At 40.9% G+C, this 72089-nt stretch overlaps 1 protein-coding gene across 2 annotated transcripts; it reads right to left on the minus strand.

Annotated features, from left to right (window-relative positions):
• Positions 1-8147: 8147 nt before the first annotated feature.
• TMEM192 (transmembrane protein 192) lies at positions 8148-36206 on the minus strand. Of its 2 annotated transcripts, XM_086346169.1 has the most exons (6): positions 36125-36206; positions 29156-29302; positions 24305-24569; positions 17725-17859; positions 10321-10423; positions 8148-10004 (listed from the first exon to the last, which is right to left on the minus strand). In XM_086346169.1, exons 1-6 carry the CDS (start codon positions 36131-36133, stop codon positions 9866-9868), a joined length of 798 nt encoding a protein of 265 aa, XP_086202295.1. In that variant the 5' UTR covers positions 36134-36206; the 3' UTR covers positions 8148-9865. The 2 variants fall into 2 exon arrangements, with proteins under 2 accessions (XP_086202295.1, XP_086202296.1); XM_086346170.1 differs by lacking the exon at positions 17725-17859.
• Positions 36207-72089: the final 35883 nt, after the last annotated feature.

The raw sequence follows: 72089 nt of genomic DNA on the forward strand, positions 1-72089 counted from the left end.
AGCACCTGACTTTGATAAAAGTCAGGACTGCTGACCCCACGTGACTTTTGTATAACATCTCAGTGTATAAAAGTAGATCATGGAAAATAAAGAATTGGGATCAGTTTCTCAAAAGACTGGTCTCCCCATGTTGCTCTCTCTCTGTCACTCTGGCTGAGTCTCCATCTGGAGCGTGGAACCCACCATGCTTACTATTTATGCCTGGGCTTCTAAGATCCGACCGGGGAGGCCTCAGTGTCTCCTCTCCTTTGGAAGAACGGAAGGACGCCTGCGGCCTATGTAAGTGGTGCAAGCTTCTTGTCTTGAAGTTTTATTGGTCTCCCGCATAAACCAAGCTACTCAGCCTCTTTTCTCCACTGAATTTTCCTACTGAGCTATCCTCATTCTATTACTTTTTACATCTCTAATTAATATCTAATTGAAGCTATTGTATCCCGATCCTCACCAACGCTGTCCCTGCTTCAAATTCCCTGGATCAGCCAGGGCTGGACCCCGGCAATCTTGCTTATTTAACTTACATTCAGAGTACATCATGCAAAATGCCAGACTGGATGAAGTGCAAGCTAGATTCAAGACTGCAGGGAGAAATATCAACAACCTTAGATATGCAGATGACACCACCCTTATGGTAGAAAGTGAAGAGGAACTAAAGAGCCTCTTGATGAAGATGAAAGAGGAGAGTGAAAAAATTAAAACTCAACATTCAAAAAACTAAGATCATGGTGTCCAGTCCCATCATTTCATGGCAAATAGATGGGGAAACAGTGGAAACAGTGAGAGACTTTATTTGGGGGGGCTCCAAAATCACTGCAGATGGTGACTGCAGCCATACAAGCAAAAGATGCTTGCTCCTCGGAAGAAAAGCTATGACCAACCTAGACAGCATATTAAGAAGCAGAGACATTACTTTGCTAATGAAGATCCATCTAGTCAAAGCTATGGTTTTTCCAGTAGTCATGCATGGATGTGAGAATTGAACCATAAATAAAACTGAGCACCAAAGAATTGATGCTTTTGAACTGTGGTGTTTGAGAAGGCTCTTGAGAGTCCCTTGGACTACAAGGAGATAAAACCAGTCCATCCTAAAGGAAATCAGTCCTGAATATTCATTGGAAGAACTGATGCTGAAGCTGAAACTCCAATACTTTGGCCATCTGATGTGAGGAACTGACTTATTGGAAAAGACTGTGACACTTCGAAAGATTGAAGGCAGAAGAAAAGGGGACAACGGAGGATGAGGTGGTTGGATGGCATCACCGACTCAATGGACATGAATTTGAGCAAGATCCAGGAGTTTGTGATGGACAGGAAAGACTGGCATGCTGCAGTTGATGCGGTCGCAAAGAGTCAGACACGACTGAGCAATTGAACTGAACTGAATCATATAATCTGGAAGTAATGGTAATTTTCATTATTTTTTCCATCTATAAAGACCCATATACTTTTTTTCATCTGAATATTTTGCTGGAACCTCCAGAATGATAATGTGTGGACATTTTTGTCTTAATTCTAATGTTAATGGGAACATCTGATGTTTTCTACTACCCTTGTCTGTTTTCTGTTGCATTCTTTTCAAAATGAAAATGTTAAATGAGCATATTTGACTCTTACATTGTAAATATTTTCCCCACATATTCTAAATTTTATATATGGCACCAGACATCTTCTATATCAGTGTATATGTGTACATATATATATGTATATGTGTGTATATATATATATACATATATAACATTATGTGTATATATATACTTAATCCCCTGAAACTATTTCAGTGTATTGTGAAATTTTTCACTCTTATAACCATTACTGCCATGATTTTACATGTCTTTGTGCATTTGTGAATAATGTAGCAAAATGGTTGTTTTTTTTTTTTTTTTTTACTTTTAAATCTTTGTTACATGTTAAATTAATATGTTACATTCCAGTCAGGGGAGAGAAAAATAAGCAAGTAAATTACATAATATGGAAGGTGGGAAGTGCAATGGGAGAAAAACAAACAAGATGTAGGGGAAGAAAAATCTTCTCTCCTTCCCTCTTTGTTTCTTTGACTGGTTTAATAATATAATGGCTATAAAGCCATTAGATGAACAGGAGAAAAAAATTTAATTTTGTACACATGGGAGCCCCATAAAAACATGACTTGTAAAGAAGTGACCAAGCAGTTAGCTACTCTTTTTAAAGAAACATTTACATTTATAAATAAAATCTCTATTTGTAAGGGTATCTCCGTCTCTGTGCCAGGATGAGGCAGATAGTTCTACATCTTATAATCTGACCAATGGAGAACGCAAAGACCTAAATCTACATAACAATCATACTCTCATTAACTGTGCCTTTCCTGTAGCCTCCAATAACTGGCTTCCTCACCCTTCAACATGTTCTTTGGTCCTTTGCTAGAGGTATTTAAGGTGGTGGCTTGGGGCTTCCCTTGTGGCTCAGCTGGTAAAGCATCTGTCTGCATGCGGAGACCTGGGTTCGATCTCTGGATTGGGAAGATCCCCTGGAGAAGGGAGAGGCTACCCACGCCAGTATTCTGGCCTGGAGAATTTCATGGAGTCCATGGGGTTGCAAAGAGTCGGACATGACTGAGTGACTTTCACTCTGTGTCACTCTTGGGCTGTTTTGGGATATTATTCAGTATTCCTGAGTATCTCCCATGTACACAGAAGGTATACATGCTGATAAAGTTTGGGTTATTTTGGTCTCCTGTTTACTATCTTTTATTACAGTGGGTTCCCAGGAAAGAACCTAATAGGGCAGAGGGAAAATTATTTTTTCTTCCCCTAAACAAGGTTTGTTTATTTAGAGCCTTCTTGGGTCTAAATTCCATCTGGTGATAAATATGACTTCTGCTCTCCTGGTGTTACCAGATCAATCCTGGGTTTGCTTGCCCACCATGCTGCAAAGCCAATCTAATGACACCAGGTTGTAGTGAAGAAAGTATAGCATTTATTTCAGGTCCAAGTAAGAAGAATGGGCAGCTCATGCTCAAAAGACCTCCAGATGGCTTTCAGGGAAGGGTGTTTAAAGGCAACAATTGGGATGAGGGTTGCAGGGTACATGGCTTTCTTCTGATTGTTTAGTAGTCAGGTAACCAGGTGGTTTCAAGACTCTTAATTATCAGCCTTCTTTTTCCAACCAGCCTTGGGCTACATACTCATCCTTAGCTTGTAGTTATCATTCTACATGTGGGTGCGGTCTTAGTTCCTAAACAAAAACTCAAAGATATGCATCAGATTGCTATGTATGTCACTTGGGGAGGAACCAGGACTCTTTTTATCTATGCACTATTATTTCTTGGGGCTTCCCTGGTGGCTCAAACAGCCAATAATCTGCCTGCAATGCAGGAGACCCTGGTTTGATCCCTGGGTCAGGAAGATCCTCTGGAGAAGGAAATGGCAACCCTCTCCAGTACTGCCTGGGAAATCCCATGGACAGAGGAAGCTGTTGGGCTACAATGCATGGGTCACAGAGTCGGACACGACTGAGTGACTAACACTGATGATGATGATTGTTTCTTGACTGCTTTTCGTGTCTGTATTCCCTCTCTCCACTAATAGTAACTTCTTGTGCCTGCTCTTTGGAACTCAGGGAAGGCCTAGGAGACTAAAGCCTTTTTTTCTATACAAACAAGAAACAGGGGACACAGTGGGTCTTTTGAATCCAGGAGGGCCATACAGGATCCTACTGTTTCACTGCTGAGGGGATGGTACCTTTCACATGGCAGTTTTATCTCCTGCTTTCACAGGGACAAAGGAGAATAAGAGCTTATTTCTTTTTTTTTTTTAAGTGACTCTTTTATGAGTGGTGGGTTCTCTTGTGGGTTCTTTTCTGCAGGGGTTCTTTTTTTGCTGGGCCATGCGGCATGTGGGATCTTAGTTCCCCAACCAGGGTTCAAACCCATGCCCCCTGTAGTGGAAGGCAGAGTATAAACTACTCAACTGACCACCTGGTCAGTCCCAAGAGTTTACTTTTTTGTAAGTGGTTGTTTCTCAATAACTTTAGTTTAAAATAACCAATATGCCAAACTGACAATTTCGAGGAGACATATATTTGGAACCCCTACAACATAAGGGAGATGGGCTGAGTGTGAGCGGGAGGCCTCAATAAACAAGAGACATGTGAACACAGACTTGAAGGAGGTAAAGTTCCATAGGAGTTGATCTTTCCAGACAGAGGGAACTGGGGTGCAAAGTCCTTAGTTGGGGATGTGTCTCACAGTCCAGAAACAACATGACCAGAGCAGAGAAAGTGAAGGAAAAGCTGAGGTGGGTGGGAGCTGATTTTCTAGAGCCCTGGATGTCACTGCCAGGGACTTGGATTTTTATTGAACATTTAGGACTCCCCTGGTGGTTCAGCAGTAAAGAATCGGCCTGCAATGCAGGATACCTGGGTTGGATCTGTGGGTCAGGAAGATCCCCTGGAGAAGGGCATGGCAACCCACTCTAGTATTCTTGCCTGGAGAATCCCCTGGACAGAGGAGCCTTGCAGGCTACAGTCGATAGGGTCACAAAAAGTCAGACAGGAATGAAGCAACTAAGCAGCAGGGAAACATCAGAGTTGCATGGTATATGTGTACTTTAGCATGACCTCTTTGGCTCTTACACTAAACGTTGATGTTTGGGGTGGGGGAACAGCATTGGTTAGAAGCTGAAACACCATGTAAAGAGACTATTTCAACAATCCATGTGAAGGTGATGGATTCTGGCTCTATTTTAAAGGAAAAGCCAGCAAGGTTTGCTGATAGATTCTGTGTGCATGTGAGAGGAAGAGGAGCTACCCTGGTGGAGATAAAGAAGGCGGTGTTGGAAGGCTTAGTTTTGCAAAATGCCTTTCAGGCATTGCAGTCAGGATCTAGAGGAACAGCTGGGTATATGCATCTGGAGGTCAGGGAGGACACATCTGGAAGTGGCCAGCTTGTACACTTTGCTATAGCCATGAAGTCAGCAAGAACAAGAACTGATGGAGACGAAAGAGGACCAGGAGACACTAACATCAAGAAAAGTAGCCTGCAAAGGAGATAGGACAGGAGACCAGTGAAAAGGAAAATTAGGAGGTTGCAGTGTCCTGGAAGCCAGAGTAAAGAAAATCAAGTGAGGAGAGAGTGGGGAACTGAGAGGACCACGGCAGGCAGGCCGAGGAGGTATACTCAGTCCCAGGTAAGAAATATCCTACCTTTTGTCTTGATAAGAAGTTCCAGTAGAGTAGCTGGGTAAAAAAGCTGGGTCAGAACAGAAAGAATGGGAGGGGACAATTTAGAGACATGTTTACTATAGTCTTCTTTAGGAAACCTAGGAAATGTCTTGAGATTTTTGTGATTTGTGGTTGTCGTATATTTGAGGTTTGTTTCCTCAAGAATTCAAGAGGCTGCCAGATGGGAGTTTTGTATTCAAGGCTCACAAGAGCATTTCAGATCAGGCTGTAAGACCACTAAATACTGGTGTCTTCTGTAAAAAGTATGAAGCAGACATAAAGTTCATTTTCTCTGCCATTCAGTTTTCTGAATGTTTATAGGATACTGAAGCTAAATTCTTTCCATAAGTCATACTAACATTAAAATCTCCATGAGGCCTGATTTACAGAAAAAGAATTGTATTCCTCAAACCAGATACTGGCTTGTTTGTCTATGCATTCACTTTTGCCCTCCCTCTATCTTACTCCTCCCAACCCCACCCCAGAATGTAGGTTCCATGACAACAGAAACCATCTCTGTCTGACTGACCCCTGTTGCGAACACCTATAACACATCCTGGTGCGCATCAGCTCCCACAGAATGTAAGTATGAAATGAAATGAAATGCCTGTGTACATACATTACAGAATCACAAGTCCATGTGCCCAATACACAGTAAGACCCATCAATACTAAAACATTAGAGTTTGGAACAGAGAAAGGTTTATCACACATTCATAGAGGGAAATTGGTGGCTCATGTCCTAAGAATCCCAAAATTACTGAAAGCTTTTAGAAAGCCCCTTTAAAAGCAAAAGGTGAGGGAATGTTGTGGTGAGTTGTTGCAAACTTCTTGGTGTCAGAATCTTTGTGGTCAGGTCATGGTTCGGTAACGATTTTCCTGTTTATCTCTACCAAATGAATGTTATTCATTTATTATTAACAGAACAATGTTACTCTGTCCTGACAAGAAAGGGCAAAGTCCCAAGGTACAACTTTCACCCTCCAGGTCCCAGTCCTGGCTAAGAGGAGGCAAAGCTCAGCTACAGCTCCTCAGGGCCAGGTTCCCCACACTCTGCCCACCTGTCACCCCTGAGGGAGCCGGGCATCCAACCCAACTGGCCCTCAGTCTCCTCAGGCTGCCCAAGTAGGTGAGACCAGGTCTCACAGACTGTGACCCAGACAAACAGACACTGCTATTAGGTCACAGACGGGTTCACTGCTGCCTCAAGGCCTGGGCCTCAGCGTGGAGGGGCTGAGTGAGGGCTCTGGAGCCCTGCAGGACAGAGTGTCCAGCCTGGTCCCTGGGCCCGCCAGCTCACCCATTGGCCCAAGGCTGAGTAAGCTGGAAGGCCTCCAGGAAAAGGCCTGAATCTGCCTCTTACCTCACTCTCCACCTTATGACCACCACACCACTGACCCTGGCTGAATCACTTCCCTAAGGTCCCTTATTGACAGTTCCTTGTGGACAGGGCCCACTGTGGTGCTGACCAGTAGCTGGGCAGGGCAACTAACAGCCCCTCATTGATGCTTGTTTGTGGGCAGGGCCTACTGAGGTAGCAACCAACAGCTGAGCGAGATCTGTTGCCTTGTAACAGGGTATGGAATAATAAGGCACAGCAATGGCTGCCTGCTAAGGGCTGTGCTCATCCTGCTGTTACATGGAGACATTTTTGGTTGTCACAACTAGAGGTTGCTACAGGCATCCCAGTAGTCATACTGCTAAACATCCTATGTGCACAAAACAGTCCCTGAAACAAAGATTATACAACTTAAAATGTCCATAGCACCAAGGATGGAGAACCCTGTCTTAGAGAATAAAGGAAAAAGAATTAACTCAATTCATATAAGACCTCTGTTTGAATCTCTGGATGAAGACAAAGGCCTCCAGCAGAAGCCTCTGTGTGTGTGTATACATATATATTTGGCCTTGCTGTGCAGCTTGTGGGATCTTCATTCCCTGATCAGGGATTAAACCTGGGCCCTCAGTAGTGAAAGCACAGAGCCCTAATCATTGGACCTCCAGGGAATTCCCAAGTCTGAGTATATTAAAATTCCCTCAAGATACTCCTAGCTTTCACCCAATATACTTTAGGGGTCTATTTGTGTCAGTCCCACCAAGGCTGCAGGGACAGAATCCAGCCTGTGGTTGAAGAGTACATGGCAAAAGTACCCCAAACAAAGTAGAAAATATTCCCAACAAATATAAACTGAAGACTATCCTGATATAGAAAGGAAGATAGTGTTTGTTATGAAAAAGAATATCCTAGGAGAATAATAAGCAAAAGACTTATACATGTACATCACAAAAGATTTGTAAAAGGACAAAGAATGAAAAAAAAAAAGTCAGCCTCATTAATATTCAAAGAAATGCAGTAAGTCATGATGCTACTGTCATCTGAAATACAATTTTCAAATTAACAATATAGGAATACTCACAGATATAAACATGATAAAATGTTACTCCACCTGCCTTTGTTCATTCAGCACCATGTACTCTGCCACCCATTTTCCCATTCCACCCTGACAGTCTGATCCTCCTGAAACTAAAACCAAGTGCCACTTCCTTGCTTAGAACTCTTCAGTGGGACCCATTCCAGTGCAGGCCCCTTGGCCTACAGGGTCAGGATCGCCAGAATCTCGGTTATTCCTCCTCCCAGTCCTGCCTCACACTTTGGGCTCAAGTTATACACAGCACGTATGGTCATCAGTAGCTGTCGTACTTCTTGTTTGCTCATGAATTTCCCTGGAATTCCTAAAGCTTTGTCCTCCCCACTCCCTGCCAGAGAACCCTCTGACTTGGAGCCCCTATGGTATCTTGGGGCTTCTGCCATCATCTCACATAGCACAGAACCTGGAAATCCTAGTCCTCTTCTTAGAGTGTAAGTTTTAAACTAGGACTGTCTCACTAATTTTTGTATCCATGGTGCTAGCACAGTGTCCCTGGTGCATAGAATGATTAATATTTAAACTGTTTTGTTCATTCTTTTTAAAATTTCTTTTATTGTTTGAAATGTTCAGCATTCTGTTTAGAAAAGCATGTTGGTGATTATACAGATATCCCATCAGAACTTGAGTTCTAACTTTTAAACTATACTTTTCTCTGTAAACCAAAGTTCATCTCATAACCTTAGAAACTGATGACAGATACAAATTGAATTTTAAAAATAAATGAGCATTAATCACCTACCACCAGTGCTTTCCTTAAGGAAAACAGCTAAAGGCAAAAGCTCTCCAGGGCCCAGAGACAAATTTCCACAGAACACAATGGCTTTGAGACATACTAAAAGGAAGGGAAAAAGAGAAAAAGGGAAGAAGAGAAAATCAGGAAACCTGGATACAATTTTAACTTTAAAAATACAATTTTGGCTTTAGTTTGTGAATGCTGTCATTTTGGGGGACTCAATGGGGTTGACTGCAGGTGACACGCAATCAATCACCTGTCCTCAGCAGAAAATCCTGAGAGTGCTCTGAAAGCGCTGTATCTGAAGGAAACAGACATTTGCCGTTTCATAAGTATGGTATGATCCACCGAAGACATTCCTTGTCAAACAGTTATGTATTAGCTCAAAGATTTTTAAATCAAATATTCATTATTCAGCTAAATACAAAAAAAATTTTTAGCAGCATACTAATGACAAATATCTCCTCTCTCATGTTAACCATTCAACCAAGAGGTTTGCTGAGGCAGCATGGAAAGGTGCCAAAAGCAAACTGACAAATGAAAAAGGCAAAGTAGGAAAAATGGAGCAAAAAAAATGCCATTTACACATAAAAATGCTTCATTTTATCTGAAGAATTAGATATGTTTAATATCTGTATATAAACAGTTGATACATTTTTTCCCATCATAATTTTTAAGTATAATCCAAGACTAAAAAAAAGTTCTTTTTTTCTTTCAGACAAACTTAAAGCCACAGAAGACTCCTTTTAAATCAGTGAACTTATTGATTCAATGACAATTGGTCAATATTGAAACAGCAATCTCTCGAAGAAGGGTCAAAGTAAAGAAAGAGAAAGCCTAAAGCCTTCTCCATTTCAGCTGCTGCCAATCGCAGGCCCTGCTGCTGCCACACGCAGCAGTGCTTGGCCTAACACCAGTCCAAGTAAACTTCAAATCTTACTTCTGGAGGAAGGAAAACTGTAAGGTTTGGAAGGTAAATAACCTAGTGGAAAATTCTTTATAAAAACTATAAGGGCCAAGGATATCCAATACCACAGAAGCATATAAAATACATAGGCTCCATGGAAAAAACCAGTAACCATAAGAAATGATGACTTCTCTCACCTGTATAAAAGTGGGAAAAACTCATTTGATCAAAACCCCATTTTAAGTAGGTTGTCATGTCAGACTTTCTTTACAAAAAGACAAATTATCACCAGGTTTCAAAGAGTATGGAAGAAGTGTTGGCCAAGGAGATGTTTAAACTACACTTTGACCTAGGATAAACCAAGTGGTTAAATAATTTCAAAATGTGCAAAAGATATATTTTCCATGAGTTATCAAGGCTCTTCAAAGTGCCTTTCAAATGATCCATGAGTCCTACTTATTAAACAGTCACACAGGTGAGAATCAGATTCAGGTTTCCAACAGAAACTGTAGAATGTTACTTGGCAAAGCTGCAATCTCCTGTGACACCTTGTCAGGGAGTTGATCAGTCTTAAGTGACTCTGGTTCCTCTGGAATTGCTGTCAAATCCCACTTGGCTGTGAGCCGAGGTCAGAGGACGAGAAGGCCAGCAGCCGCTGACTGAGGAGTGCGTTGTGCCGCTTCAAGTACACTATGATGTCTCCCTGCTTCTCCACAAGTTCCTCCAGGCTCGAGAGAGGCCTGCATAGAACCAAGGTGGCCATGGTTACACATGTTCACCAACAGTCTCTGTGCTAACGGAGCCCTACTACTTTTCAGTAAAACATATTACATTTGTTATTTTTCTTAGACATCATAAGCCAAAGCAATATCCTCAAATGAGATTCTTTCTTTAGATGTAGTTTCACCACAGCTGAGAGGAAAGAAACAAATCAAACACAGTTGTAAACATATTCTAACACATGCAGAGTCCTAAATTCCAAGCATCAGAATGGTCTCTAGATTTTTAGATGAAAAAACTTAATTCTCTTTCTCTACTCCTTCACTCTGCACATACCTGAATCCAGTCTCCGAGGTAATATTGTTGGAGTAAGCATAGATTTTTTCTTCTTCAAGTACATCAGGCTGTGGCTTGGCTTTATTAAATTTTTGAATTTTCACTAAAATAAGAAAGTCATTGTCAGGTTATCCAATCACAAAAAATTTTCTAATTCCATTTATTCAAATTACATTAGGAATTGCCTATTCTTTTCAAATAAAATGTAAAAAAAAAAAGTACTTCATAAAGTGAATAAACAAAAATAGGAAAAATTGACTAAAAGGGAATGGAAATGCTGATGCAGACAGGCAGGAGTAGAATCAGGAAACAGCCATCAGTGGTCACTGCCAGGAAGTGAAGACACCTATATAGAGGAGCCAAAGTTTGATGACTTGGAGGCCACTGATGAACTTGAAGTCCTAATCCCAACATGACTGTCCTTGGAGACAGTACCTTTGGTGAAGTAATCAAGGTAAAAACAAATGGCATTGTTGATCTGATACATGAAGAGACACCAGGGATGCACTTACACAGAGCCAAGGCCACATGAGAACACAGTGGGAGGGCAGCCACCTACATCCCAAGGGAGAGGCCTCAGGAAAGTCATCCTTGCCCCCACTAATCTCAGATGTCCAGTTTCCAGAACTGAATAACTAAGTTTGTGTGTCTTAGTCATCCAGTTCTGGAAGCCCCAGAAGACTAATGCCACTGGCAGAAGTCAGGTGCAAAGACAAGGCTGCTGCTCCCAACCTCAGATCTGCCTACACACCTGCATGTCTGAATAACAGCCACTGTCCAGGCACCTACTCCAACTGTATAACAACCCTGGGACATGGCTGGAATGAGTACTCCCACCAGAGATGGTACAAGGAGACAGAGGCTGAGGCAGGTCTCTGTGATAGGCAGTGACTGCCCTTGAGAATTATTTCTGCAGCTCAAAATGGGTGGAGTATTCAGCATGTGGGAGAGGAAGTGAGTTAGGCCCTGGCACAATTTTTATTTATTTATTTTTTAATTTTATTTTATTTTTAAACTTTACATAATTGTATTAGTTTTGCCAAATATCAAAATGAATCCGCCACAGGTATACATGTGTTCCCCATCCTGAACCCTCCTCCCTCCTCCCTCCCCATACCATCCCTCTGGGTCGTCCCAGTGCACTAGGCCCAAGCATCCAGTATCGTGCATCGAACCTGGACTGGCAACTCGTTTCTTACATGATATTTTACATGTTTCAATGTCATTCTCCCAAATCTTCCCACCCTCTCCCTCTCCCACAGAGTCCATAAGACTGTTCTATACATCAGTGTCTCTTTTGCTATCTCGTACACTGGGTTATTGTTACTATCTTTCTAAATTCCATATATATGCATTAGTATACTGTATTGATGTTTTCCCTTCTGGCTTACTTCACTCTGTATAATAGGCTCCAGTTTCATCCACCTCATTAGAACTGATTCAAATGTATTCTTTTTAATGGCTGAGTAATACTCCATTGTGTATATGTACCACAGCTTTCTTATCCGTTCATCTGCTGATGGACATCTAGGTTGCTTCCATGTCCTGGCTATTATAAACAGTGCTGCGATGAACATTGGGGTACACGTGTCTCTTTCCCTTCTGGTTTCCTCAGTGTGTATGCCCAGCAGTGGGATTGCTGGATCATAAGGCAGTTCTATTTCCAGTTTTTTAAGGAATCTCCACACTGTTCTCCATAGTGGCTGTACTAGTTTGCATTCCCACCAACAGTGTGAGAGGGTTCCCTTATCTCCACACCCTCTCCAGCATTTATTATTTGTAGACTTTTGGATCACAGCCATTCTGACTGGTGTGAAATGGTACCTCATAGTGGTTTTGATTTGCATTTCTCTGATAATGAGAGATGTTGAGCATCTTTTCATGTGTTTGTTAGCCATCTGTATGTCTTCTTTGGAGAAATGTCTATTTAGTTATTTGGCCCATTTTTTGATTGGGTCGTTTATTTTTCTGGAGTTGAGCTGTAGGAGTTGGTTGTATATTTTTGAGATTAGTTGTTTGTCAGTTGCTTCATTTGCTATTATTTTCTCCCATTCTGAAGGCTGTCTTTTCACCTTGCTAATAGTTTCCTTTGTTGTGCAGAAGCTTTTAAGGTTAATTAGGTCCCATTTGTTTATTTTTGATTTTATTTCCAATATTCTGGGAGGTGGGTCATACAGGATCCTGTTGTGATGTATGTCAGAGAGTGTTTTGCCTACGTTCTCCTCTAGGAGTTTTATAGTTTCTGGTCTTACATTTAGATCTTTAATCCATTTTGAGTTTATTTTTGTGTATGGTGTTAGAAAGTGGTCTAGTTTCATTCTTTTACAAGTGGTTGACCAGATTTCCCAGCACCACTTGTTAAAGAGATTGTCTTTAATCCATTGTATATTCTTGCCTCCTTTGTCAAAGATAAGGTGTCCATATGTGTGTGGATTTATCTCTGGGCTTTCTATTTTATTCCATTGATCTATATTTCTGTCTTTGCTGGCACAATTTTTAAAAACTCCACAGGATTCTTTCCTTTCCTGTAATAACCCTTGAGATATAATTTACATACGATGCAGTTCACATGTAATTCCTTTAATGTGTACAATTCAATGGTTCAATACATTCAAAGAGTTGTGCAACTATCTCCACAATCAATTTTAGAACATCTTACCACCCCAAAAAGAAGCTTGGGTTCCTTGAGCAGTCATTCTTCATGTAGCCCAGCCTCTAGGACTAGACAACACTTACACATTCTCTTTCTCTATAGATGTGCCTGTTCTGGTCATTTCAAGTATTATAGAATCATATAACATTTATGGCTGTTTTTTCCTGTGGGCATAATGCTTTCAAGGTTCTTTCACACTGTACATGTCAGTGCTTCATTCCATGTACTCCTTTTTTTTGAGCCTGAACACTATCCTCTGTATAGACAGACTATCTTTTGTTGGTCTAGTCATCACTTTATGCTTTTGGGTTGTTTCTATTGTGTGTGTGTGTGTGTGTGTGTGTGTGTTAGTTGCTCAGTGGTATCTGACTCTTTGTGACCCCAGGGGCTGTAGCCTGCCAGGTTCTTCTGTCCATCAAATACTCCAGGCAAGAATACTGGAGTAGGTTGTCATTCCCTTCTCCAAAGGATCTTCCCAATCCATACTATAAATAATGCCACTTGGAACACAAAGTGTAGAAGTAGGCAGATACCCAGAAGTGCATGTACTGAGTCATATGTTCAATCTGTCATGGAACCACCAGGACCCACAGATGATTTTCATGTGACTCTCAGCTGAGAACAAGGCAAAAGAAGTTTAAGCAATGAAGTTAAAGAGAAATGTGGGAAAGTTAGGAGATATGCAGAGGGTTCACCAGAAAGGACCAGAAGGAAGTGAGATGCCAAAAGAATGAAGTGAGGGAATGTAACAAGAAGCCCTTGACTTTCAGGAGACGGTCAAGAGAATTAAGAAATGAGAAGCCTCTCACACAAAAACAGACACATAGATCAATGCAGCAGGATAGAGAGCCCAGAAATAAACCTACACACTTATGGTCAATTAATCTATGACAAAGGAGGCAAGCGAATACAATGGAGAAAAGAAAGTTTGAACTTCAATAAGAGGGGCTGGGAAAACTGGACAGCTACATGTAAAAAATAAAATTAGAACACTCTCTAACACCATATGCAAAAATAAACTTAAATGGATTAAAGATCTAAATGTAAGGCTGGAGACTATAAAACTCCTAGAGGAAAACATAGGTAATATACCCTGACATAAATCGCAGAGATTTTTTTTGGATCTATCTCTTACAGTAAAGCAAAAATAAACAAATGGAACATAATTAAACTTAAAAGCTTTTGCACAGCAAAGGAAATGATAAATAAAACAAAAAGAAAACCTAAAGAATGGGAGAAAATATTTCCAAACCAAACCATGACACCAACAGGGATTAATTTCCAAAATATAAAAATAGTTCATACAGTTCAATATATATATATATATAAAAAAAACCCCAAACAAAAATGGGCAAAACTCCTAGATAGACATGTCTCCAAGAAGACATCAAAATGATCAAGACATGAAAAGATACTTAGCATCACTAATTAGAGAAATGAAAATCAAAACTATAATGAAGTATTGCCTCACACCAGTCAGAACAGCCATCATCAAAAAGTCTACAAATAATAAATGCTGGAGAGGGTGTGGAGAAAAGGGAACCCTCCCACACTGTTGGTGGGAATGTAAATTGGTGCAGCCACTATGGGAAACAGTATGCTGCTGCTGCTGCTGCTAAATCGCTTCAGTCTTGTCTGACCCTGTGCGACCCCAGAGACAGCAGCCCACCTGGCTCCCCCGTCCCTGGGATTCTCCAGGCACAAACACCGTAGTGGGTTGCCATTTCCTTCTCCAACGCATGAAAGTGAAAAGTGAAAGTGAAGTCGCTCAGTCGTGTCTGACTTCTAGCGACCCCATGAACTGCAGCCCACCAGGCTCCTCCGTCCATGGGATTTTCCAGACAAGAGTACTGGAGTGGGGTGCCATTGCCTTCTCCAATGGGAAACAGTATGGAAGTTTATTAAAAAACTAAAAACAGTTACCATATGATCCAACAATCCCATTCCTGAGCATATATCTGGAAGAAAAACATGGTTTGAAAGGGTACATCCACCTCAATGTTCATTGCAGCACTGTTTACAATAGACAAGATATGGAAGCAACCTACATGTTCACTGATGGAGGAATGGAGAAAGATGTGATACATATATACAATGGAATACTGCTGCTGCTGCTGCTAAGTTGCATCAGTCATGTCCAACTCTGTGCGACCCCATAGACGGCAGCCCACCAGGCTCCTCCATCCCTGGGATTCTCCAGGCAAGAATACTGGAGTGGGTTGCCATTTCCTTCTCCAGTGGAATACTAGTCAGTCATTAAACAGAATGAAATAATGCCATTTGTGGCAACATGGATGGATCTACTGATTATCATACTGAGTGAAATAAGTCAGAGAAAGACAAATATATGATATCACTTATATATGGAAACTAAAATATGATGCAAATGAACTTATTTACAAAACAGAAATAGACTCACAGACACAGAAAACAAACTAGGATTTCCGAAGGGGAAATGAGGTGCAGAGGGAGGGATAAATTAGGAGTTTGGAATTAACAGATATACACTACATACATAAAATAGATAAACAATGAAGACTTACTATATGGCATAAGGAACTATATGCAATATCTTATAATAACTTATAATGGAAGAGAATCTTAAAAAGAATATATATATCTGAATCACTTTGCTGTACACCTGAAACTAACACCACATTGTGAATTACCTACACCTCAATGAAAAAAAAAGATATGAATAGCCCCTTGGCTTCCAATGCCACAAGCACAGCACCCTCATCCAAGAGCAGATAGGGACTGAGCATTGGGCTCCACCATGAAGGCTGGGAGTGTTCAGCAATAAAGATGAGGCCACCAAGGGGGCAGGCAGGATCCCAGGAAGCCAGGGTCCCAGGGGAAGTAAAGAATACATCTCGAGGAGGGAGCAAACCACCATGTCCAGTGCCACTCTGGAGATGAAGGATGAGACCTGACTGTCCCAGGAGGTTTGCTTCTGAATCGGAGTTATGTTCATATGGCATTTCCTTATAATGTTGTCTTCCACATAATAACTTCTAGATAAATGAAGAAACTTGGAACAAGTTTAAGTTTCTTGAATTTGGGAACAGAAATAACACTTAACAGGGTATTAAAATAAAAGTTAAGAGGCAGAAATAAAACACTTAGCTCGACAATATAAAAATGTCCAACAATCAGACTCATCTTTGCAGGGTTTTTTTTTTTCTGAAGATGTTCCACTTTTTAAATTGAAGTACAGTTGATTTACAATGTTGTGATAGTTTCTGCTGTTTGTGGTTTTTAAAATAAGCTGCATGCAGTCAGCATTTTACAGATCGCAGGCCAGGCGACACCATGAGTGCAATCTACATAGAACAAGAAATCTTCCACTCTTTCTTTCTGCTACAATAAGCCCAGGAGAGCTCTCACTAAACTGCAGGACATGGGACATGGGCCTGCTGCCCTTACACTCCTTTCCTCCTGAGCTGAAGCCAGAACATCAGGGCTGCTAGAAGACTGGTAACGGAGTAGCATTTTTTGAAGCTTGGATTGTTTTTAAACAAATGGTGAGCTAATCAAATCACAAAGCTTGTAAGTTTCACGTTCCTAATTTTTTTCTACAGAGGCAGTCCAGTGCTCAATGAAAAAGTCCATCTGTATTTCCAGAGATTAACTGCTTTACTACAGACCAGTCAGTCCAGTTTAGGTTAGAATTAGTGTATCAAAGAATCACGTCATTAAGAGTTACTACCCACATTACCAAAACTAGGTATCTTTTAAATCTTTTTAATATAGGGAGGAAAAATGCATGTATCAGGAGATTAACCTTAAATATTTTGTGATACACTTCAATGTATCATAACAAAAGCAATATTTGCCCTAGAAGTCTCAATCAGAGGCACAAAATAGTAAAATGGAACACAAGTTTTGGTCGATGTGACTTTTCCTTCATAACTGAAGAAATTATCTCTTTCAAATGGGACAGATAGGGTATTTTATTGTCACAAAACAACTGTTGATCAACACTACCAAATTAGCTGTATTACAGATTTTGGTGCATGTCAATATTGCAACAGGCATGAAATCTTGATTTCTTCCAGCTTTGGATTTTTTTTCTCTTCAAGAATCCTTCCACCTATTTTCCATGTTAACATACTTGAAGCTTATTTAATTTTACCACTCAGACTTTTGAGAGACAGCTATACAGAGCAATCCTCAGACAATTCTAAATTTAGAAAGAAGTAGGTTTTTAAATGGTTTATCAAAAACAAGTTTGGTTTAAATGCAGTTTTCACGTACTAACTTATTTACTTTCATTTTTTATTACGATTTTGACCCCACCAGCACGTGGGATCTTAATTTCTGGATGAGGGATGAACCCATGCCTCTGCAGTGGGAGTTACAGAGTCTTACCCAACATGACCACCAGACAAGTCCTACATTTTGTTATTTTCTAATTTAAAGCCAGACTTACACCTCAGTTGCCTTTGAGGACGCAGAATTTATGGATTTTTTTTTTATCATTTTTTTTTTAATGAAAAGCCTTCATTCTATTTAATAAGAATTTGTTGATGACACAAATTTAGAAATATGACTCACTGGTATGTACCTAGTGGTTTGAAATCAGAGGAGTTTGGATGTGGTCAGCAATGAGAGACATGGGTACTCAATAGGGTCTCAGCCACGTAGAAAAGCTTTCCTGCCAGAAAGGTAAACGGGCTGAGCTTCAGGTGGGGATGCGACCTGCAGTTAAAGACCTTTCTCAGTATTAACAGGCTCCTTGTCATGCTCACCTGTGTACACAAGCAGGCATGTCAGGGAACAGATCAGCTCCAGGGCCAGGGTGGCCAAAATGAGGTCCAGGTACCACGTGCTGGGCTCAGGGAAGGAGTGCTGCAGGCAGAGCAGGAGGAGGAGTGCCGTGCTGCCTGTGGGGAGATGTGCACAGGTGGGGGCACAGCCGGGGTCCAAGCGCCCCGGCCACCACCACAGCAGGGGCACCACAAGGGCATGCAACCCCAGTTATTCAGCAAGAAGGAAGTTAGAGGATGGAAATCAAACACAAATAACAACACTGCCAAAAGTAAATGATGCCCATAACACAAATAGAGAAGAATCTGGACTTTCTTAAAACTCAAGGAGTAAGTTTCTACAAAGACCCAGTGGCCTGTTCTGGTCATGCACCACAGTCAAGGGCAGGGCGAGGGTCCAGAAAAACCCAGGACACGCTGCTGACCTTGGACAGATGATCCACCACCTCTACTTACTGTGACATATGGGATGACGGTACCTTCCTCACAGAGCTGCTGTGAGGAGTAAATGAGTTTGTGTGTGAAAAACACTTAGAATGATGCCTAGCCTGTAAGTATTCAATAAATATGAGCTGTTTCCCCCTGCTCAGATATCCATTAATTATTTTTGAAGATCATTTTAACTTCATCCTATACTTTTATTTTGAAGACTGTCAAAGAAAAGTTTGGGCTTCCCAGGTGGCTCAGTGGTAAAGAATCTGCCTGCCAATTCAGGAGCTGGAGGAGTTGTAGGTTTGATCTTCAAGTTGGGAAGATCCCCTGGTAAAGGAACTGGCAACCCACTCCAGTATTCTTGTCTGGAGGATTCTGTGGACAGAGGAGCCTGGAAGGCTTCAGTCCATGGGGTCACAAAGAGTTGGATGTGACTGAGCATGCACATGCATCAAATAAAAGTTTAGGGGCAGAAATCATTCCTAGTGTTTTATCTTAGAATTTCCTAAAACTAACACACTTATCTAAATCTGATCATGGCTGGGGAGATGCTTATTTGACTTACCTTCTATTTCTTGGTACAATGGGATGATTTTGAGCCATGATTTTAAATAACCTATCAGAAGTCCCTCTACACAAAGCAATAGTCTAGCACAAATCCCTAAGGTCTTTCCTTACACTCACAAATGTCAGTGTCCTAGCGTGTTGACCAAGAGCTCAATTTATAAATTAGCTTTATATACAAGGAAAATTTAACTTTACAGCTTTAGGAAGAGGAAAAAACTAGGGGAAAACCTTTGCAGGGAAAGTGAACACAGTTTCCAAAGGATTTTTGATATCCTGAGAAGGCCTGTGTCAGCAAGGTGGCAGGACATGGGGTGAACTTGCAGGCAGCAGCAGAGACTGCTGAAGTAAGACATTCTCCTGATAACAAACACTGTAGACACAAGAGCACCAAACCCATGTTTCAGTGAAGGGTTAAGTTTTCAAATCAATGAAAAAAACAACTAAATGTGCAACTTGCTATGTAGCTAGTAATATTTGAAAGAGTTCAAGATTAAGGAAGGAGAAGAGATAAATCAGATAAATACTTTCAGCTTACTGGAAGGAAACCAAAGCCCTTTCTCCCATCTCCACAAAATAAAGTAAAATCAATTTATTTTTCTCTCTGCAGAGAAAAACAAGTGTCAAGATGAAGCTAAACAATACCCAGAAATACTATCATAGGCAAAAAAAAAGAATGGTTACACCCTTCATATTAACTGGAAGTTCTATATCCTCATAGATTTATGTTCTTTTTATTCAAATTAGAAAAAAATATATATTTAAAGAAAATAGAAACAAAGTAAACATCTACCCCAATCTCTCAGATTTTCTGGGTCCTTATATAAGCAACTTAAAAGTGAAGCCTTCTGTGATTGTTTAGAAATAGGTTGTGATTAAGGGTCACACATGTAGCAATAATTTCAAAGTCAGAAGAAAGGCAAAAGATAACTAGAACATGGAAGCAACCTAGATGTCCATCGGCAGATGAATGGATAAGAAAGTTGTGGTACATATACACAATGGAATATTACTCAGCTATTAAAAAGAAGGCATTTCAATCAGTTCTAATGAGGTGGATGAAACTGGAGCCTATTATACAGAGTGAAGTAAGTCAGAAAGAAAAATGCCAATACAGTATATTAATGCATATATATTGAATTTAGAAAGATGGTAACGATGACCCTATATGTGAGACAGCAAAAGAGACACAGATGTAAAGAACAGACTTTTGGACTCTGTGGGAGAAGGCGAGGGTGAGATGATTTGAGAAAATAGTATCGAAACATGAATATTATCACATATGAAATAAATCACCAGTCCAAGTTTAATGCATGAGACAGCTGCTCAGGGCTGATGCACTGGGATGACCAAGAGAGATGGGATGGGGAGGGAGGAGGCAGGGGGGTTCACGATGGGGGACATATGTGCACCCATGGCTGATTCATGTCAATGTATGGCCAAAACCACCACAATATTATAAAGTAATTAGCCTCCAATTAAAATAAATAAATAAATTAAAAAAAAAAAAAAGATTAGACAATCTCTTGGTGATTTCAATACTATTTCCAGACCAGCACTTGGAGAAACTGAACATACAGTCAGTATACAGGTCAGTATACAGACAGGATTCCACTTTTGCTTTGTCAGAGACGCAGAGTATAAGCGACATCTTCTAGCCAAAAACAAGCACTGCACATTAGCCATGAAGTGAAAATGAAGGTCACTCAGCCCTGTCCCTGTCCAATTATTTGCGACCCCAGAGACTATACAGTCCATGGAATTTCCAGGGCAGAATACTGGAGTGGGTAGCCTTTCCCTTCTCAAGGGGACCTTCTCCCCCAGGGATCGAACCCAGGTCTCCTGCATTGCAGGCAGAATCTTTACCAGCTGAGCCACAAGGGAAGCCAAAGAATACTAGAATGGGTAGGCTATCTCTTCTCCAGGGGATCTTCCCAACCCAGGAATTGAACCAGGGTATCCTGCATTGCAGGCGGATTCTTTACCAACTGAGCTATCAGGGAAGCCCACACATTAGCAGTAGAAGGCAGAAACAGCTCTTCCTCTGGGGGCAGTAAAGGCCACCCCCTTGGAGATGTGTCAGAACTAGTTATCCCACTACAATGTTTCTTTCTCTGCAATCCCTGGACCCTCCACCCCTACTGAGACCCTTACTGAGCAGATGAACTCGCAGTCTGACTTTCAAAAAAAGGCACTACAGAATAAGAAAAAAAAAAAAAAAAACATTAAATTCTATAGAGCTGTTTTTCTGTGAAAAGATTAATTTCTAATTTGGCTTCAAAATGTTTAAACATTTATTCTGGACTCAAACTGAAACAGAGGGCTTTTTTTAAAAAAAGGTAGAAACCTTGACAATTAGGCAAAAATACATGAGAGTTCAAATTAATTCCATTAAGCTTTTAAAATGTCTGCAGCAATAAAGAAAAGCAGGTAGGCATATGTTCAAAGTCCTCGATGGACTTTCTGATCTTGCATTCATAAACTGTTTTCCACATTTCTGTTTTAAATAATACATCTTATTATAAAACAGTCTCTCTCTTACTGCAAGAAAAGCACTATGCTGTTGTTTAGTCATGAAGTCGTGTCTGACTCTTTGTGATGCTATGAAGCCTCTGTCCATGGGCTTTCCCAGGAAAGGATACTGCAGTGGGTAAGAAAAGCACAAAGAAGCTTCATGTAAAATAAAACAACTCTCTCTTATCCTACAAGTATAAACTAGCATCAGCTTTATATCTCCTTGAGATAAATAAGCCTGCTAGTAGCAAGAGGAATGAGGGGAGTCACATTTCACCCAGGCATACCTTGCTCACAATGAAGTGGACAGACAGTGCCACAGTAAAATATGCCTTTTTGTCATAAAGGTTGTTTTAAGCTGATTAGTTTTAAGAAATGGTAGACAAAGATGAAGTTCTGAAAACCAACTAGGAGTTACCTTTTACGAGAGATATTTACATTTATAAGGGAAATCTCCATTTATAAGGTTATATCCCTCTCTATACCAGGATGAGATTCGAGAGCCTTCCTAAGTGAACAAAGGAAAGAAATAGAGGAAAATAATAGAATGGGAAAGACTAGAGATCTCTTAAAGAAAATTAGAAATATCAAGGGAACATTTCATGCAAAGATGGGTACAATAAAGGACAGAAACAGTATGGACCTAAAGGAAGCAGAAGATATTAAGAAGAGGTGGGAAGAATACACAAAAGAACTAAACAAAAAAGATCTTAATAACCCAGACAACCATGCTGGTGTGATCACTCATCAGGAAACAAACATCCTGGAGTGTGAAGTAAAGTGGGGCTTAGAAAACATCACTACAAACAAAGCTACTGAAGGTGATGGAATTCCAGCTGAGCTATTTCAAATCCTAAAAGATGATGCTGTTAAAGTGCTGCACTCAATATGCCAGCAAATTTTGGAAAACTCAGCGGTGGCCACAGGACTGAAAAGGTCAGTTTTCATTCTAATCCTGAAGAAGGGCAATGCCAAAGAATGCTCAAACTACTGCATAATTGCATTCATTTCACATGCTAGCAAGGTCATGTTCAAAATTCTCCAAGCTAGGCTTCAACAGTATGTGAACCAAAACTTCCAGATGTACAAGCTGGATTTGGAAAAGGCAGTGGAACCAGAGATCAAATTGACAACATCTGCTGGATCATAGGAAAAGCAAGAGAATTCCAGAAAAACATCTACTTCTGCTTCATTTTGTACTCTAAAGCCTTTGACTGTGTGGATCACAACAAACTGTGGAAAATTCTGAAAGAGATGAGGATACCAGACCACCTTACCTGCCTCCTGAGGAACCTGTATGCAGGTCAAGAAGCAACAGTTGAACCGCACATGGAACAACAGATCGGTTCCAAATTGGAAAAGGAGTATACAAGGCTGTATATTGTCACCCTGCTTATTTAACTTTTATGCAGAGTACATCATATGAAATGCCTGGCTGGATGAAGCACAAGCTGGAATCAAGATTGCAGGGAGAAATATCAGTAACCTCGGATATGCAGATGATACCACTCTTATGGCAGAAAGTAAAGAAGAACTAAAGAGCCTCTCAATGAGAGTGAAAGAGGAGAGTAAAAAAGCTGGCTTAAAACTCAACATTTAAAAAACTAAGATCATGGTGTCTGGTCCCATCACTTCATGGCAAATAGATGGGGAAAAAAATGGAAACAGTGAGAGACTTTATTTTCTTGGGCTCCAAAATCGCCGCAGATGGTGACTGCAGCCATAAAATTAAAAGATGCTTGGTCCTTGGAAGTAAAGCTATGACAAACCTAGATAGTATATTAAAAAGCAGAGACATCACTTTGCCAACAAATGTCTGTATAGTCAAAGCTATGGTTCTTCCAGTAGTGACATACGGATGTGGGAGTTGGAACATAAAGAATGCTGAGCACTGAAGAATTGATGCTTATGAACTGTGGTGTTTGAGAAGACTCTTGAGAGTCCTTTGGACAGCAAGGAGATCCAACCAGTAAATCCTAAAGTAAATCAACCTTGAATATTCATTGGAAGGACTGATGCTCAAACTGAAGCTCCAATACTTTGGACACCTGATATGAAGAGCTGACTCATCAGAAAAGACCTTGATGCTAGAAAAGATAGTAAGTAGGCAGAGAAGGGGAGGACAGAGGACGAGACGGTTGGATGGCATCACTGACTCATTGGACATGAGTTGGAGCAAGCTCTGGGAGACAGTGAAGGACAGGGAAGCCTAGTGTGTTGCAGTCCATGGGGTTGCAAAGAGTTGGACACGACTGAGGGACTGAACAATAACAAATACCACAATGACTCTAACTCTCTAGAAACTCTAATCATGGGGAAGGCAAGAAATCAATGGAAATCTGCCTAACAACCTTACCATTGCTTATTGCGCTTTTCCTGGTCACCTCTCAGAATACTGCCCCCTGCAATCTTTCCCATCTTCTTTGGTCTTTAGCTGTAGATGTTATTGAAGTGGGTGGCTTAGGCCATTTTCGAGTCACTCAGTTCTCTTGGGTCTCTCTCTTGTATATTGTTGTTTAGTTGCTAACTGTGTCTGACTCTTTTGTGATCCCATGGACTATAGCCCACCAGACCCTTCTATAAATGGGATTACCCAGGCAATCATACTGGAATGGGTTGCCATTTCCTTCTCCAGGGGATCTTCCCAACCCAAAGATTGATTGCATCTCCTGCATTGGTAAACAAGTTGTTTACCACTGAGACACCAGGGAAGCATCTCCCTTGTATACAGGAGGTATAATGTTATTAAACTTCTGTTTGTTTGTTTGTTTTTGTCTCCTGTTAACCTGTCTTTTTTTGGTGGAATCTCAGCTAAAAACCTATAAGGGAAGAGGAAATATTTTTCCTCCTCTATATAACAAATACAGATTTCAAAGGGAAATACAAGAAAAATTTCAAGACATTAAGGTGATATGAATTTTAGTGGCCACATCACTCTCACAGAAATAACAGCATATATTTGATTATAAAATCAAATTTAACACTTTATTCTGCTGTCATTTATGCCACTCAAGCAAGCTGCCAAAGAGCTGAATGAGACAACTGAACTTACCAGTGGAGTGTATCATCAGTGGAAGTCTTTTCAGATGTCTTGTTGACCGGTAGATCTTGTTATAGCCTCGGTTTCTTACTTTGCAATGGTGATACTGAATATATCGTTCAAGAAGGAAATACAGAATCCACAAAATAACTTTTCCAAGGATTATGACTGTCTGAACTTTCAATGGGTTGGTATAGTTTCCTGGGCACTTGTCCTCCATTGGATTGGGGTAAGAACAAAGCACACCTGTTAAAAATGCTAAAATAACAAACACAAGCTGGTCGAAAAGAAAACAGTAGGATTAACATTCAATATTTGGATTTAAGAAACAATAATGTCCATGCCCAGCACATACTCTTATACCTATGACTTTCACTGTCCTATATTTTATGAATTTAAAAATGCATTTTTGCTATTTTTATAAACTTTTTAAACAGATAACCTGGAGAAATTTTTGCAGAAAATTTGGGGAACAGACAAAATCGCAAATAAGAAAATAAAAACCACCCTAAATCCCATCTGCTAGAGATGAGCACTTCAATGTTAAATGCAGTTTCCTGTCCACTTCTTTTATTAAAAAGAGTAAAAACAATTAATTCAGCACCTCAAAAGTAACTAATAAACATCATGCATTAAAGTTTATTTCTAATTTCAGTTTTAAGAGAACTAAAATAATTGTCCAATTAGATTGACAAAATTTTAAAGACTGGTATCAAAATATGGTCAAACAGACAGTCTTACAAAATGCTGACTGGTCTGGGAAGTGTTGTTGAAAATAATTTGGAAATATCTTGACTGAGAAATCCTATCTTAAGGACCCGGTAGTCACTCAGAAGTAAAAGCAGAAGTAAAAGATATTTTACTGCAGTTTTCTCTGTATTTGAAAAGAAAAAAATGTAAACTGTCCAAGTATATGTGTGTATCCATAGCAGAATATTTGAATAAATTAAGGTATACCCACTCACATAATAGAATGTTATTCAGCTATAAAAGAATTAATTGAAGTTCCAGCTATTAGTTTGGGTGGATATCTATGACATGTTAAGATTTGAAAACACTAAGGTATAAAGTAGTAGTTGAAAGTGTGGTCTCCAGACCAGTTAGAAATGCAAATTCTCAAGCCCCAAATCAACACCTCTTGGGGAGCAGCCAGCAGCCTGTGGTGTAATAAGCCTGTCAGGGGGTCTGATGTATGTTCAAGTTTGAGAAATGTTGTTTAGAAATAAATACTGTAGTACCCTTTTTTTTTTCTTGGAAATGGGAGACCTTTTACAATGTGGTAATCTTTTTGTATTTATTTGTATGAACTTAACAAAAGATACCGTAAGAAATACAACAAACTCTGAGATACATTTACTAACTCAGGGAGATAGGCTGAAGCAGAGAAATAGGAAGATTATATCTTTGTATACTGTGTTTTACTTGTTACAATAAGGTAGTATTATTCTGTAATATTTTAAAAAATCAAATTAAAGAAAATGTTAAATGCTGTCATTAGCATCCATCACCAAGCAGGCACCTATCACCAAGCAGGAAATCTTATCATGTAATAAATCTATTTAAAATATATGTGATTTGTCAAGAGCAGTAATATTTGCTATATTATACACATCTTCATAAAGCAAAAGTGGAAAAGTCAACATACTCCCTCTACTGTAATGTACTGTACATTGAACCTAACTGAACCATTTTATACACAGTAGCATATAAAGGCATTAATTTTTCTTGTTCTTTAACACAAGATTATCTTAGTCCTAAAATTAGAGCAATCAGTGCCATAATAGCAAGGCAGGCAATTTTTTTTAAGTGTTGTGTGATGTGTGTGTATGTATGTATCACATACATAAAAAGTATGTAATACAAATTACACAAAAAGGCACCAGGAAAGAAGTGCTTCAGTTGCTGTCTGGAAATTAGGAAGCCATGGCAGAACCAGGCCACTTGCTAGATGTATAGAGGAGCACAGGGTACCTCTGTCCTTAGTGCAGTCAGTTCTCCCGAAACGCACCTCACTGGAGTAGCAGCTGGGCCAGTCCTCAACCACATCCACTCTCCTCACGAACACCCAAGAAGTGGCAAGATTTTGCCCTCTTTTGGTTTTTCACATTTCAGCAAAGAGCAACTGCAGCCCCTAGTGCTTGAGACTGCAGTCATCAAAATGAGGAAGAGACTTAGAACAGAGCCCCCAGTGAGCCTCCAAGACCATTCATACATGTGTCTTGTTTTTATGATGTTGAACTTTACTTATTTCTTTTTATTGAGGAATATAACTGACATAACATTGTGTAAGTTTAAGGTGTGCAATGTGTTGATTTGAAACACTCATATGTTGCAAAATGATGGCCACCATAGCTTTAGCCAATACCTCTGCTGCTGCTGCTGCTGCTGCTAAGTCGCTTCAGTCATGTCCGACTCTGTGCGACCCCATAGACGGCAGCCCACCAGGCTCCCCCGGCCCTGGGATTCTCCAGGCAAGAACACTGGAATGGGTTGCCATTTCCTTCTCCAATGCAAGAAAGTGAAGAGTGAAAGTGAAGTCACTCAGTCGTGTCCGACTCTTAATGACCCCGTGGACTGCAGCCCACCAGGCTCCTCCGCCCATGGGATTTTCTAGGCAAGAGTACTGGAGTGGGGTGCCATTGCCTTCTCCGAGCCAATACCTCTATCATATCATATATAATTACCATCTCTTTTTTGTGGTAAGAACAATTATTTAGTCTCCAAGCAACTTTGAAATTTATAATATTATAGTGTTGACTGTAATCTCTATGCTATGCATTAGATCTCCAGGATTTATTTATCTCGTAGTTGACATGTTTAAAAAATCCCCAGACATTTGTAATTTTATCATATAAAACATGGGAAAACATTATACTGATTTCTCTGTTTAACATTATTTCCTAGGTGTAAATAAATTGGTAAATGTCTGTCAACATATAGATTTATCTATATCTTTTTTTGTTGTTTTTATAACTGAAAAAGTAATACATGATATGGTAAAAAAATTTTTTCAAATAGTACAAAAGGTAAACATTAAAACATATTAGGTGTCCCTTCCATTCAGATGCTCAGTTCAACTAGTATTAAAAGGGTCATGTCTGCTTCTGGAAATACTCTATTACAGAATACAGAATAAATGTTAAATGTTTCCAGTACTAATTCCAAGGGGGTGGGTGAGCAGGAGGTGAGCAAGCCTTTAACACCAGCTTTAACACCAGCTGCACGTACTGCTGCTGCTGCTGCTAAGTTGCTTCAGTCGTGTCCGACTCTGTGCAACCCCAAAGACGGCAGCCCACCAGGCTTCCCCTCCCTGGGATTCTCCAGGCAAGAACACTGGAGTGGGTTGCCATTTCCTTCTCCAATGCATGAAAGTGAAAAGTGAAAGTGAAGTCGCTCAGTCATGTCCGACTCTTAGCGACACCATGGACTGCAGCCTACCAGGCTCCTCCGTCCATGAGATTCTCTAGGCAAAAGTACTGGAGTGCAGTGCCATTACAGTTCAGCTCAATTCTGATACTATCCACCTGTATATCCACTATCCACCTAAAATCACTTCCACTATCCACCAAGGTATCAGATTCCCTCGGATTATAGGCTCAGTCCCACAAGACTACCCCCACTTCAGATGCTAATTGCAAGTCTAGCTTGTAACCAGTGTTTCTTACCTACTGGCTACAAATCAAAGATTCCCAACTCCCTCATGGGCTCAATTAGTTTGCTAAAGGGGCTCACAGAACACAAGAAACCTATTTACTCTCCAGATTACCAATTTATTACAAAGGATATTAAAGGATGCACATCAACAGCCCATTGAAGAGACACACTGGGTGAGGTCCCAAAGGAGCTCCTGTCCTGGTGGAGTTTGGGGCCTGGCAGTATGGCACATCACAAGCATTCTGGCTCACTAACCTAGAAGCTGTCTGAACCCCTTCCTTTTGAGCTTTTACAGAGGCTTCACTACATAGGCCTGGTTGATTAAATCACTGGCTGTCAGTGACTGATTCAACCTCCAGCCCCTCTCCCATCCCCAGAAGTCAGAGGGTGGGACTGTATGTTCCAGCCCTCTGTCCCTGCTTAGTTTCCCTGGCTGTTGCCCCCATCCTTTAGGGGCTTTTCAAAGTCAACTCATCAACATAAACAGAAATGGTGGAATGATGCTTGCTATGAATATCAAGACACCCAGTTCACCTTTATGACACTGAAGTGATCTTAGGAACTGAAGACAAAAAGACCAAAAACTGTAACAAAAGATACTCCCATTGCTCTTATTGCTCAGGAAATTCCCAGGGTTTTGGGGAGCTGAGAGCCAGAAACCATGGATGATGACCCAGTGCACCTGAGAACTCTACTCTGATCACCTAAATGACCAAATATGTTTCTTGTAAGTCACAATATCACCCACATGCCCAAAAGCTCTCTCAACTCCCTTGCAAACATGCAAAAGGAACATTCTGTTCACACCATTGTAAACCTCATTTTTTTCCATTCAACAATGAATCATGAAGAGTAGTTTAAATACACACGCATCTACCCCAGATTTCTAAGTTTCTCTTTTAATATTACATAAGCATTCCTTCATATGGAAAGGACATACAAAACATCTTCTGGGCAGTGGTAGTTTGCAGTTCCTTCATATTGCAGACAACATTGCTATCATAAACAATACCCTTGCATGTGTGCAAATATGTCTACAATAAATACTTTGAAGTAGAAGTATGAGTAAAAAAGTATGCATACTTTAAATGCTGATAGATACAGCCAAACTGCCCTCTGCCCTCTGAAGAGGTTATAAATTTTTTTTAGAAACATCACCGCTAGCAAAACATCACCTCCAAATGGATCACTTTCCCCCAGCCAACTTACATGTATCAGCAAGAGAAGATTTGCTATGATGACTGTAGGAAGAGGGTGGAATCTGGGCCTAAAATGAGCGTGTAAAGAGTGATGTGGAAGATGCTGGGTGTCCAGAAGAGGGTCATCTTCAATACTCTGGATAAGATCCAAGGAACCCTGGGGTACAGAAAATGGAAGCAAGCAATAAACACCACTTTCTGGATTATGTTTTCAAGAAAAACTACTAACTATAAAGCTTTAAAATTCATTACAAAAATTACAGACAAGACACCATACTCCCTACCTAAAGCCAAATTTGAAAAAATACCATAAACCTCTTAATAACTACTGTAAATAAATTGGTAAAAATAACAACTATTAAAACAAGTAAAGGAAATATTGATTCTTTATCTCCAAATAAGGTAATACATAATGGGATTAAAGCAAATAATTTTCTTCAAGCCCTGAAAACTTACTTATTTTTAAAATACTTTATTCAACAGCTTTATTGACATATAATATATACAATGTAAAATATACTAGCTTAAGTATACAATTCAATAAATGTCTGTATATTTATAGTTAGGCAACTATTACAACAATTTTAGAACACTTGCAACATGCTAATCATGACCATTTATAATCACTCCCCATTTCTGTCCCTCGACCTAGGGAACCGCTAATCTGTCTTTATAGATTGTTTTTTTTTTTTTGACATTTCATGTAAATGAAATCATAAAAAATGTGTTGAGTCCTGTTTCTTAGTACTGAATATGTTTTTGAGTTCATCTGTGTTGTGGCATGTATCAGTAATTAGTTCATTTTTATTGATGAATATGGTATTTCATATATGGATATACCACATTTTGTTTGACCATTATAAATTGATGTCTATTAATAACAATGCTGCCTCATACAACTCAATAGCAAAAAAGCAAAACCAAAAACAATTCAATTAAAACATGGGCAAAGGAACCAAATAGACATTTTTTCAAAGAGGAAATACAGATGGCCAACAGATGCATAAAAAGATGCTTAGATCCCTGATCACCAGGGAGATGCAAATCAAAACAGAGATAAGCTATTAACTCACACTTGTCAGTATGGCTTTTATCAAAAAGATGAGATAATATGTGCTAGAGAATATATGGAGAAAAGGAAACCCTTGAGCATTGATGGTGGGAATGTAAATTGGTATAGCCACTGTGGAAAACAGTATGGAGGGGCCTCAAAAAATCAAAAATAGAACTATTACATGGCCCAGCAAATCTACTTCTGGGTATATATCCAAAGGATACAAAGTCTTATCTTAAAGAAATATCTGTACTCCCATGTTCATCACAGCATTATTCATAACAGCCAAGACATGAAAACAATCTATTTTTATACAACAAATTATTATTTAGTCATAAAAAAGAATGAAGTCCTGTCATTTGCAACAACATGGATGGATCTTGTAGGAATTATATCAAGTAATATAAATCAAATAGAGAAAGACAATTACTGTATGATCTCACTTTTACGTGGAGTCTATAAAAACTGAAGATAGATACAAAAAATAGATTGGTGGTAGCCACAGGAAGGAGATGGGAGAGTAGGAGAAATGAGTGAAGGTGGTCAAAATGTAAAAATCTGACAGCAAATAAGTCCTGGGGAAATATAATTTGTGGCCCAGTGACTACAGTTATCTGTAATGTATATATATTTGAGTGTTGCAAAGAGAGTAGATAATTTTTTTCACAATAGTAAAAGATTCTTATCAGTTTCCACATTTAATAGTCATACACAAAAAAAGATATTTACAATTGTAAGTAATAATGGAAACATGATTAACCTAACAGTATAAAATAACTGCATACAATTTGGGGAGTTAAGTAGAGTGACGTGGTAAGTGCACGTGCATACATGCATATATTTTCATCTACTCAGCCAGTTTATGTCTTCTGGTGTGCATTTAATCCATTTATATTTAAGGTAATTATCAATATGTGTGATCCTATTACCATTTTCTTCATTGTTTTGGGTTAATTCTTTGTAGGTCTTTTCCTTCTCTTGTGTTTCCTGCCAAGAGAAGTTCCTTTAAAATGTGTTGTAAAGTTGGTTTGATGATGCTGAATTCTCTTAACTTTTACTTGTCTGGAAAGCTTTTGATTTCTCCATCAAATCTGAACAAGAGTCTTGCTGGGTAGAGTTTTCTTGGTTGTAGGTTCTTCCCTTTCATCATTTTAAATATATCATGCTATTCTCTTCTGTTGAAGGGAATTTCTGTTGAGTTTCTGTTGAGAAATCAGCTAATAATCTTATGGGAATTCCCTTGTATGTTGTCATTTTCCCCATTGCTTTTTAATATTTTATCTTTGTATTTAATTTCTGTCAGTTTGATTACATTGCGTCTTGGTGTATTCCTCCTCAGGTTTATCCTGCCTGGGACTCTCTGCACTTCCTGGATTGGTTGACTATTTCTTTTCCCATATATAGGTAAGTTTTTAACAAAAACCATCTCTTCAAATATTTTCTTGGATCCTTTCTCTCTCTCTTCTTCTGAGACCCCTATAATGTGAATGTTGGTGCACTTAATGTTGTCCCAGAGGACTCTTAGGCTGACTTCAGTTTTTTTCTTTTTTTTTTTTTCTATATTCTGTTTTATAGCAGCGATCTCCACATTCTGTCTTCCAGGTCACTTATCTGTTCCTCTGCCTCAGTTATTCTTCTACTGATTCCTTCTAGTGTATTGTTCATCTCTGTTTTGTTTGTTTAGTTCAACTAGGTCTTTCATAAACTTTCTTACATCTGCTTCATTTTTTTCCCAAGATTCTGAATCATCTACACTATCATTATTTTGAATTGTTTTCCTGGACCTAGCTCCACTTTATTTAGTTATTTTTCTGGGATTCTATCTTGTTCTTTCATCTGGGAGATAATTCTCTGCCTTTTCATTTCAGTTAACTTTTGTGGTTGTGGTTTTCATTCAGGAGGCTTCGGGATTGTAGTTCTTCCTGCTTCTTCCTTCTGCCCTCAGGTGAATGAGGCTGATGCCAGGGACTGGTGGTGGGAAAAACTGGGTCTTATTCTTGTGGGCTGGGTAAAACTTTAATCTAATTATCAGCTGATGGGGCAGGTGGGGCTAGTATTTTGGCCTGAGGCAACCCAGCCTTGGAGTCTACAGGCTCTATGGTAGGTCTAATGCCTCTTCCAAGAGGGCTCACTTGCCAAGGAGCACCTCCCAGGACTGCTGCTGCCAGTGACCCTGTCCCCACAGTGAGCCACTGACAACCCACACTTCCACAGGAGACCCTCCAACACTAGCAGGTAGGTCTGGTTCTGTCTTCTATAGGGTCACTGCTCTATTTCCCTGAGTCCTGGTGCATGCAAGAGTTTGCTTGTGCCCTCCAAGAGTGGAGTATCTATTTCTTCCAGTCCTGTGGAAATCCTGTAATCAAATCCTGCTGGCCTGCAAAGTCAGATTCCCTGTGGATTCCTAGTCCCTTTCCCAGATTCCCATATTGGGAAGACTGACATAGAGTTCAGAACCCTCACAACAGAGGGAGAACTCCTTAGGTTTTATTCTTCTCCAATTTGTGGGTCACCCATCCAGAAGGTATGGGATTTGATTTTATCATGATTGTATCCCTTCTATTGTCTCACTGCAGCCTCTCCTTTGTCTTTGAACATGGGGTATCTTTTTTGGTGGGTTCTAGCATTCTCCTGTTAATGGCTGTACAACAGCTAGTTGTGATCTTGGTGTTCTTACAGGAGGAGATGAGCACATGTCCTTCTACTCCACCACCTTGATTTGATCTCCTTATTTAACATTATACATATATATATATACACACACACACACACACACACACACTGTTGTTGTTGTTCAGTCACCGAGTCGTGTCCAACTCTTGGCGACCCTGTGGATCGCAATGCGCCAGGCCTCTCTGTCCCTCACTATCTCCCAAAGTTTGCCCAAGTTCATATCCATTAAATCAGTGATGCCTTCCAGCCATCTTATCCTCTGACATCCTCTTCTTCTCCTCTCAATCTTTCCCAGCATCAGGAACTTTTCCAATGAATCGGCTGTTAGCATCAGCTGTTCACATATATACGTATGTGTATATATATATATATATATATAAATATATAGGGCTTCCCATGTGGTTCTAGTGGTAAAGAAACTACCTACCATGCAGGACACAGAAGAGACATGGGTTGGATCCCTGGGTCTGGAAGACCCCCTGCAGGAGGGCATGGCAACCCACTTGCCTGGAGAATCCTATGCACCAGGAGCCTGGTGGTCTGCAGTCCATAGGGTCTCCAAGAGTCCAATACAACTGAAGTGACTTAGCACCAGCACCACACACACACACACACATGTGTGCATATATACATATATACGTGTGTGTGTGTGTGTGTGTATGTGTGTGTGTGTGTGTGAGGCTTCCCAGGTGGCTCAGTGGTAAAGAATTCACCTGCCAAGCAGGAGATGCAGGTTCAATCCCTGGGTCAGGAAGATCCCCTGGTAAAGGAAACGGCAACCTATTCCAGTATTCTTGCCTGGGAAATCCCAAGGACAGAGGAGCCTGGCAGGCTACAGTCCATGGGTTGTGAAGAGCTAGACATGGCTTAGTGACTTAACTTATATATTTACTTCCAAAGTAAATATATATATAATATATAAATACATATATTATACATTTAATATAATTTAATTGTAGTTATTATTAATTGACTGTTGTTAGTTAATATTAATATTTAGTATATATATTAAATATACATAACATTTTATATATTATATAATATATATACATATATTTACTTTGGAAGGGGTAGAGAGGGGGACAAATGGTGTAAGGGTGGGCTCTGGGGACCGAAATTATAAAGATAACACAGAAGTCTGGGACATAACCAGATCTGGGATGGGCTTCTCAATTTCCACTAGCAGGCATTCAACACTGCTACAATTTTTTTTTTTTTAATTCAATGCTTAGACAGCTTCCTAATTAGTTTGCCATAACTCAAGGAGCAATTCTGATGATATCTGTTTTCTTCATGACTTCTATTCTTCTAGCTTTCTCAGCAGCTGTCTCACCTCCCTGGGTATTCCCTTAGCTAATGTCCACGCACATCTCCAGGAGCCATTTTTCGAATCTCTGTGCCCCTTCATCCCTCCCCACCTGTCAAACGGCTGTCTTGCAAACATGCTGCTTTCCCTGATGCCTCAATGCTGTTCGCTCTGCCCTTTTCATTTTGACACGGTAGTTTTTATTTCTACAAGTTTGAGTGGGTCTATTTTATATCTCTCATGTGTTTTTAACCTTTGGAACATATAGAAAAGTTATAGTAGTTTTTTTAAATGTCCTTGTTTGCTATTTCATGTCATTTTTTAATCAGTTTTAATTGATTTATTATGTTATATTTCCCTGCCTCTTTGCATGCTTGGTCATTTTTTCCACTTTATTAAGATATAATTAACATGTCACATTGTGTAAATTTGTATATCATGAGTTGATTTGATACACTTATATACTGCAAAATGATTACCATGATAGCATTACTTAACATCTCCATTATATCACATAATTAGCAGTGCCTGGTAATTTTGGATTGGATGCCAGACACTGCAAAAAAATTTAACTCTTTGGATGCTGGATACTTTTGTATTCCTGTAAATATTCTTGAGCTTTTTTCTGGATTCAGTTAAGTCACTGGAAACAATTTGATCTCTTTACTCTTTTAAGGTGCTTCTTAGGTGGGACCATACCATGTTTGGTCTAGTGCTAAATATTCCCTACAAGTAAAGTAAGACCTTTCTGAATACTCAATACCCTGTGATTATGAGGTTTCCAGTCTAGCTGGAAGAACAAGCACTAATCCTGGCCCTGTGTGAGAGTACTGCTCCTTCTAGTCCTTCTGGGTCATTGTTTTTTTTTCCCTCGGTCATCAGGGCATTACCTCAGAGGCATAGAGAACAGGACTTAGCTGAATAGGGACTCTGCACTCTTTGGAGCTCTCCCTCTGTACAGCACTCTGCTCTCTGGATTCTCTGTCTGGTGAACCCAAGCTGCTTCAGTATCCCCAGATTCAGCTCCACCTACTCAGCTCAGGGTCTACTGAAGCCCACCTGGTGCCCCAACCTCTGCCAGTTTGCTTTCCACTTTTTCATAGTGGAAAAAACATGGTTTTTAGTCCTATCATTAGAAACTGCTTGGTCTTTATTTAGTCAAGATAATTGAACTATGGTCACTATTTGAACAAAAATCTAAGGTATTGTAGGGCTCGAATTGTATTTCAAGTGTCTTGAGTGATGCATCTCATTCAGTGGCAGGATCACAGTAATATTCCTATTAATTTATTAACTTAAATCAGTGCTTTAATATAACCATCAACTTTGCTTTTTCTCAAGAGCAAGAATTTTGTGTCAATGGGTAATCTAGTTAATTCTGGCCACAAATACATGATTTTCCTAAAAATGTTTTAATACACTCAAGCAAAGACTTTTACAGTTAGGCTGCACTCTGTACACTGAAACTAGTGCAGTGGCTTAATAATCTGGTTTGGATCCATTTGAGTAAGATTTAAAAATCCCTTCACTCCTACCAGGCCTCCATTCAAAACATCACATTGTTTGTCTCCAATGTGGGTTTCCGGGTGATGATAGCGACAGATCTGCCCTCAGAGCCAAGGCCAGAGGCCAAGAGGAGGTGGACTCGCTCCTGCTCCCGAGGCCATGCGCGCATCGCTGGCCTCCCCAGTGCCGGGACCCGACACGCGAACGCAAGGGCCGGGTGCCCCTCCTGCCTCCTGTGCCGAGAAAATAAGCCCACGGCCAGCAAGGCGCGGACCCCGCCAGCGCCCCTGTGCCTCCTCCCACACACCGCAGCCCGGTGGCCGCGCGCAGAAGGATCCCCTCCGCCAAGGCTGCTCCCAACCCCATCTCTGCCCAGGGCGCCCAGCATCAGAGGAGGGGGATGCGGGCCGGTCGCTCGCCACCTGCCACTGAGCACTCACGTCCTCCATGATGCCGGCCGCCGGAGGCCGCAGCCGGGCCGCCCAGCCTCCGCACCTGCGCCCGCTCCTCCTTCCGGGACACGCCCTGGGACCCGCCCTTTGCTTTCAATTGGCCGAAGCGTAGAGGCGGGCCCCTCCTCCTGGCTCCAGGGCCCTGCTTCCGGCGGCCGTCCCAGACCCGCCCCTCGCCCTCGATTGGCAGAGGGGCAGGAGTGATTGGTCCCGCCTCTCTCGTACTATTGGTAGACTCTGAGGGGGCTGACCCGATACCTCGATCCCGAATGGCCGAGGAGAAAGGGGGAGTGATCCTTCCTGCAGTCCATCCCTGGGGGAGGTGCTGCCTCTGGGAACGCTGCGGTGCCTACGGACTGCTAAACCTGTGCTGGTGTCCTAGGTTGGCCAGAGATTTGGGTGCTAATGGATGCGTTCTAAGTCCAAGAATTGAATTATTTTGGGCCGTCAGCTGCTTCTTTGTAAAGCATTATTTTTTCTCAGCTTTTCTTAGTTATTGTTTGCAGCCTAGGTCTGTGCATAGAACCAGCGGTAGAATCCCAGGTTTTCATTGATAGCACAGAACTCCGCCAGCAGAGGAACACAAACAGAATAAAAACTGGTTTCGAGGACACAGTTAATGATTTCACCAGTAGGAAAGGAGGCAATAAGGGGTTTTCTTGGACTTTTTATCCCAAGTGAAATTGAACAAGAAATTTTATGGCATTTTTCTGAGAATACACTATCATTTGTTAAAATGTGAAAGTGAAAGTGAAGTCGCTCAGTCGTATCCGACTCTTTGCGACCCCATGGACGGTAGCCTACCAGGCTCGTGGGATTCTCCAGGCAAGAATACTGGAGTGGATTGCCATTTCCTTCTCCAGGGGAAATTCCCAACCCAGGGATCAACCCCGGGTCTCCCGCATTGGAGGCAGACGCTTTAACCTCTGAGCCACCAGGGAAGCCTGGTTAAAGTGTAAAGAAAGTTAAAATTTTTGTCAGTATCAGCCCCCATTCTATTGTGATATTGTAGTAATACACTTTCATACTTTTTAATGCTTATTTGTACATTGTGTATGGTGTAATCTTGTTTATACCATTGTTGAAATAAAATTATTTAAATATCAGCCAAGAAAAAGGTGGAAGAGCAAGCAGATCAAGCTAGTCAACCCTAAAGGAAATCAACCTGAATATTCATTGGAAAGACTGATGCTGAAGCTAAAGCTCCAACAGATTGGTCACCTGCTGTGAAGAGCTGACTCATTAGAAAAGATTCTGATGCTGGAAAAGATTGAGAGCAGGAGGAGAAGGGGGCAACAGAAGGTGAGATGGTTGGATGGCATCACTGACTTGATAGCTATGAGTTTAAACAAATTCAGGAATGTAGTGAAGGACAGAGTAGCCTGGCTTTCTGCTGTCTGTGAGGTCACAGACAGTTGAACTTAGCAACTGAGCAACAACAAAATAAAAGATGAACTTTTGATCTTTAAAATCTCAAGGCAACTTTAAATCTTTAAAATTTTCTGAGACTCTATAAATTATATCTCAAGAGCTTTGTCTAGATGTGCACTTCCCCTAAACATTTTATTTTAAAAGTTTTCAAACCTGGGAAACTTTGAAAAACTAGTACAGAGAACATCTGTGCACCTCTCATATTGATTCAACAGTGGTTAACATTATCTCAACAGTTAGTTGCTCTGTGTGAGGACTCATGCTTATGTGTGTGTCACATATTTTTAAATTGAACCATTTGAAAGTAGATTGAGTCCAAAATGAAGATGTTTCTAGATTGTTCATTGCCTAAAAGGAAGGTATTTTCATGTTAACTGCAGGTTTCCCTGGTGGCTCAGATGGTAAAGAATCCAGCTGCAAGAGACCTGGGTTCCATCCCTGGTTGGGAAGATCTCCAGGAGAAGGGAATGGCAACCCACTCCACTATTCTTGCCTGGAGAATTCCATGGACACAGGAGCCTGGCAGGCTCCAGACCAGGGTGTCACAAAGAGTTGATCACAACTGAGCGACTTTCACTTTCCTTCTTAACTACAATAATATGATTATACTTAAGGAAACCCATAGTAATTCCATATTTGCAAATCCATGGCAAAAATTTCCAAATTGTCCTGCAAATGTATGTTTTGCTGCTTCCCTTCACCCAACCATATAGGATCCAATTGTCGGGAAACTGTGTAATTTCCTCGGTTCTGTCTCACCACAGCAAAGGTTTGAACAGTGGACCAGTGTTACAGCTCCATTAGAGCTCAGAGTTTTATTCCACAAACAAAGGATAGTACACCCTCGAGGCGTGAGGGCAGGCCGAAAAGAGAAGCCCCAGCCCATCTTAGCTCCCTCTTTTTAAATGTTTTGTCTCCTCACCCTCTGAGCCTGTGCTATGCAAATTAGGGCTAGCCAGGAAGGGGGTGTGTTTGTTTCGCCTGAGGTTCTCATTTCTGTCTGCATATTTTTCCTTTGTTCCCTTTGTGTGGGCTTTTCCCTTTCTTTGTCTTTTTGCCACCACCACTTTAGACTCCTTTTTCCTATTCTAACTACCTAAAATTCCCCCCTCAAGAGATGGGAGGCCCAATTCTTTGGGAATAGGGGCACCGAGGTCTCTCTGGCTACTTCCTGCTAAGTTGGGTCGGCAAGGGGGATTGGCCTCCCCTCTTGCTAGTCTCAAACCTCAGAGTCCTTGTAGTGGTATCCGTCTAAGGGTGAGTGATAGATGTTTTCTGCAGTTGGTGTAGATTTATATATCCTTGTTGAACTAGCACTGCATTTTGTAGCTTGTTGACCTGGGCAGAGACAAAATGAGTTAAATAATTTATACTACATGGAACAATTATAAGCAGTATCAATATGGTGCTAACGGGGGTTAGCAGGGACATTAGTCAACTCCAAATCCCCCCTTACCAGAAGAAAGATCCCCAAGGAGAGATTATAGACACCCTGAGGACTCTCCAGCTCATTCTTTGAGATCCTGTAGGATCTGAATACTTTTCTTGAGGATTGTGAGACTTTCTTCAACTTGGCTGGAGGGGTTTAGCCAGAAAAAGCACATCTCATTCAAGATGGCCCAAGTATCTCCTTTTGGAACCACCCCATATTATCTTCTTGAAAGCCCTTACTCTTAGCTTTAAGAGTTTCACCTTCAGTATAAGGAATTTCTGGTAAATTAATCTGTGGAACTAGGGTGGCAACCCCTATTAAGTCATTGTTCTGTAATGCTGCTCTTTCAGCTGCCTGATCGGCTGTTTGGTTCCCTTGTGCCACTTCCGTGCTCCCATTTTGGTGTCCTTTATAGTGGGAGACTGAAACCTCAGCGGGCAGATGGACTGCCTCCAAGAGCATAAGGATTTGATCACCATACTTGATTGAGGACACTCTGGTGGTCAAGTGGCCTCTTCCTTTCCAAATAGCAGCATGTGCATGTAGCACCAGAAAGGCATACTTGGAGTCAGTGTAAATGGCTACTCTTTTTCCTTTTCCCAGCTTTAAAGCTCTAGTCAGAGCTATGAGCTCAGCCATTTGGGCTGAAGTACCTTGTGGCAACAGTTAGCCTCTATGGTCTTGAAATTGGAGACTATTGCATATCCGGCTCTTCTTTTTCCATCTAAAGCAAAGCTGCTTCTATCAATGTATCAGACTTCCTCAGGATTAGTCAGAGGATCTTCAGTCAATCCCTTTCAGGGTTTTGTCCAATGGTCCAAAGTTTCTAGGCAACAGTGAAAGGTGAGAGAGCCTTCAGGGGTAGGCAGGAGGGTAGCTGGGTTAAGAGCCTCACAAGGGGATATAGTCAGGCCTGGATTTTCATCAGCACTACTTGATATCTGAGGATCCTTTGATCAAACATCCATAAATGGCCTTTCCCATTCAGGAGTTGTTTCACTTGGTGGCTGGTAAAAATAGTTAGTTTTCCCCCAGGAGAGAGTTTTAAAGCATCTTCTATCAGGACTGCAGTAGCTGCAAGATTTCAAAGGCAGGGAGGCCAGCCTCATTGGTTGGGTCCAGCCTCTTGGATAAGTAAGCTACTGGAGGGGCTCAGGTCCCAACCTTTGACTTAACACTCCCAAGCCTATTCCATCATTTTTGTGGACATATAGTTGGAATGCTTTCTCTGGGTATGGCAACCTCAAGGTGGGTGCTTGAGTTAAGGCTTGTACACTAAAGTAGCCTCTACCTCCTTTTGAGGAGTTCCCCTCATCAATGGGATTGAATTATCCAGTTCCTTTAAGCTGTCCTATAAGGGCTGGGCAATAGACCATAGTTGGGTATCCAGATTCTACAATATCCGGTTAGCTCACAATTGTTTTAGAGTTGTGAGGGAAGGCAACTGCAGGATTCTTTGTTCTCAGTGGGTGAACAGCCTCCTGGACCCATGCATAATCTGAACTCCCAGGTAAGTAACCCTTGTCTGGACCATCTATGCCTTAGCACAAGAGACTTTATATCCCCTCTTTGCCAAAAAGTTTAGAATTTGAATCACATTTTATTGAGCATTTCCCTCATCTACAGATTAGCAGGTCATCTACATATTGTAATATTTTCCCCTTTGGTCCCAGATCCAGATCTAGGAAATCACAGCTAAGAGCCTGTGCAAACAGGTGGGGACTATCTCTGAACCGCTGATGTAATAATGTTCAGGTTATTTGTTGTTTTTCTCCTGGAGCCTCCCACTGTTTTTGTTCCCTCCTTATTGGAGAGGGAGTAATGGGTTCCTCAGTAATAACCAGAAGCTGTAGAGCTCTAAGGGCTGAAAATCTTTCCATCCCAAGGGTGGTTCCCAGCTTAGTGAGTATATCTCTTCCCAATAAGGGAGTAGGACACCCAGGGACCACCAGAAACTGGTGGGAAAATATTTGTCCATCCCAATAACAAAGAAGTGCTCAGGTGAATCTTTTTGTAATTGTTTTTCCTGTAGCACCCAAAATGGTATAGGTTTGGGGGGAGAAGGCTCTGGAGTAGAAGGTCAGGATAGAGTGGGTAGCCCCTGTGTCAACCAGAAGAATTTTGGGGTCTACCTGCCACATCCAGTTGTACCCTTGGCTCCAGCCCTATGATGATTATCTGTGACAGGCAGGCTGACTTGAGGGGGCCACTTCAGTCCTGTTGAACCATTGTGAGGGAAGGCTTAGCACTTGACCTTGAGACTGTACTGCCCAGTGTCCCAATTGACAGCATTTGTAGCAAATTGTTTTAGGAAGCTTACCATGATTTGGACAATCTTTGGCCCAATGTCCCACCTGTCTACCGATTAGGCATTCATATAGTGCTTTGTCCTTCAAGGACTCGGGGTTTGCCATAGCTCTTCCCTGGAGGGCAGCCAACATCTGGGCATGCCTAGTCTCTCTTTCTCTCCCTTTCCTGGGCCTTGGCCTCCCTCTTATGTTCTGTTATAAAAGGTATTGGTGGCCATCTGGACCATCTTGTCTAAAGTGGCAGCAGGGTTCTCCTACTGTAGCTGTTGAAACTTTATCTGTATATCTGATGCATATTAGGACAGGAATTTGTCCTTTAAAATCACTGTCTCTTGTAAGAGTATCAGTCCAGATTGGTAAACTTTTGCCTTTAGCCTTTCCAGAAAGGCAATCTGGTTCTTGTTGGGCTCCTGAGTTGTTGTTGAGACTGGGCACAGCACCACAACTAATATGCTTCCTACTATTTCCATGGGTGGACTTCCTTAGGGGTGAGTCTTTCTGAAGCTTATCCTACCCAGTACTGTTGCAACCTGGGAGCCAGGCATCCCCGGGTCAGGGTGCAGATCGCCAGACAGGTTGAGGCACATCAACCTCTTGGAGATCAAATCCCCGGGCAGGTTAAGGCATGTTGGCCTCTGAGGGTCAACCTCTTGGGACCCCTGGACGAGCAGATCCCCAATGACGACCTCCTGGGGACCAGATCTCTAGGCAGGTCGAGACAGGTCGACCTCTTGGGCCCCCTGGGCTGGAGTTGGGTGTCTCCAACGTCTCCAGCATAACTAGTGCTGGGTAGGATTAAGGGGTTGTAATCTTAACTCATTGTCAGTTTGTCCACCATGATGTAAAGCAATTTAAGCCCATGCCCTGAGACTGGGAACCTGGCAAAACAGCCACAAGGCTAATTCTCTTAACCCTTGTGTGGGAATGTAAGTCCCTGGTTCCCTCCCCTAGTCCTCCATAAGAAAAACATTTCATTGTCATAGATCCACTCTAGGTAATAACAGAAGTAATGACAAACGAGTGGGTTATTGGCTGGGTGGAGTGATGCTGCCTACAGAAGGGGAAGGGTTGTGGTTGTAGAAGTTGAGGCAAAGTGGCCTAAGGACAAAATGACAAGAGGCAACTGACTGATTTTCAATAAAGTGGAGTGGAGATTTGATCCAGGGAGTACATTCACAGCTTTAAGAGAAGGGTGGTAAGGGTTTGGACCCAAATGGCCTGCATGGCTAACTCCCAAAGTGGCAAACATTGTCCCTGGTAGCCCAATTGCCCTTGAAGGGATGCCACCAAAAGATGGACTTCTAGCAGGCATGGCGTGCCTGTCACACCCCCCCCCCCCAAGTGCATCCACTGAAAGGTGCTGTTGTCGTCGCACATGTTGTAGTAAACATGGAAGATGAAGGCCTGAATCTCTATAGGGATTGCCTATTATACCATCTTTCCCACATAAATGCCAGCTATTTTCTTTTATTTATTTATTTATTTTATTGAAGGATAATTGCTTTACAGAATTTTGCTGTTTTCTGTCGAACCTCAACATGAATCAGCCATAGGTATACATATAACTACCCCCCCCCCCACCCCCCGCCGCCGCCACCTTTTGGAACTCCGTATTTTCTGATTGTCCTGCCAGAAGATGGTAGAGGCAACATTGTGGTCCCAGACAGGGCTCACAAAAAAAGCATGAGATAGGAGGGAAGGGGGCAAGGCACAACTTTTGAGAAAATGACATAACCCAAGAACATAACATAAACCAATTACATCAAATGTGTCCAAGATGGCAGACAAGTTGACTTCAACTAAGCCTTGATCCTCAATCTGCCAGTTAAAATGACACACCCAGAGGTGCCAGGACAGTTCCAAGGCATTTATCAAGAGACAAAGAGTGGGCAGTTCCCCAATAGTTGGAATGATCCTCCCACTTATTAGCATATGAAATTACCCAGCCCTTAAAAACTAACCACACCACATTTCACAGCCACCACACTAGCCCTCTAGGATGGCTCACACTCTGTGGAGTGTGTTTCTCTCTGAATCTGAACAAATCTACCTCTTACCTATCCCTGTGTCTCTCATTGAATTCTTTCTGCAATGAGACATCAATAACCTGAGTTTCATTAGGCCTTGAAACCAGGCACCATAGGTTTTGGCCAGGCTGGAATCCTGGTCAGACATGACTGAGCAACTAAGCACAACACAGCACAGAGTCCCGGTCACATGGATTCGAGTTCCAGTCTTAGGTAAGTGGTTTCAAGCACAACTTTTGGAAATGGAAAGATGATGACCTGCCCAATACTTTGTAAACAGTGCTATAGATGGAGAGAGGAGCTGAAGGATGGGAGGAAAAGCAGTGGGAAGAACTTGCCAAGGAATCCCCTTCATAACCTGCTGGAAAAACTGCTAGATGCCTGACCTGTGCCCACAGTTTTCATTGGCCTGATCCTTGGGACAAAGGAGATTAAGGAGAGAAGAACTCTCACTTGCTTGGGCAACAGTTACTAGGACACAGCAGATAGTGGAGCCTTCAGGACACACTGGGCAGTAGCCCCTACCAGAGTCCCTCATTTGTGCCCATGATTTGCAGAAGGTTCGAGGAAACAAGAAATGAGAGATTGTAAAAGAATTGATTTTTTTTAGCCATATGTCCTTCCAGCCATAGGGATGAGGACTTCTTACCTTAACTGGAGGTCTTCTGGAATCTGAGACTGAGCCGTGTGAGCTTTCTGCTGAGTTTGTGTTTGCTGTACTGGTTTCCAGCACGCTGGGCTTCTTGTCACTTCCCCTGCACTGGGTTTCTTTTTCTGCAGTTTCCACAGCATGAACTTTTGCCAAGTTGGGCTTCTGCCGTGCTTGGTCTCTGCCTCACTGGAGCCGAGCCAAGGTTACTTCAGCTAGGTTACATCCAGGTCATAGCACCAGATATGTAGGGAGAGTGTGTAATTTCCTCAGTTCTGTCTCATTGCAGCAAAGATCTGAAACAGTGGACCAGTGGTACAGCTTGGTTACAGCTCAGAGTTTTATTCCACAAGCAAAATACACCCTCAAGGTGTGAGTGCAGTTCAGTTCAGTTCAGTTCAGCTGCTCAGTCGTGTCCGACTCTTTGCAACCCCATGAATCCCAGCAGGCCAGGCCTCCCTGTCCATCACCAACTCCCAGAGTTCACTCAGACTCACGTCCATCGAGTCAGTGATGCCATCCAGCCATCTCATCCTCTGTTGTCCCCTTCTCCTCCTGCCCCCAATCCCTCCCAGCATCAGAGTCTTTTCCAATGAGTCAACTCTTCGCATGAGGTGGACAAAGTACTGGAGTTTCAGCTTTAGCATCATTCCTTCCAAAGAAACCCCAGGGATGATCTGCTTCAGAATGGACTGGTTGGATCTCCTTGCAGTCCAAGGGACTCTCAAGAGTCTTCTCCAACACCACAGTTCAAAAGCATCCATTCTTTGGTGCTCAGCTTTCTTCACATTCCAACTCTCACATCCATACATGACTACTGGAAAACCATAGCCTTGACTAGACAGACCTTTGTTGGCAAAGTAATGTCTCTGCTTTTGAATATGCTATCTAGGTTGGTCATAACTTTCCTTCCAAGGAGTAAGCGTCTTTTAATTTCATGGCTGCAGTCACCATCTGGGGTGATTTTGGAGCCCCCAAAAATAAAGTCTGACACTGTTTCCACTGTTTCCCCATCTATTTCCCATGAAGTGATGGGACCAGATGCCATGATCTTCAGGGTGACCACAAAAGAGAGCCAAGACCCCAACCCAGCTTGACTTCCCCATTTTATACATTTGTCTCCTCCCCCCTGAGCCTTCCCTATGCAAATCAAGGCTAGCCAGGAAGGGGGAGTGTTTGTTTCACCTGAGGTTCTCACTCCGGTCTGTGGATTTTTTCTTTGTTCCTTTTGCGTGGGCTTTTCCCCTTTGTTTTTTAGCCACAACCATTTTGGACTCTTTTTTCCTATTCTAACTACTTAGCACAATCAAGGTTTACATACAACATTTAGTTATTATGTCAACGTGTACAGTATATTGCTTTCAAGATGGTAGAGTAGAAGGACATGTGCTCATCTTCTCCCAAGAGAACTCCAAAAGGGCAGTTAGCTGCTGAACAACCATCAGCAGGAAAATATTGGATCCCACCAAAAAAAGATACCCCATGCCCAAGGGCAAAGGAGAAGCCCCAACAAGATGGTAGAAGGGGTGAAATCATATTTAGATTCAAACCTCATGCTTGCCAGAGACACTCAGAGGGCACAGCCAAAACCTTGTGCACCAAGACCCAGGGACCCCACAAGAGATTGAACCAGACCTTCCTTTAAGTGTCTGAGTGTCTCCTGCAGAGGCGTGGGTCAGCAGCGGCCTGCCAAGGGGACAGGGGCTCTGGCTGCAGTAGACCTGGTAGGCATAGCATGTGGCATACGTCCTCTTGGAGGAGGTGATCATTAGCCCCACCATACAGCCTCTGAGCAGAATGCCCACAAACTGGAGAACAATTATACAAAGAAGTTCTTGGGATGTAGAAAAAGTTCTAGGGCCCACAATAGATTTCCCAGCCCAGAAATCTGGCAAAAAGACTTAGAACCCCAGGGAATTTGACCTTGAAGGCCAGTGGGATTTGATTACAGAACTTCCACAGGACTGTGGAAACAGACTTTTGAAGGGCACAAACAAAATCTTGTGAGCACCAGGACCCAGGAAAAAGAAGCAGTGACCTTACAAAAGACTGAGCCAGACTTCCCTGAGAGTGTCCAGGAGTCTCCGGCAGAGGCGTGGGTGACAGTGGCCTGCCACAGGGTCGGGACACTGAATACAACAGTCCTGGGAGCTGCACATGTTGGTATAAGTCCTTTTGAAAGAGGTCACCATTACCACAATTACCCCTATCATAATTTGGCCTCATGCTAAACTACAGAGAAGGAACACAACACCTCCCCTTCAGCAGAAAACTTGGGTTAAAGATTTACTGAGCATGGCCCCACCCATCAGAGTGAGACCCAGTTTGCCCCACAGCCAGTCTCTCCCATCAGGAAGCTTTCTCAAGCCTCCTATCCTTATCCATCAGAAGGCAGACAGAGCGAAAACCACAATCACAGAAAGCTAACCAAACTGAGCCTGAGCAAGCTTCAGGAGATGGTTAAGGACAGGGAAGCCTGGCGTGCTGCAGTCCATGGGATCACAAAGAGTCAGACCTGACTGAGCAACTGAACAACAACAACCAAACTGAACACATGGATCACAACCTTGTGTAACTCAATGAAACTATGAGCCATGCCACGCAGGGCCACCCAAGATGGATGGGTCATGGTGGAAAATTCTGATGAAACTTGGCCCACTGGAGAAGAGAATGGCAAACCCCTTCAGTATTGTTGACTTGAGAACCCCATGAACAGTATGAAAAGGCAAAAAGGTATGAAACTGGGTAATGAGCCTGCCAGGTTGTTAGGTGTTCATTATGTAACTGGGGAAGAGCAGAGAATTAGCTCCAGAAAGAATGAAGAGGCTGAGCCAAAGTGGAAATGACGGCCAGTTGTGGATGTGTCTGGTGGTGACAGTAAATGGGGAAACAGTGGAAACAGTACAGACTTTTATTTTCTTGGGCTCCAAAATCACTGTGGATGGTGACTGCAGCCATGAAACTAAAAGATGCTTACTCCTTGGAAGAAAAGAAATTACAAACCTAGACAGGATATTATAAAACAGAGACATTACTTTGCCGACAAAAGTCCATATAGTCAAAGCTATGGTTCTTCCAGTAGTCACGTATGGATGTGAGAGTTGGATCATAAAGAAAGCTGAGTGCCAAAGAACTGACGCTTTTCAAATCAACCCTCTAGGGTTCAATCAACGAATATTCATTGGAAGGACCTGGGATGATGATAGTGTACCTGGTAGGCTAAAGGACTTTCTTACACTTTAAGGTAGAAATCATCTGTGATTACACAGAGATTACATGGAAAAGAGGGCTTCCCAGGTGGCACTAAAGGTAAAGAACCTGCCTGCTAATGCAGGAGACAAATCCCAGGTTGGGAAGATTTCCTGGAGACAGGCACGGCAATGCACTACAGTATTCTTTCCTGGAGAATCCCATGGACAGAAGGGCCTGGTGGGCTACCGTCCATAGGGTTGCAGAGTGGGACACAACTGAAGCAACTTACCACACATGCAATAGGAACCTTTGTATTCGACAGAAGTCAAACTTTAATGACAAGTTAGTCATTAAAATGATTTGCCTGTAAGCTCAATTATACATAATGGTCCATCCATGGGAATCCTACCTCCCAGATAATGAGCATTTAGCTTTGTTTTACTCATAGGAAACATCCAGACCAGACCCACCTGTGAAAACTGCAGGAAAGAAGAAATTAACATGTTCCCTTTGAAGGCTGATTGCAACCAGGAAATGTTTGACTTTACTCCCTCTCATTTTGGTATCAAAGAAGCCTGAATTCTAACTCAGAGAAAATGGTTCTTTGGGACATTAGTCCACTATCTTCCTGGTCTGCTGGCTTTCTGAATAAAGTTGGTATTCCTTGCCCCAACAACTTTTCTCTCAATTTATTGTCCTGTTGTGCAGTGAGCAGTACACACTTGAATTTGGTAATACCATCAACTTTTTATTTGAAAAAAAAGAGGTTCAGCTCCAATGGTAGAGCTAATGGTGACCTCCTCCAAGAGGACTTAGGCCAACAAGCCATGTCTCCCCAAACTGCTGTTGCCAGTAACCCTGTTCCTGCAGCCAGCCACTGCTGACCCACGCCTCTGCAGGAGACCTTCAAACACTCATAGGCAGGTCTGGCTCAGTCTCCTGGGGGGAGGTGACTTTTCCTTTGTCCTGGTCCTGCTTTTATTTGTGCCCTCCAGGAGACTCTGGCGAGTATGAGGTTTGATTTTAACATGATTGTGTGCCCCTCCTACTGCCTTGTTGAGGTCTTTCCTTTGTCCTTGGATGTGGGGTATCTTTTTTCTTGGTGGATTTCAATATTCTCCTATTGATGGTTGTTCAGTAGCTAGTTGCGATTTTGGTGTTCTTGCAGGAGAAGATCAGCACATGTCCTTCTACTCTTCCATCTTAACTCCCTACAGGTGCAAACAATAGGTGCCTAATTAATATTTATTATTGATTTTAAAGTGAGATCTCTTTATTCACTCTCATTCTCTTTAGCTATTGATACTGGAGATTGTTTTGGGCTTCCCTGGTAGCTCAGACAATAAAGAATTTGCCTGCAATGCAGAAGACCCCAGTTTGATCCCTGGGTCCAGAAGACTCCCTGAGAAGGGAATGGCTACCCGCTTTAGTATTCTTGCATGGAAAATTCCATGGGAAGAGGAGCCTGGAAGGTGAGCTACAGTCCATGGGGTCGCAAAGTGTTAGACACGACTAAGCAGCTAACACCTTCATTGATAGTTTTTTAAAATGTATTTATTTTTGTCTGCATTTGGTTTTTATTGCTGTGTATGGGCTTTGTTTAGTTGTGGATAGAAAGGGCTACTCTCTAGTTACTGTGTTCTGGCTTCTCATTGTGGTGGCTTATTTTGTTGTGAAGCATAGGTTCTAGGGCTCACAGGCTTCAGTGGTTGTGGCACATGGGCTCAGTACTTGTGGCTCCCGGGCTTAAGAGCACAGGCTCAATACTTGTGGTGCATGGGCTTAGTTGCTCCACAGCATGTGGACTCATTCCCAATCAGAGAATGATCTGCATTAGCAGGTGGATTCTTTAACACTGAGGCACCAGGAAAGCCAATACTGATTTCTAACTTGGCTTTAAATCAAATTTCAAATTTGACCTTTTTACAAATCTCTTGTTTCCCTGTACCTTTATCAGGAATCCATATATTCCAAATTCAAGCTTTGAAATAAAGCTTTGTAGCTAAATCTCTCTTAGATCCCCAGAGATGTGTCACTGAATTTTTTTTTCTTTCAATCAACAATCAGAAAAAGTAAGTTAATAGTTATTTTAGTGTGTCAGATTATTTTTGGCTTATAAACTTTTCTAGAAAGAAATTTAAGGATATTGTAAGCAAATGGAAATATTCTGCAGTTTCTATTTATTTGTTCCATAAATGTCTTTCAGAGCACTGTGTACCACAAATAGAATCCAACTGTAACAAAACTTTGCAAATTTGTGTGAAAGTGTTCTATTCGAGGTCCTCAGGACCTGTGAAATTTCAGACTTTATCCAGCACTTTCTCCCAAGTTATTGGTTTGTGTTATCCAGGAGTTCTTGTGTCTGACATTTTAAAACACACTTGTTTTTGAAGACAGAAAAATTTTATATTGGTTTCGCTGACTAATTCAGAGTGGGAGAACAAATTTGCTAAAACTTCCAAAAATAATTTGTCCTTGGATAGACACCAAAATGTGAAGATTTAAACCAAAAGCAAAATTTCTCTGAAAGTTTAGAAAAACCATTTACAGAAATTCAGGATGAAATGAATTTTGTACACTTCATGGAAATCATGGCTGCTGCTGCTGCTAAGTCGCTTCAGTCGTGTCCGACTCTGCGTGACCCCATAGATGGCAGCCCACCAGGCTCCCCTGTCCCTGGGATTCTCCAGGCAAGAACACTGGAGTGGGTTGCCATTTCCTTCTCCAAATCATGGCTTTTAGGCTTAGGAATTTAGAGCTGGTCTCATCTGATCTCTGCTCCTGCCTGATTCAACTCTAAAGCTAAATCCCAGGCCCTGAAATCCAGCCAGGTTAGTTCTTAGTATTTCCATGGAGGATTTCCTTATTTCAGAAATAACCAGAAGATGGGGCTTTCAGCTTTCAGCAGTGATATCTCATTTAATTACATTCTAGGCTTTAAGAAGGAAAATTTTTCTTTTAAAATACAATTCACAATTTTGTGTGCTAAGGTTTAAAAGACATTTGAAAGTATCTTCCAACAACTTATAAAATAATTATTTTGATTTTCCAATATTTAGAAAAGTTTGTAGTTTCAGTCTCTGAAGTTGTTTGTACAAAGATGACATAAAACAGGACATGTGATGATTTGCTGTTAACAGCATTCTTGTTAATATAAGCTAGAGATGAATTTATTCTTTAAAATAAATGAAAATTAAGTTACTTAGAGTGTAATAAAGGAGAAAGAAGACACAAAGGAATAAAATGTACATTTATACATGGACATGTGCATATCCTGCCTCTCTTTAAGAAGGATCCTATGTACAGCATTTATGTGGGCGTGACAATTTAAAAAACCTTTACACATTTTTAACCAACATTTCTATTTTGGTCTTGACAACAATCCTCAGAGATGGGCTTGTAAAATACTATTGCTTGCATTTTACAGTTCAGAAAACTGGTAAGAGTGTTCAAATGACTTTCCCAAGATCACAGGGAAACTAGAGTTTGAGTGTATATTCAGCACTCCCTCACTCATTCATTTATTCATTCATCAATAAATATTTGCTAAAGTCCACCAGTGTGGGACACTGATAGGCAATATGGGAAACTAAAACAAAATCAGCTATGTTACCTTGTTTCTATTCTTTGTTGTTGTTGTTTAGCCACTCAGCCATATCTGACTCTTTGCAACCCCATGAACTGCAGCACTCCAGGATTCACTGTCTAACCATCTCCCAGAGCTTGCTTAAACTCATGTCTATTGAGTCAGTGATCCCATCCAACCATCTCATTCTATGTTTTCCCCTTCTCTTCCTGCCTTCAATCTTTCCCAGCATCAGGGTCTTTTCCAAGGAGTCAGTTCTTCACATCAGTTGGCCAAATATTGGAGCTTCAGCTTCAGTATCAATCCTTCCAATGAATATTCTTTGCAATCCAAGAGACTCACAGGAGTCTTCACAGTTCAAATGCATCAATTTTTTGGCACTCAGCCTTTCTTATGGTCCAACTCTCACATTCATACATGACTACTGGAAAAACCACAGCTTTGACTATACTGACCATTGTTGTTAGCAAAGTAATGTCTTTGCTTTTTAGTGTGCTGTCTAGGTTTGTCATGGCTCTTCTTCCAAGGAGGAAGCATCCTTTAATTTCATGGCTGCAGTCACCATCCACGATGATTTTGGAGCCCAAGAAAATAAAGTTTCTCACTGTTGTAATTTTTTCCTCATCTATTTGCCATGAAGTGATGGGACTGGATGCCATGATCTTAGACTTTTGAATGTTGAGTTTTAATCCAGCTGTTTCACTCTCCTCTTTCACCCTCACCAAGAGGCTCTTTAGTTTCTCTTTGATTTCTGCCATAAGGGTAATGTCATCGGCATATCTGAGGTTACTGATATTTCTCCTGGCAATCTGATTCCAGCTTGTGCTTCTTCCAGCCTGATATTTTGCATGATATACTCTGTATATAAGTTAAATAAGCAGGGTGACAAAATACAGCCTTGATGTTCTATTCCTTGTCTGCTGGCTAATCATTATAAAGTCTGCTCTAAGATTTATCCTTAGACTCCTGTTTTAGGCTTAATCTCTACGTGCACTGAGTACACTATACTCACAAATGTCCATAACTCTTCCAATTATTTTCTCACATGATGTTCTAGTTTCCAGCATAAGCCCAATTCTCTGGTCTCCTTTCAACCCTTTCCCATTTTCAGCTTTCTATTCTCAGCTGACAGTTGAAAATGATTCCTGGATGTTCTGATATGTGTGTTTGAAATGGAGCAGGAGAAAATACAGAAACTTTGGGGGAACTTGTAAATATTTCATAATGGTTGAGGTAGCAACTGAGTTGGATTTCACAGAGAAAAGTAGAAAGAGAGGGATATTTGAATTAAAGGGAAGGAGCAAAGAACCCAAATTAGAAACCATAGTATCACACACTGGGCTAGCAGTAGTTCCCTAATCTGGCTCCAATTCTGTTCTGAAGGATAGGTAGTTTTCTGTCATGAGACTCATGCTATAGAATAAACCTTTTAAACCTTCTGGGAGTAAAAATGCCCTAGTCATTTTTTAACTTGAACTTTATATTTCTTTTATAAGTACCTCCCAGTTGATGGATTATTTAATGAATGATGTTGGGAAAACCAGATGGTCATTTAGAAGAAAATGAAACTGATCACTCCCACATTCCTTAAGACAGAATAAGTTCCTAAACTTCTAAAGATTTAAACATATAAGATAAATCGACAAGTGCTCTAGAACAAAGAATGATTTTTAACATATATTTATATTAGTTTTATTTTATGCTAAGTTGTGTAAAGAAAGACTTTCCCCAAACCCAGAAGCATAACCCCAAATCCAGAAGCACCAAAGGAAAAAAATGTAATGAATTTGAATACATAAGAGGTTTGAGATTACTGCATAAGAAAAAAAAAGACAACATAAAGTTAAAATATAAATGCCACATAATTGGAAATAACCTAAATACCCATTATTTGTGAAATGGTTAAATAAACTATGGTATCTATAATTAAAATGCTATCCAACCATTTTTAAAATGAGTTAGATCTATACAAACTGGACTGAAAAAAGAAGCAGCTCTATAACATGTTGCTATTGTTGTTGTTCAGTTGCCCAGTCATGTCCAACTCTTTGCAATCCCATGGACTACAGCATATCAGGCCTCCCTGTCCCACATCATCTGAAGTTTGCCCAAGTTCATGAATATTGTATCAGTGATACCATCCAGTCATCTCATGCTCTGATACCCTCTTTTCCTTCTTCCCTCAATCTTTCTCAGAATCACAGACTTTTCCAATGAGTTGGCTCTTCATATAACATGACCAAAATACTGGAACTTCAGCTTTAGCATCAGCCTTTCCAACAAGTATTCAGGGTTGATTTCCCTTAAGATTGACTGTTTGATCTCCTTACTATTCCAAGGGATTTTCAGGAGTCTTCTCCAGCACCACAGTTTGAAGGCATCAATTCTTTGGTGTTCTGCCTTCTTTATGGTCCAACTCTCCCAACCATATGTGGCCACTGGGAAGATCATAGATTGGGGTATATGGACTTTTTTGGCAGAGTAGTGTCTCTGCTTTTCAACACACTATCTAAGTTTGTTATAGCCTTCCTCCCAAGAAGCAATCATATTCTGATTTCATGGCTGCAGGCACGTGATCCACTGGAGGAGGGAATGGCAAACCACCCCAGTATACTTGCCATGAGAACCTCATGAACTGTATGAAAGGACAAAAATATATGACACTGAAAGATAAGTCCTCCAGGTCAGAAATTGTCCAATATGTTACTGGAGAAGAGCAGAAGACAACTACTAATAGCCCCAGGAAGAATTAAGTGACCAGACCAAAGCAGAATGACGCTCAGTTATGGATGTCTCTGATGATGAAAGTAAAATCTGATGCAGCAAAAAACAGTATTGCATAGGAACCTGGAATGTTAGGTCCATGAATGAAGGTAAATTGGACATAGTCAAGCAGGAGATGGTAAGAATAAACATCGACATCTTAGCAGTCAGTGAACTAAAATGGACAGGATGGGAGAATTTAATTCAGATGACCATTATATCTATTACTGTGGGCAAGAATCCCATAGAAGAAATGGAGTAGCCCTCATAATCAACAAAAGAGTCAGAAATGCAGTACTTGGGTGTAACCTCAAGGATAACAGAATGGTTTTGGTTCGTTTCCAAAGTAAGACATTCAACATCACGGTAATTCAAGCATATGCCCCTACCACTGAAGCCAAAGAAACTGAAGTTTCTTTGAATTTTCTTCACAGTTCTGTGAAGACTTGGAAGACCTCACCTAGAAAAACTAACACCAAAAAAAGATGTTCTATTCATCATTGAGAATTGGAACGCAAAAGTAAGAAGTTAAGAGATACCTAGAATAACAGGCAAGTTTGGCCTTGGAGAACAAAATGAAGCAAAGGCTGACTGAATTCTGCCCACAGAATACACTGATCATAACTAATACCCTTTTTCAACAACAAAAGAGATGACTTTATATGTGGACATCACCAAATGGTCAACATCAAAATCAAATTGACTACATTCCTTGTAGCTGAAGATGGAGGAGTTGTATACAGGCAGCAAAAAAAGACCTGGAGCTGACTGTGGTTCAGATCATCAGCTCCTCATTGCAAAATCCAGGCTTAAACTAAAGAAAATGGGGGAAACTACTAGGCCAGCCAGGCACCACTTATATCAAATCCCCAGTAAATATGCAGTGGAGGTAATGAATAGATTCAAGGGATTAGATCTAGTTAACAGTGTGCTTGAAGAACTATGGACCGAGGTCAGTAATATTGTACAGGAGGCAGTGAACAAAACCACCCCAAAGAAAAAGAAAAGCGAGAAGGCAAAGTAGTTGCCTGAGGAGGCATTACAAGTAGCTGAAGAAAGAAGAGAAGCAAAAAGCAAGGGATAAAGGGAAAGGTATATCCAACTAAATGCAGAGTTCCAAAGAATAGCATGGCGAGACAAGAAGGCCTTCTTCAATGAGCAGTTCATAAAGCTAGAAGAAAATAACAGAAGGGAAAATACTAGAGATCTCTTCAGGAAAATCGGAAATATCGGAAACAGTAGGAAACTAGTACACACTGAAGAGATCAAGAAGAGATGGAAAGAATATGTGGAAGAACTGTATAAAAAATATCTTAATGAACGGAGTTACTACAGTGTGGTCAGCCACCCAGAACCAGACATTTTGGAGTGTGAAATCAAGTGGGCCTTAGGAAGCCCTGTTGCTAATAGAGCTAGTGGATGCAATGGAATTTCAGTAGAGCTATTCAAAACCCTAAAGGATGATGCTATCAAGGTGTTACATTTAATATGTCAGCAAAGCTGGGAGACCCAGCGGTGGCCACAGGACTGAAAAAGGTCAATCCTTATCCCAATTCCCAAGAAGGATATTAATAAAGAATGTGCTAGCCATCAGACAATTGCACTCATCTCCCATGCTAGTAAAGTCATGCTTAAAATCTTGCATCCAAACTTCAGCATTATGCAAACCAAGAACTTCCAGGTGTCCAAGCTAGGTTTAGAAAATGAAGAGAAACCAGAGATCAAATTGACAACATTGGCAGGATCATATGAAAAGCAAGAGAATTCCAGAAAAATATCCACATCTGTTTATCAACTATGCTAAAGCCTTTGACTGTGTGTCATGAAAGCAGATAGCAAAATAATAGTCTGTTATAAATTTTTTCATTAAAAAAAGAGTACATATGTAGTGCAAAAAACAAATATTTTGATGTGTAAATATATGTTATGAACAGATGCAGAACAGGAGAAATTAGGCAGGAAAAAGAAATAAAAGACATTCAAATAAAAGCAAAAGAAGTAAAACTATCTCTATTCATAGAAGTTATGATATTACATCTAGAAAACCTTAGGGAATGCGTAAATACACCACTTGAGCTAATAAACAGATTTAGCTAAGTCTCAGGATTCACAGCTACTCACAAAATGATTTGCAGTTCTAAACATTAGCAACAAACGAGTGTTTGTTCTGGAGACAGAATAAAAGAAATTCCAAAAATAATTACACTTACAATAGCATCAAAAGAATAAAATACCTAGGAATAAATTTAACCAATAAAGTGCAAGACTTGTGCACTGAAAACTGAAGAACATTGCTGAAAAAAATTAAAGACCTAAATAAGTGGGAAGACATCTTATGTTCATTGACTGCAAGACAATATTGCTAAGATGACAATACTATCCAAAGTGACGAACAGTTTCAATGCAATCACTATGAAAATCCTAACAGTATTTTTTCAGAAATGGAAACCCTCATCCTAAAAATTGTATGGAAATTTAGGTGACCCAGAATAGCCAAAATAATCTTGAAAGAGAAGACTCATCTTTTTCCTGATTTCAAAACTTGCTACAAAGCTATAGTAAGCAAAATAGTATGATACCAGAGAGTTGGTGTAGGAGACAGAGAAGAAGTGCAGAGATCATGGGGTGGGCAGTATCATGCAGACAAGAGATGATGACAGAGGTGGACCGGGGTAACGTTCAGGAAGGGGATGGAGTCAGGAATGATGTAGGGTATATAAGCCAGGCTTTAGACCAGTAAAATAGAACTGAAATCCAAGCAATAACTCACACATTAATAATCAATTGATTTTCAACAAAGATTCCAAGATCGTTCAATGAAAGAAAGAAAAAACTAAATAAAATGGATTAAAATCTAAATTTAAGAACTAAAACTGTAAAACTATTAGAAGAAATGTAGAGTATGGGGAAGGAAAAGGGAAGAGGGTTCAGGATGGGGAACACATGTATACCTGTGGCAGATTCATTTTGATATATGGCAAAACCAATACAATATTGTAAAGTTAAATAAAATAAAATATTTTAAAAAAGGGGAAAAAAAAGAAGAAATGTAGAGTCAAACCTACATGACCTTGAATCTGGCAGTTTTTAAAAATATGATATCAAAAACACAGAGAACAAAAGAATGAAAAGATAAACTGGACTTGATTAAAACGAAAACCTTTGTTCATCAAAAGATGCTATCAAGAAAGTGAAAAGAGAATGAAAAATATTTGATGCTCACATATGTAATAAGGGTTTAATATTCAGAATATATAAAGAACTCCTACAACTCAACAGATCCTTGGGTTGGGAAGATCCCTTAGAGAAGGAAATGGCAACCCACTCCAGTATTCCTGCCTGGAGAATTCCATGGATAGAGGAACCTGGGGGACTACAGTCCATGGAGTCACAAAGAGTCAGACACGACTGAGTGACTTCACTTTCACTTTCACAGCTCAAAAACATTTAAAAAAATGTATAAAGAATTTCAAAAGACATTTCTCCACAGAAAACATACAAATAGACAACAGGCACATGAAAAAGTGCTCAGCATCATTAGTCATCAGAGAAATGCAAATCAAAAAACCCCACATCATATCTGTTATAGTCAGAAAAAGAAAACAGCAAATAACAATGTGGGAAAATTGGAATCCTAAACATTGCTTGTGGAAATATAAAATAATGTAGCTGAAATCAGTTTGGCAGTTCCTCAAAAAGTTAAACAAAATTACTATAAGACACACCAATTCCTCCTGTAGGTACACAACCAAGAGGATTGAAAGCAGGCACTGAGTGAAGGCAGACAATGTCCACTGCAGAATTGTTCACAACAGTCAAAACGTGGAACACTCCTTTTTCTTTTTGTTTTTGTTTTTTTGCTGTTGTTGTTTTGCACGTCTCCATGTTTATTGTGGAATTACAGATAGGAAATATAAACATTATTAAATAGGATGAGTAGCATTCTGGTTAAAGGCAAAAATGGTTATGTGTGTGTGTGTATATATATATACGCACACACATACTGTATATATGTGTGTGTGTATATATACATATATATATATATATATATATATATATATATATATATATACTGTAGTATATACAAGGCTGTATATTGTCACCCTGCTTATTTAACTTATATGCAGAGAACATCATGTGAAATGTTGGGTTGGATGAAACCCAAGCTAGAGTCAAGATTGCCAGGAGAAATATCAATAACCTCAGATATGCAGATGACACCACCCTTATGGCAGAAAGTGAAGAGGAACTAAAGAGCCTCTTGAAGAAAGTGAAAGAGGAGAGTGAAAAAGCTAGCTTAAAACTCAACATTCAAAAAACTAAGATCATGGCATCTGGTCCCATCACTTTAGGGGAAATAGATGGGGAAACAATGGAAACAGTGACAGGCTTTTCTTGGGCTCCTAAATCACTGCAGATGGTGACTGCAACCATGAAATTAAAAGATGCTTGCTCCTGGGAAGAGAAGCTATGACAAACCTAGATGGCATATTAAAAAGCAGAGACATTACTCTGCTGACCAAGGTTCATCTAGTCAAAGCTGTGGTTTTTCCAGTAGTCATGTATGGATGTGAAAGTTGGACTATAAAGAAAGCTGAGCACCAAAGAATTGATGCTTTTGAACTGTGGTGTTGGAAAAGACTCTTGGGAATCCCTTGGACTGAAAAGAGATCAAACCATTTAACCCTAAAGGAAATCTGTCCTGAATATTCACTGGAAGGACTGATGCTGAAGCTGAAGCTCCATTACTTTGATCACCTGATGCGAAGAGCTGACTCATTTGAAAAGACCCTGATGCTGGGAAAGATTGAAGGCAAGAAGAGACAGGGACGACAAAGGATGAGATGATTTGATGGCATCACTGACTCAGTGGACATGAGTTTCAGCAAGCTCTGGGAGTTGGTGATGGACAGGGAAGCCTGGAGTGCTACAGTCCACGGGGTTGCAAAAAGCTGGACATGACTGAGTGGCTGAACTGAACTGATACATACTGTATACATGGGCTTCCCAGGTGGTGCTATGTAAGAGACACAGGTTCAATCCCTGGATGGGGAAGATCCCATGGAGGAGAGCACAGCAACCCACTCCTATATTCTTGCCTAGAAAATCCCATGGGCAGAGGAGCCTGGCAGGGTAGAGTCCATAGGGTCACAGAGAGTCAGACACAATTGAGCAATTGAGCATGCATGCATGCATACACATACATAGGATTGACATTACATATTTACATATGAAACAAGTTAGGGAACTTAAATCTCTGTAATTTGCAGTGGGGATTATGATTTCCTGCCACTGAAATTTAAGAAAATAGACAGATAAGGCTCTGGAAGCACCACAAATGTAAACAGATGGAACCAAGAGCTTCAGAGCTGAGCTGTTCCTCACAGGCTGTGGAGAGACACACAGGGAAGTCATATCATGCACATAATTACCAAGTTCACTGTTTACAACTCCATTTTTAGAAATTATTGTGCCAGTCTGGTCTATAGCAAATGGCCTGAACTCTTTGGGCATCTTGGGGTCACAAGCCTCTCTCTGCAGGGGTGAGGATGTGAAGGCCAGGCCTCTCCATTCCAGCACCTCCCTTCACTCACAACTCCCGTGTCCATCAATAGATGACTGGATAAATAAGTTTGGTCTCCGTCTAGTCAAGGCTATGGTTTTTCCAGTGGTCATGTATGGATGTGAGAGTTGGAATGTGAAGAAGGCTGAGCGCTGAAGAATTGATGCTTTTGAACTGTGGTGTTGGAGAAGACTCTTGAGAGTCCTTTGGACTGCAAGGAGATCCAACCAGTCCATTCTGAAGATCAGCCCTGGGATTTCTTTGGAAGGAATGATGCTAAAGCGGAAACTCCAGTACTTTGGCCACCTCATGCAAAGAGTTGACTCATTGGAAAAGACTCTGGTGCTGGGAGGGATTGGGGGCAGGAGGAGAAGGGGACGACAGAGGATGAGATGGCTGGATGGCATCACTGACTTGATGCACATGAGTTTGGGTGTATTCCGGGAGTTGATGATGGACAAAGGGGCCTGGCATGCAGCAATTCATGGGGTCGCAAGAGTCAGACATGACTGAGTGACTGAACTGAACTTAACTGATACATACAATGAAATATTATCCAGCTATTTAAAGGAATAAAGTTCTGATACATGATACAACATGGACGAACCTTGAAACAGGAAGTGAAATAAATCTGATTAAAAGTACAAATCGTAAGATTTCACTTATATGAAACATCTAGAATAAGCAAGTTCATAGAGATAGAAAGTAGATCAGAGTTTACCAGTTCAGTTCAGTTCAGTTGCTCAGTCATGTCCAACTCTTTGTGACCCCATGGACTGCAACATTCCAGGCTTCCCTGTCCATCACCAACTCAGAGCTTGCTCAAACTGATGTCCATAGAGTCAGTGATGGCATCCAACCATCTCATCCTCTGTTGTCCCCTTCTCCTCCTGCCTTCAATCTTTCCCAACATCAGGGTCTTTTCAAATGAGTCAGTTCTTTGCATCAGGTGGCCAAAGTATTGTTATTGGAGCTTTAGTTTCAGCATCAGTTCTTCCAATGATTATTCAGGACTGATTTCCTTTAGGATGGACTGGTTTGACTTCCTTGTAGTGCAAGGGACTCTCAAGAGTCTTCTCCAACACCATAGTTCAAAAGAATCGATTCTTGAGTGCTCAGCTTCTTTTATAGTCCAACTTTCACATCCATACATGACTACTGGAAAAACCATAGCTTTGGCTAGATGGACTTTTGTCGGCAAAGTAATGTCTCTGCTTTGTCATCTAGGTTTGTCATCACTTTTCTTCTAAGGAGCAAGCATCTTTTAATTTCATGGCTGCAGTCACCATCTGCAGTGATTTTGGAGCCCCAAAAAATAAAGTCTGTCACTGTTTCCATTGTTTCCCCATCTATTTGCCGTGAAGTGATAGGACTGTATGCCATGATCTTACCAGGTTATATCAGGTTGCCATGAGGTTACCAGGAGTCTGGAGAAAGGAGGAAGTATGGAATTATTGTTTAATGGGTAAAGATTTCTGTTTTTGGAAGTGAAATATTTGGAAATAAATAGTGGTGATGGTTCCATAATATTGTGAATATAATTAATTCCACTGAATCGTACACTTAAAAATGGGGAACATGGCAAATGATATGCTATAAATATCTTACCAAAATAAGAATATAGTTAATAAAAAATCTGGAATACACACACAAAACTGTTTAATTATGAATCATTGCAGGATTCTAATTTTGTTTCATAATAAAAAGTTAATTTCTTTATTATACAAAGAGTGCTTCAAATCACTGTTAAACAAATATATTGGGGAAAAATGGGGGTGCAAGTGATAATAGCAAGTGGTTCACTGAAACAGAAATACAAACGGCATAGGAAAAATATGGTTAGTTTCATCCATAATTTTTAAAACGCAAATTAAAACAAGAAATGATGTCATCTTATGTATCAGACTGATGAAGTTGAACAGTCTGGTTGAGAGTGTGGGAAACATTCACACCCTGTTAGAGACAACATGCAATACCACATGGTTCTGAGAAAAATTTGGCCAAATCTGTCTAACTTGCCAAATCAAATCCAAGTTTTAAATGTTTATCCTTTGACTCTAGGAGTTTTTCCTGATGTTATGGGAGAAAAGGTAAAAAAGATATTTGTTTATGGATATTTGTTGGAATATTGTTTCTAAATTCTCCACTTTATTAAAAACAGTAATAATCTGAATGTCTACCAGTAGGGGACTAGTTAAATAAAATACTACGCCAATGAAACTTACCATTAAAAAGCATAGGGGTAGGTCTAAATGCACTGATCTACAAATGCTGCAGAATGGTGTAGCTAAGGAAAAAGTCTCCAATTTGCAATTATGTATATTACATATATGTCTGTCAAGTTACCTCTACTGAATTAAGAGTAAAGGTGTTGAAGAATGCTTTCTTTTCAGGTTAAATTTTTCCACAGTGTAAAATGTTTACTATATGTGACTTTTAACACTTTAACTTTTAAATGTTTCATTAATCAGGTAATTCATGACTACATCATGAGCAGTTTGGCATGTTTATTCTTGCAGATATTTTTCTGTATACTTTTATAGCATACATTTGGGTTTGATTTTTCTATTACATATACATTTTTCATGAATGAAATGATATAACTATTTTTTATACATTGTAGAACTGAGTTTTTTGGTTAATGTATTATTTAAAAATTGTTGAGTAGTAATTTAATTATGAATATCATAGTCTATTTAACCTCAAATAATATATATCCTCACATATTATATAAATTCAAATAATATATATCCTCAAATAATAATATCCTCAAATGATGGATATTTAGCTTGTTTCATTTGATATTTCAAACAATGCAAAAAAATGAATGTTTTTCCACTTCCTTCTTAAAGTACATGTGTGCCTCTTAATGAATTTTCTGAAACAGATATGTATGTTATTTTTACAATTAAAAATAAATTTAAAAAGAATTGTGCTTTGGAAAGCTAGAAGACACAAATTTGGAAAGTTCAGACATAAATATCCAACAATATAAATAGATGATATATTTAAAGGATGAAGATGTCTCTTTATGTATCATTGGAAAGTATTCAAGAGAAATAAAATGGGTGAGTGTTACTTAAAAACCTACCTCATAGTCTACATATCTGAAACACAGTTTGAATTAAGTATTTTGAGTCAAGGATGGAAACTGTAACCAAAGAAATTAAAAAAACAAAAAGGAAATAATGTAACAAAAACAAACATCCACAGGAATGGGGGTAGGAGTCTTCCAGAATTACAGACAAGGGGAGTGAGAGTAAAATTTTCCTCAGGATCAGGTGGATTTAGGCAGAAAGATGCACTGATGCCCTTCAGCTCCTTGATGCTCCTTGATGCGTGGATCCTCTTCTTTCTGTAACAGATTTTCTCAAGCCACTTGAAAGTAATAAACCTGAATTTATTTATTAAATGTATCCTTTTCTTACACATTATAACATACATTTTATATGTTTTCTGTATATTTTTATAGCATACATTTGCATTTGATTTTTCCATTATGTATTTTATATATATGTAATTTATATATATGTATATATAAACTGACCTTTATCCTTTAATAAGTGATAAATTAGCAAATTTCAAGTCAGATATTTAGAGTTTAGAAGGTTAAAAAGAAGACCAAAGCCTTTCTCATATCTTTAATCCCAGTTCACACCACGTTTCTGAATTCCATTAAGAATTTCCTGTAATCACTGAGTTTCATGGTTATGACCCCTGACCCTGTGCCATCACCACCCTGCCCCATGCCTTGCAAACATCAGATACTCTGAAATGTGATCTACACACATAGCCCAGAACTGAAATGAACTCAAAGAGAAATGAGTGGAAAGAAGTACAAAACAAAATGCAACTCGAAGGTCAGAGTGGGAAAAATATGATCAAGAAGGATGGGTTAGAAGGAGAGTTGTGGGAAGGAGGAGGAGAGAGAGGGACAGTGGAGGAACAGAAAAGAACATTCATGACAGCTGAGCAGACGTGCAGGAAAGTGGTGGGGAGAGTCATGAGGGGCACTGACCTGGGAGCCACCACACTCCTCTAATTAGTTCAAGGTGTGGAGAAGATCTACTGAAATACCAACGGCTGGTAGGGGCACAGGGCGATGAGTCATGTAGGTTCCAGAGGCAAGGTAAGAGAGGCACCATCACTCAGACACTCTGTGCTCACAGTGAGTGGCAGAGTGATACCAGGCCACAAGAGAATGGCTACAGGTCCTCACTGGTCACTGATCGCTGCAGTTTCTTGGATCCTGCCATAGCCTTGCAGCCTTACTCTCAAAAGGCACCTGGATCTGTGGCAGATTGACTGTCCAGAAGCATTAAATACCAAGGGCAATCTTCAGATCTCCTGGGACACTTCTAAGACTCAGGGTCAAATAAAGTTTGACTAAAAATGACCATGATGTCCTTCCACATCAAGTCAAAGGCCAAGATAATATGTTGGGATGTATCTGTATATTTACTGGGGTCATCTGTATAGCTTCCCAGGTTTTGTTTGATCTGTCTTAGTTCTCAGAAGGAGAAGGGCTTGTGGGCCTGGGTTAGTCGAAATTCTCCTCCAGTTTCAACTTAGAGACATATTCAAGTTGGTTTTTGTGGAGGGGGTGCTCCTGGATATGGGGGCACATTTGGATATGAGGAAGGTGCACTGGGCAACTCAGGAGCCATGGGAGGTGAGCCTTCATGTCAGGGTTTCTTCTCTTGGTTGTCTGTGCCTAAAACCATTTGCCTAGTAGGCTCACTTTTAGGGCATACAACAATCCCATACCTAAGGCAAAGTTCCTTCATATCTAAGAAGAAAGTTTGCACACAGGGGGTCTCTGTCCATTTCCCTTGCTTTTTACAGAATAAGTCTAGCTGCAGGATGGTATTGTAATTTAAACTCCCATCCTCAGGCCAGTGGTCCTTGTCCCCCAGAGGATACTGTGGCCATGCAGTGGCACAAAAGGATCTTAAGTGACTTCTCCTTAGAGTTAGGGGATCAAACATCTTCCAGTTATCAAGGATGCATCTCAAGGGTATCTGTCGGGAAGTGGATTGGTTATTTCCCATCTGAAAGACAGTGACAGCAGGGAGAAAAAAAAAAAGCAAAATTAATAGGCCCCCTATTTCTAAGGGTGGACCTCCTTAGGGCTGAGTCTTTCTGAAATTTACCCTGCCCAATGCCATTGCAATCTGAGAACTGGGTGTCCCTGGGTCAAGGTGCAGATTCCCCAGGCAGTCTGAGGTGTGACATCCTCCAAGAGATCGAATCCTGGGCAGGTTGAGGCATGTTGCCTTCCAGAGAATTGGGTCCCTGGGCAGGTTGAGGCATGTTGACTTCCTGAGACCCCTGGACTGGTGGATCCCTGAGTAGGTTGAGGCATGACAGCCTCCCAGAGACCAGATCCTTAGGCAGGGCAAGGCAGGTTGACCTCCTGGGATCCCCAGACTGGAGTTAGGCATCCCCAAGTTCTCCAGCATGACTTGTGCTGGGTAGGATTAAGGTGTTGTAATCTTAACTCATTGCTGGTTTGTCCACCATGGATGGGAATAGATACCATAACGTAAAGCAATCCAAGCCTGTGCCCTGAAACTGAGAACCTAGAGAAACAGCCATAAAAGCCTTATCCTCTTATTGCTATGACTTTATTTTTGGGGGCTCCAAAATCACTGCAGATGATGACTGCAGACATGAAATGAAAAGACACTTACTCCTTGGAAGAAAAGTTATGACCAACCTAGACAGCATATTAAAAAGCAGACACATTACTTTGCCAACAAATTCCGTCTAGTCAAGGCTATAGTTTTTAAAGTAATCATGTATGGATGTGAGAGTTGGACTATAAAGAAAGATGAGCACTGAAGGATTGATGCTTTCAAACTGTGGTGTTGGAGAAGACTCTTGAGAGTTCCTTGCACTGCAAGATCCAACCAGTCCATCCTAAAGGAAATCAGTACTTTCCAATATTCATTGGAAAGACTGATGTTGAAGCTGAAACTCCAATACTTTGGCCACCTGATGCAAAGAGCTGACTTATTGGAAAAGACTCTGTTGCTGGGAAAGATTGAAAGCGGCAGGAGAAGGGGATGACAGAGGATAAGATGGTTGGATGCCATCACCGACTCAATGGGCATGAATTTGAGTAAACTCCGGGAGTTGGTGATGGACAGGGAGGCCTGGTATGCTGCAGTCCTGGGGTTACAAAAAGTTGGACACAACTGAGTGACTGAACTGAATTAAACTTATTGCTCTGAGATAATATAAGTCACTGATTTCCTCCCCTAATCCTCCGTAAGAGTAGTTTAGGGTGTCTCCAATGTTTGTAAATATTCCATTGTCATAGACCCATTCTAGGTAGTAATAGAAGTAATGACAAAGGAGAGGATTATCTCGTCCTGTTAGGGGAGTTAAGAGTATTTATATTAGGCTGGGTGGAGCGATGTTGCCTACAGAGGGGGCAGGGTCGTGGTTGTAGGAGTTAATAAGGGTTTAAGGAAAAAAATGATGAGGCAACAGATTCAATCTAGGGGTATGTTTGCGGCTTTAGGAGAAGGGTGGTAAGGATTTGGGCTTAAATGGCCTGCATGGCTGACTCCCAAAGTGGCAAACATTGTCCCTGGTAGCCCAATTGCCCTTGAAGGGATGCCACCAACAGATGGACTTCTAGCAGGCATTGTGTGCCTGTCACCTGCCCTAGTGCATCCACTGAGAGGTGCTGTTGTCACACATGTTGTAGGAAACATGGAAGATAAAGGCCTGAGTCTCTACAGGGATTGTATATTTTACAGTATTTCCCTCCCAAGGGACAGGTGTTTTCTGGTTGTCCTGCCAGAAGATTGTAGAGGCAACACTGTGGTCCCAGATGGGGCTCATGAAAAGAGCATGAAGCAGGAGGGAAGAGGACAGGGCATAACTTTGAAAGAATGACATAGCCCAAGGGCATAACATAAACTGATTAAAATCAAATGGGTCCAAATGGCAAATTCAGGTAAACCTTGATTCTCAATCTGCAAGCTAAATGACACACCCATGACAGTTCCAAGGCACTATCAAAAGACCAAGGAATGGGTGGCTCCCCAATTGTTGGAATGATCCGCCCACTGATTAGCATATGAAATCACCCAGCTCACAAAAACTAACCATACATTCCAAGAATTGTAAAGGATTATAAGGAAATTGTAAAGGAATTAAGATTTTGTTAGTCATATGTCCTTCCAGTCATAGGGGCAAGGACTTCCTGGAATCTAAGACTGAGCTGTGTGAGCTTTCTGCTGAGTTTGTGTTTGCTGTCCTAATTTCCAGCACCCTGGGCTTCCTGTCACTTCCACTGCACTGGGTTTCCTTGGTGTTCAGCTTCCACAACATGAACTCTTGCCAAGTTGGGCTTCTGCTGTGCTTGGTCTCTGCCTCACTGGGGCCAAACCAAGGTTGCTTCAGCAAGGTTACATCATAGTCTTGGCACCAGATATGTCCAGAGAGTGTGTAATTTCCTCGGTTCTGTCTCACCACAGCAAAGATTTGAAAGGTGGACCAGTGTTACAGCTCAGAGTCTTTTAGCCACCACCATTTTGGACTCCTTTTTCCTATTCTAACTACCTAACAGCTTCCGTCATGTCTCAACCCCCCATCCTGGCCAAACTTCTCTATACTGTAAACTTCTGAAGGCAGGACCAGGAGCACATAGTTCTGTCTATGGGCACAGCAACTCCCATAATTAAGTACTTCACATATGCTTTTTGATTAAGTTTAGCAGCATCATAGCAGGTGAAAAGCACTTTGCTCTATCACATTGATTAGATGTTTTTCCTGGGCAGAAATTCAGATGGCACCAATGCTAATTCAAAGCGTTGTTTTGGCAAGTCACATAATGATACTTCAATTTATTTCTCCCCAAGATGGGCTGATACTTTTCACACCAGTCTCACAACTTTGCTTCCATGTCACTGGGCAGTCAGATGTCTAGAATTTGAGGGCCTGCCCTTCGACCACATAGTTATAAGATAGACGCAAAGAGGTTAAGCTGGAGTCTACTTAGACTGATGAAATTCCTTGTCTCTTGTTCATTGTCACCACCCCTTCAAAGGTCAGGAGTGCTCCTTTGGGGTCAGGAGCATGAGATGAGGCTTTCAGTAGCAAATCAGATATTAGCTGGGGTCTCCTGGCCCTTCTCCCTTCACTTTTTTCTGCAAGAAACCAATTTATACCAGGTGTTTGTAGGTTGTATAATTCTCTGAGGTTTTGAGGAAGTGTGGGCTTTCTGCCATCCTACTGGCTCAGCCCCTTTCCCCCTTTCTTGCTCCATGTATACCCTTGCTTACATCTTTTGTTGTCCAATCAAGCTCTTAAGACCCTGCCCTCCTTCCCTAGCAGCTTCCAAACTCAGGACTCCCTAGGAGAAATTCTGTGGTGTGGAATCTTCTCCACCTCACCACTCCTCCTCCTCATCTTTAAGTCCTACCCCTCCCCTGCACTGCTCAGGTGGCTATCCCCTAGCAGCAAGCAGTGAAGTTTGTGAAGGATGGAGTACTTATCTCATTGCGTTAAGGACTGAACACTATCCAGAAGCTTTACCGAACTGAATTGCTTCGCAAAAGCTGAGCAATCTAGTTGTAAGTTCTCTGTCCACTCCGGTAATTAGAGATGCAGTTCTTATCCAGGCCACTGAGCAGTGCTGCTCCTCCACTAGTAAATGGGCAATGGTCCCTTAAAAATGTAATCTTTCTCATCAAATGGATAAATATTTAGTGTCTCTAGCTAATTGTTTAAAGATAGATTTTGTTTCCTTTTCATGACATGCAAGAAGAGGCTCTTTAGTGGGCACTAAATAAGTACTGCTGCTAAGTCGCTTCAGTCGTGTCCGACTCCGTGCGACCCCATAGACGGCAGCCATCAGGCTCCCCCGACCCTGGGATTCTCCAGGCAAGAACACTGGAGTGGGTTGCCATTTCCTTCTCCAATGCATGAAAGTGAAAAGTGAAAGTGAAGTCTCTCAGTCATGTCCGACTCTTCGCGACCCCATGGACTGCAGCCCACCAGGCTCCTCCATCCATGGGATTTTCCAGGCAAGAGTACTGGAGTGGGGTACCATTGCCTTCTCCGCTAAGTAAGTACAGCAAACTATTATTTGAATAGCACTTAACATGCATCAGGCATTGTGCTAAGAGATTGACATACCATAATATCTAAAGACAGAGTTTTAAAATGTGAGACCTTAATAACATACTTCATCTGTGATGATGATCATCATCATTTTCATTATCACTAAGGCTGGACTCTTTAGTTCTATATTACGCTGTTGTCATGTACTTGGATACTCTTGTCTTTGTGCAGGTGGCAGGAACATGAAACCAGATAACAGAACCAAAATCCTTTACCTGTGAGTTTTGGAAGAGGCATTCAGGTGTCTTAATCTTTTCTTTCTTGAGAAGGATAGCAGGGAAATGAGATAAATATTTATTAAATGACCACTGTACATTATGTATTATGTTGTCATTTTTATAAAATTACCTCATTAAACCTCATAACCTTATGAGGTAAGTAATATTATGCTGTTTTGTTCTTCAGTCACTCAGTCGTGTCTGACTGTTTGTTACCCCATGTATTGCAGCACACCAAGCTTCCCTGTCTTTTGCCATCTCCTGCAGTTTGCTCAAACTCATGTCTACTGAGGCAGTGATGCCATCCAAGCATCTCATCCTCTGTCATCCCCTTCTCCTGCCTTCAATCTTTCCTAGCATCAGGGTCTTTTCCAATGAGTCAACTCTTCACATCAGGTGGTCAAAGTATTGTAGCTTCAGCTTCAACATCAGTCCTTCCAATGAATATTCAGGATTGATTTCCTTTGGGATTGACTGGTTTGATCACCTTGCAGTCCAAGGAACTTTCAAGAATCTTCTCAAACACCACAGTTCAAGAGCATCAATTCTTTGGGATTCACCCTTCTTTATGGTCCAACTCACAGCCACACATGACTACTAGGAAAACCATACCTTTGACTAGATGGACCTTTGTTGTGAAAGTAATATCTCTGCTTTTTAATATGCTGTCTAGGTTTATCATAGTTTTTCTTCCAAGGAGCAAGAGTCTTTTAATTTCATGGCTGAAGTCACCATCTGCAGTGATTTTGTAGCCCAAGAAAATAACGTCTCTCACTGTTTCCATTGTTTTTCCATCTATTTGCCATGAAGTGATAGGACCAGATGCCATGATCTTTGTTTTTTGAGTTCCAAAAGGGAGGGGATATATGTATACCTGTGGCTGATTCATGTTGAGGTTTGACAGAAAATAGCAAAATTCTGTAAAGCAATTATCCTTCAATAAAAAATAAATTAAATTATAAAAAATTGAAATCAGCTAGAGAAGAAAATTGAACATTTGCATATTCAAATTAAAACTTGCATATTGTAAATTTAAAAAAAAATGTTTAATCCAGCTTTTCCACTCACTTCTTTTACCTACATCAAGAGGCTCTTTAGTTCCTCTTCACCTTCTGCCATAAGGGTAGTGTCATTTGCATATCTGAGGTTATTGATATTTTCCCGGCAATCTTGATTTCAGCTTGCTCAGTTTACAGAAAAGAAAACCAAGGCTCAGATAAGCCAGATGACTGCTAAAGTCACATACCTACACCAATGTATAAACTCAAATATGTGCTGTGCTTTGCTCAGTCACTTCAGTCCTGTCTGACTCTTTGCTACCGATGGACTGTAGCCTGCCAGACTCCTCTGTCCCTGGGATTCTCCAGGCAAGAATACTGGAGTGGGTTGCCATGCCCTTCTCTGGGGTATCTTCCTGACCCAGGAATCAAACCCATATCTCTGGCATCTTCTGCATTGCAGGCAGGGATTTTACCCACTGAGCCACCTGGGAAGCCCAAACTCAAATATATGTAACAGCAGAGTGATGACTTTTTAGCCTAGACATACATACTGCAACAACAAACAGAGGGCAGATATTTCTGATGAGACTGAGTGTTTTCAAGTTTTTGAAATAATTTTTAAAAATTGCAAAATTAGGAAACAAGTTTGTGTTTTCTAGAAAATCAGTGTTGTACATTCATTCTCTTTTTAAGCCATTTTCTTCAATATTGATTGCCTTTATAGAAATCTTAGATGATTGAGGATTTAAACTAAATGCAAAGCAATATAAATCTATTGCAGACTCCTCAGCAGATATTAGGAGGGTAGAAAGACAAGAGTGAAAAAGCTGGCTTAAAACTCAATATTCACAAAATGAAGATCATGGCATCTGATCCCATCACTTCACGGCAAGTAGATGGGGAAGCAATGGAAACAGTGACAGGCTTTCTTTTCTTGGGCTCCAAAATCACTACAGGTGATGACTGAAGCCATCAAATTAAAAGACACGTGCTCCTTGGAAGAAAAGCTATGACAAACCTAGACAGCATATTAAAAAAGCAGCACTGGGAGGACCCAGAGGGATTGTACAGGGAGGGAGGAGGGAGGGGGGTTCAGGATGGGGAACACGTGTATACCTGTGGCAGATTCATGTTAATGTATGGCAAAACCAATACAATATTGTAAAGTAATTAACCTCCAATTAAAATAAATAAAATAAAAATATAAAAGCAGAGACATTACTTTTCCAACAAAGGTCCATATGGTCAAAAGTATGGTTTTTTTCAGTAGTCATGTATGGATGCTGCAGTTGAATATTTTGGCCACCTGATGTGAAGAGCTGACTCATTGGAAAAGATCCTGATGCTGGAAAAGACTGAAGGCAGGAGGAGAAGGGGATTACAGAGGATGAGATGATTGGATGTCATCACCAACTCAGTGGACAGGAGTTTGAGCAGGCTCTTGGTCAGTTGTGTCCGAATCTTAGCGACCGCATGGACTGCAGCCTACCAAGCTCCTCCATCCATGGGATTTTCCAGGCAAGAGTACTGGAGTGGGGTGCCATTGCCTTCTCCATGAGCAGGATCCAAGAGATGCTAAAGGACAGGGAGGCCTAGCGCAGTCCATGTGGTCGCAAAGAGTCGTACATAACTGAGTGACTAAACGGCAGCCGCAGATACTATATTCAAATGAACTCTACATTTTAGGGATGTTCTTTTTTTGCTCTAGGCAGGGATTACATGATGTTTACATAATATAGCAGCATAATAATGATACATTTGGTTCTCTGTTTTAGGGTGTCTTTAGCCTTTTAAAAGAAAGATATATGAGTTGCCACCCACTGCAGGTGAGATGTTTGCAAAGTTAAATTGACTATGTGCTAAAAAAGAATGGTCAACATGCTTTAGAGAAATATAATGGAATCCATATTTCTATAACATAACATCCACAATGTCTAGTATATAATCCAAAATTACTTGATTTACAAAAAAACTAGGAAAATTTGAACTATTCTCAATGGGAAGAATATCAGTAGAGGTCAACCATGAGATGAACCAGACATTAGAATTTAAAGGACTTTCAAACAGAAAAATGGTAATATACTCAGAATAGAAATATGGAATAGGATTTGTAGATGGAGGTGGAAAAGGTGGAGAAAGAGAGACAAATGACATACACAAACAAGTTTGTCCCTTTTTCTGTCAGGCTCATACAAAGCGTTTGATTATCTTTTCACCCTTGGCAAGTGCAGTGTGTATTTTCTTGAAAAAGCCTGTATTTATAGAAAAGTTACTGTTTCAAAGTAAAGGAAAATGTTTCAAAGTTGAGTCAGTATTGTAGGTTGGGAGGAGAAACATGCAAAGATGCACACACTATGGAATCTGAAGAATTAGATAAGAGTCTTCAATTAATTATGTTATCTTCGGTATATCATTTAACATTTTTAAGCCTCAAATTTCCTCAGCTGCAGAATGGGGATATTAATAACACTTACTCTAAAAGGTTGTTGTAGAAATCAACTAGATAAGTATAGCACATGTGTGAGTATGTTTTGTAAAGTACTATATCTTCAGTCAGTCAGTCATTTCAGTCACTCAGTCGTGTCCGACTCTTTGTGACCCCATGAACCACAGCATGCCAGGCCACCCTGTCCATCACCAA

The sequence above is a fragment of the Bos grunniens genome, chromosome 17, assembly GCF_055505025.1.
Source record: "Bos grunniens cultivar Pamir isolate PY7600 chromosome 17, Bosgru_T2T1.0, whole genome shotgun sequence".
NCBI lineage: Eukaryota > Metazoa > Chordata > Mammalia > Artiodactyla > Bovidae > Bos > Bos grunniens.

Bases quoted from the DNA above. Each gene is read 5' to 3' on its own strand.
- TMEM192 (XM_086346169.1), bottom strand. The intron at 10,424-17,724 runs GTGAGCATGACA...TTCTTATTTTAG, and splicing joins ATGCCTGCTTGTGTACACAG to TGAAAATTCAAAAATTTAAT. The intron at 10,005-10,320 runs GTATGTGCAGAG...GGTTCTATGCAG, and splicing joins ACCTCGGAGACTGGATTCAG to GCCTCTCTCGAGCCTGGAGG.